This window comes from Nannobrachium achirus (assembly GCF_963921795.1).
Source record: "Nannobrachium achirus genome assembly, chromosome: 21".
Lineage (NCBI taxonomy): Eukaryota > Metazoa > Chordata > Actinopteri > Myctophiformes > Myctophidae > Nannobrachium > Nannobrachium achirus.
The window spans coordinates 21,606,138-21,664,984 of NC_137828.1; the positions used below are offsets into that span (position 1 = coordinate 21,606,138).

A 58,847-nucleotide genomic window follows, 5' to 3' on the forward strand; every position below is an offset into this window, starting at 1 on the left:
AAATCTGCTGGGAGGGTAACAACATACTTTTGCCAAAGTTGACGTTGAAACCCAAGGCCTTCAGGTGTGACAACACCAGATTGGTATGGCGCGCCGCTTCTGAGCAGGAGGCGGCGGAAATCATCCAATCGTCTATGTAGTTCGCCAGCCTGACTCCCTGATGCCTCAGTGGAGCAATGGCTGCCTCGGTCACTTTCACGAAAACCCGAGGGCTCAGAGAAAGACCGAAAGGGAGGACCGTGTACTCGTACAGGCGCCCCTCGAAGGCGAACCGCAGGAACTTCCTGTGTGGGGGATAAATGAGGATGTGCTGATAAGCGTCCTTCAGATCCACTGAACAGTGGAAATCCCCCTGTCTCACTGATTTCATCAGTGACTCTGACGTCAACATCCTGAATTTGAACTTTTTCAAGTGCTTGTTCAGAGCACGTAAGTCCATAATCGGACGCAGCCCCCCTCCTTTTTTCTGAACCAGAAAATAACGGCTCCAGAAGCCTAAACGGCTCTGGTCGCGTGATAACTCCACTATAGCGCCCTTGCGCAATAGTGAGCTTATCTCCTCCCTCAAGGCATCGGCCTTCAAGCCGCGGGCTCGAGTATAAATAACCTTGCTGGATAGGGAGGGTTTTTTCGCGAACTGTAGTCTGTAACCCCGCGTCACCGTCCGAAACACCCAGTGATTCGGATTGCAACGTTTCCATTGCTCTGCACACTGTGCTAACGTGTTGCTGAGCAACGGAGAAGCCTTGGGGTTGTACCGCCTGAGCGGAACTACTGGGCCGGGAGGGAAAGGTTCCATATCCGGGCACGTATCCGTATCCGCTAGACGCCGGGCCGGAAGGCGCGGAGTCACCGGCGGAAAGAGCGTTTCCGTTTCCGGTACGCTTATTTCCGTATCCGGTGGGGGATGAACACGTGACCTCCAAGAAGCCTCGCTTGTTAATAATACATGCGACACACAACGTGGAGCCCGGGGGACAGGGTTCATCGCATAAGTAACATAATCCCCGGCTCGGGGAATTGTATTTACGTTTATAACCTGTGCTAAGGCCTTTATATGCTTCCTTGCGGGAAGACGAGGCCGACCCTGGGTGATATGTGTTGGCTTCTTCCCTGACGCTAAGACCAAACTCCTGTCCTGAACTAGAGTCGGCATAACAGTGCCGCTCGGTGGAGACAGAGGGGTATTGCACACTAGAGAGACTATACCACTGTGAATAGGAATTAGCTTGTCTGGGAACATTTTGCAAAGAGAAATATTCTGCTTGTAACCTGTCTGCATGACTGGAGGAAGCGATATTTTCTGAGTGGAAAGAAATTCCAGCCTGGACTTCTCTACACTGGTTAAATTCATGCAAAATGGGGTCGTCTGTAGTAAAGCAGGTGGGTTTGAAATAAACAGGCATTGTTTCATCAACACACTTTTTATTACAGGCACTGGAGGAGAGCACAGAGGAGGAATAAACATTAATTTCTTGGCATGAGAAAAATTGTTTGTAATGTCCAAACGTCTGCGCTTGCAAGGGGGGGTCCCCTGAAATTTCAGGGGGACCCCGCCAGAGTCCAGTGTCACTTTCGCGGCGGCTTCCCACGGGCTTTGTGGGAGCTGGCCGGTATCCCGTGCCTGGGAGGGTGGCGGGATTGAGAGCGGGCCTGAGCCCCCGCTGCAGTGCGAGGGGGTCCCGCGGAGGAAGAAGAGGGGGTCCTAGGGGGATTGTTCTGTTTCCCCTGCTTGGAGGAAGAGCGCCCCCTGTCAGCCTGACCAGGGGCCTTGCTCCGTCCCTGTCTCTTTTCCTTTCTGGGTACCTGGGGGTCCGTCGTGGCTCCCAGGAGCTCCAGAGTGATCTTCTTATCCGCCACCTCCTGGCGGAGAAGCTCCAGTCCACCGCCCATGAGGGAGGTAGGGTGGCCGGGGAGGTCTTGCAGGACCTTCTCGGTCTCCTCTCCGGAACTGCCAGGACACTGTACCTTGTTTAGCCACCTGGCACGTTCCGCCTGGATGCAATAATCCATGCCATGTCCAAGCCACTCGATCGCGTGGACATTCAGGTCCATCAGCATGCGCAGCGACTTGTCCATTTCCTCCACCAACACGTCAGGCACCTCCCGCATCTCGCTGAGGAGGCGCCTGGTGGAGGAAAGCAGCAGCTGGGTGGCGTTCATCGTCCTGGCTGCCAGCGCGGACGATCTGTAAGAGTTCCTCACCCTTGAAGACTGCTTGTCATCAAAGGCTATGGCAAACCCAGGAGGCTTCTTACCCACGGCCAGATTGAGGGGAGGCCGGCCTCCAGGACCGGTCCGCTCATGGTTGGGCTTGAGGCTCCCTACCAGGGACTGGGCCATCAGCTTGTCCATGGGAGGGCACAAGGGGATTCCCGCCTTCTCTGAGTCGCGGTAATCGACCAGGAAGGGGAGCTTGGGGGGGTCCTTGTGTGTAGTCCAGGTTGAATGCAGGGCCTCTGCAAAGCCTGGGACTAGTGGTAGCTTGTCCATCCGACGCGGGGGAGAGGACTCCAAATCCTGGCCCAGGAGAGGAATCCTAGCCCGTGGTCCGAGTGGCGCATCTCCGAGTGGCAGCTCCAGACCACAACGGATGGTGGCGCGTTCCAGCACCGAGAGCTCGTCCATGGGGATGGAGTCTGGGTCTTGCGCCGCTGCCCCTCTCGCCCCAGCCGGCATGGAAGGGGGGAGAGAGGCAGAAGGGGCTTGGGAGGACGCGGCGGAGATGGAAGCCTCGGCATGAGGAACCACCCTGGCCGCGCCTCCGCCCTGTCCGGAGGGGAAAGAGGACTCGTCCTCCTCCGAGTACTCACCCTCCGTGTCCAACTCCTCCATGTCGTAGTCCTCTAGCTCCGGTTCGTCTCCGTCGCTAGCATGCCAGGAGACGGGGCTAGGTGGCCGCATAGCCCGTAGCTGGGGGACGGAGAAGGAGAGAGGAATGTCACCGACGACTAGAGGGTGGAATTCCTTGGGGGGGACGGTCCAAGTTGTAGCTGGCGGAGAAACAACGTGGGCGGTCTTGCATGTTCTCTTCTTGGGCACGGCACCAGTCGAGCCCGTCGGAGAAACAGCAGTGGAAACAGGGGCCGCAGACCCGCTAGCAACGGGGCTACCGAAGCTAGCAGAGGGCGAGGCCGCTGGAGGCCTAACCACGTGGCGAGAAGCAGCGCTGTGGCGTACAGCGCTGTCCGGCACACGAGGAGAGGTGTCTGGGAGGGTTCCGGCGGAGACCGTGGTGTGAAGGCCGTAGCCTGCGGCAGCGATCTCGCATCGTGCCTCGAGGGCTGGAACATCGTACTGGAGGCATTCAGCACAGTTCACCCCCGTGGCCGGGGCCGGAGGGGACAGAGAGGCCAAGGCGTGTCCTACCCCCATGCAGACAATGCAGAACGGATGTGTATCTTCATTGGCGATGAGGCCTTTGCAGCTGGGAAGGCCGCACTTCTTCGGTACCCTAGCTAGCAGGCTGCTAACTGTAGGTCGACGAGCTGCCATCGTGAGCTAACCGAAGCTAAGCGAAGCTAAGCTAAGGCAGGGAGACACGTGGCAGAACGTACAGAGAAGAAGTAAAGACTCAAAGCGAAAGTGAAGAAAAAGACCGAACTGTTAGGAAGAATAGAATTAGAAACGTACAGGAGAATAATCTCTAAAGGCCAGTGGCCGACTTTCCTAGTCAACGCTTAGGCTAAACTTTAAAGAAAATTATACTTATATGGCTGAGTTCGCGACACTAGTTGCAGGTAAGCAGAGGTGCGGAAGAGGAAGTTATGATAGCCCGCAGGGCTTTTATACACTCGGGGGCGGCGCCCTCGTTTGTGATTGACAGCCCTACCGACAAATGATATTTCTCGTACGGGAGCTTATGAGTTTTACTCTGTTGCAGCGCCAGATGGCGCTGGTTATCCCATAGGGGGACCTTGTCTGGAGGTATGACAATAAACCATAGTTTACCCAAAATACCCAGAAAAACAATGTTTTTCTGTGTATTTCCTCCTGTATAGAAAGTCGATGGGAGCCCAACTTGATTTGGCCGCTGTGGCGACCCCGAAGGTCGCCGACTCGGGCGCCCTAGCTAAATCATTAGAGCATGCCCTGGGCTACATCTGTGCAAAATGTGGCGCTTTTAGACTAATATACTGTAGCGCGAAATGGCCATGTTATCTCCCTAACGCCCCAGACTATTTTGGCTCCAGCACCTTAGTCTACTGGTGGATGAGAGGTGTTTTGTCATTTAGTTTTTCTCACATACCTCAACCTCAAATTTCAACTTTATGAACTGTGAAAAGCCTCGTAAACCAGACTCTTCCTGCCTTCATTCGAACAGAAGATGGGAGGAGTCAGTTTACTCAGTGGCGGCTCCAGGCAATGTTTAATGGGGGTGCTGGAAGGGAGCTTGGCTATTAATGGAGGTGCTAAGTAGGTTTTGATTATAGCCTACCGATTTATATACAGTATAAGAGCCTAGTACAAACAACACCATGCACATTATGTAGTTACCGGCGTAGATGGACCAACAACGGCATCTTTATTTAACACTTTATTTTATTTATCTTTATTTTTGCTGGGCTCCACTAGCCTATGTACAACCAAATATCTTGTGCTGCAGTGCAAAATCTGCTATTCTGCTAAACAACAAAAAAAGAAAAACAGCCTAGTGTACTATTATTGACAAAGTGAATCACTGTCCATTCAGTACCATTCAGGTATACATCACAAGTCTTAACACATATGGTGCCAACCCCGAGTTTCCCGAGTTTGTATTGGTACTAGTGCTGTGCCAACCCCGAGTTTCCCGAGTTTGGGCCGTTTTTTTTCAAAAAAAAAATTTCAAAAAATGTTTTTGGACCTCCAGAAATGTATTAGGCATGATCGCGATCGCGAAATTGCATGTTTAACCCCCATACCAACCCATTCTTTCAAACATGGCAGCCATGTTTGTTTACCTCTGTAGAAAACATAATGGCTGATAAATCATGAATGCCTGAACGGATTTCCAAGCGGATTTTTTTGTTTGAAAGCTGTGAACAGCATCTACACACGTGGTGCATCATCTAGGCATGGGCGTGCACTTTTTACACACTTGCACAATTACATGGAAGTCTATGGTAACCATGGCAACGCGAGACATTGAAGAGAAAAAATCATTGCAACATAAGTGTTAAAGTCACATTAAATAAATGGCAATACCATCAACAAAAGGAGTGATGTATAAGCTATAGGCTGCAAACAATGCAGATACTGACAATTTCTGGTACATTTTATTTTTCTCCTAACTTATCATGAAGGACTTCTAGTCTTTTCAGTGATGGGCAGGAACCTTATTTTCACCAATGTCATAGATTTGAACAAAGATAATTTTATTTGATGACAGTGGGAAAAAAAATGTTTTGGCTGACATTTCTTGGGGGTGCTACGGGGGTGCTATGGGCTTCTTTGGAGGTGCTAAAGCACCTGCAAGCACCCCCCTAGCGCCGCCTATGAGTTTACTATAGGCTACCGTGAAGTTACCTTTCTTTGTTTGTTTTTCTCAGCCATAATAGCCTCTGGCATATTACCTACAATTAATATGAACTTAGAAAAACTCCAACAATTAAGGCCCATTCCCACTGGGCCAGATAACAGATAGAAAAATCTCTTTCTCCAGATATTTTTCCATTCAAAGTGGATGGTAGAGACAGATAAAAAAAATATCTGCCACAGATATTTATTTTATCTGTGGCAGATATCTTTTGATATGTCTAACCATTTAGGAGACAAAATGAGAGTGGATCTACGTGGCTCATTCACGTGCACAATTCCACACTGATTTCTCTGAGATGCCATGATTTATGATGAAAAACACAGTGTATATGTTTTCAAGTCTGATTAAATACTTCCATAGACAGAAATGTCGAAAACATGATGAACGACATGAGGAAAAAGGCAGACTAATGAACCACATACCTGTACCTGTACCTGTACATACCTGTACCTGTATGTGGTTGAGTCTCACATACCTGGGGCCGTGTTCCTCCCTCCGCGTCACCAGCACCCACACCCTAGGTGGGGTTGGCGATAGGGCCCTTCTGTGTGGAGTTTGCATGTTCTCTCTGTATCTCCTAGGGTTGATACCCTCACAAAAACATGCAGTAATCCTGATCTCAATAATGCTGGTTGGAATAACGTGTTCCTTCCACGTGCTACGTCCAAACCAGGGAAATCCCCACTGTCAGGTGAAAAGAAGCAACTTGGACTCCTCATGCATAGAAGGAAGCATGAGGTTAGTCTGTTGTCTCCCCAGGCGCGGCAGAGGGAGCCCAGGATTGCAATTGGCACTGGGTGAAAATTTCTTAAGTCTGATTACATTTCTTAAGTCTGATTAAATACTTCCATAGACAGAAATGTAGAAAACAAGATGAATGACATGAGAAAAAGGCAGACTAATGAACCACATACCTATACCTGTACATACCTATACCTGTACGTGGTTGAGTCTCACATACCTGGGGGCGCAGTGGTTAGCGCTTCACCTCACAGCTATAGGTTGTGGGACTGGGACCTTCTTCTTTCGGATAATTCCCATCGGCTGCGCCACAGAGGATCATCCGTTTCCATCTGGATCTGTTTTCTGCGTACTACTCTGTGATTCCTGCTTCTATCTAGAGTAGACCATGAAATTATTATGGCACAAATGAAGTGCAAAATTATGGATAATGCGTTTCATTTTATAACACAAAACAGAAAAACATTCACATTTTGGTTGGAAATTGTATAATCTCATACATGAAAGATACATGGCTAAACTGATGGATTTGGATTTTTCCCAAATTGTGGGCCTATGAGACATTCAGTAGCCTAATGTAATTTAAAACGTTGGACGTCTACTCATCTGTTCCTGATCACTCTGATGGTAATTTAAACATGCTCACATTATAGCCTGAGGCACCGCATGTCATGCACTACTACTATTGATTACTGTCCTGGAGGTGCTGCTTAAACAGCTGCAGATGGAGGTCACACACTGACTGACATTGCTGAAGGGACATTCTATAGCAGGGGTCTTCAACGTTTTCAGGCCCTCCTAGGGGTCCCGGACCCCCTGTTGAAGACCCCTGTACTATAGCAGTAAAGGAGCTATAGTCAACTTTTTCTTGAAAAACAGACGCTAAAATAAAAATAATGTTTCGAAAAAAATAAGCTTCATATATGTTTCTATTCAAAAATGACCACAGAAAGTAATAATGATAATGATAAAATATTTATTTTGGCCATTGTCAGACCGACACTTTGTTTACATTCTAGTCTATAGACTAGGATGTAAACAAAGTGTCGGCCCTACAATGAAAAAGTTGACTATAGCTCCTTTAATTAATCCAATTCACTGGGGCTCTACTGGCACGAGAAAACATTATGGTTGTCTGCGCCAAAGCTATAGGATCTACACACAGCAGCCATACTGGAGAGAAGTTGGGTCTCTTCTCTCTTCCTTCAAAGGTGTTACCAATATGAAGGCTCTGTTCCATTTCATGTAGCACAGTGTAGCACCTTTTATTTCAAGCATAACTCTGAGTGAGTACAAATGGAACCAAATGGACCCGTACACACCTTTTAAGAGGTAATTTAGAACCCCCAAGGAACTATGAGGGTCCTTTGACCATACTTTGAGCAACCGGCTACACGAGTATGGATCTTTTCCTAAACGCACATATTCGTTTATCCGTATAGAAAAATCAAACCACGTTTGAAGTGAGCGGTGGTGCGTGTGTGCGTTTGTGTGTGTGGCCGTGTGTTTGTGTAGCAGTTAATTTCAGGGCGCGTGCGTGTGTGACTGGGCATAGCCGCAAATTGCAACACTAGATTTTTTATAATCGGATGAATCTAGGGTTGCAATACCTCCCATAGGCAGCCAATGCATCAAAACATTTTTTTGCTATCTGATTGTATTAAACGACGTCAAACTCACCAATATTGCGGCTCTATGGAAAGCTTGGAATTTACTCTTGCTATCTGCAAAGTGTTTGTTTCAGAAAAATCCACCGTAGACATGTTATGAACCAGTTTCTATCAAGAAAATTTGGTTCGGGTGATTATTTTTTCTAAGTCCTGGAGTTTGGAAGCGCTTGAGGAAAATCGCTCAACGGTCCTGTGACCACCTGGTTCTAAATGTCACAATAATGCAGGAGGCAGCGGGACGTTGCGTTAGAGAAGACGAGCGCTTCCGAAGTTCAACACTTAGAAAATAAACCATGTCTGCTCGGATTTCTTGACAGAAAATAAATCATAACAGGTTTATGCTGGATTTTTCTGAAACAAACACTTTGCAGATAGAAAGAGTAAATTCCAAGCTTTCCATAGAGCCGCAATATTGGTGAGTTTGACGTCGTTTAATACAATCAGATAGCAAAACATTTTTTTGATGCATTGGCTGCCTATGGGAGGTATTGCAGCCCTATTCATCCGATTATAAAAAAATCAAGTGTTGCAATTTGCGGCTAGACTGGGCATATGGTTGTGGATTCACTCATTTAATCGAATACGTTTGAAAATTGCTTTGGTTCACGCAAATATGCTAGATTCCTCCCAAGGCTTCACTAAACAGGTTCCAGGCATCAGCTAAGTAGGCTAATAAAACGATGGCCAAAATGCAAAACCTCTTATCTGCAAATGTCATGATTTTTGGATTTCACTTGAAATGAGGACAACAAGCTATGCTGCACATGGTCAGTCTGTCTGCAAGATCGTTCTGCCCCTCATTTTGTAAAACATTTCATGTGAATTCACCTGATTTTGTTCAGTTTCAGTAAGTGGCAAAATGTTGAAGCTAAAAACCTCCTATCTGCATTGCCTTGTTGATTGCTAATGATTGGTGTCAGGTGGTGAAACTTTTACCACACCAAGAGGGTGAGTTGATAAAAAATGTTAATGGTAATACTTAACAGACCTGTAGAGTGTCTTGATCTCAAAAGGGTCCGGCGTATAATTTGTTTTTCTCTTCAAAATAAAACTCGGAAAAGGCCAAATTCCCATGTTTTACTTTTAAACCTAAAATGAAAAACAGAAAACAGGACCATAGACCGTTTTTCTAAATGTCTGTAAACATTGGAAATCGGGTTGAACAAAGTTGAAAAACGCTCTGTTTTCCTTTAATGCCATTTGTGTTTTAGTCTACTTGCCAGCCCATAGAGCCCCATTGTGAACCCGGACATATTGAGTACAGTAAGGTTATATGTTAGAAATGTTGAGTATGGGTCCCCAGCATGTAGAAACTGCCGGATGCTAACTTGCATATGTTGAGCAATTTTCATAATTTGCATAATTCGATTTATTTAGCATAATCCCCCATAATAATGGATAATATGTCAAAAACTGATTGGCCGATTTGAACAATATTAGAGTGGTTTTGGGGGTTATTGGGGGTTATTAAAACAGAAAACAGAACACTGACCCCCGTGTTCCGTTGTTATATTATCCATCTGCACTCAAAGTCAAGTGCAACAGACAGCTTTTTCCATAGTTCGCTTTGATTCACCATCATTGTCAATGAAACCAACCAAAAGGACGTGGCGGAGGCCGGAGGACCTTCAAAATAAAAGTCACAGGGTGCCAGCTGAGCTACCAGTCCAAGCGCCAACGACCTTTGCTGCGTGTCTCTCCCCATTTTCTGTTTCTGTTGACCCATATTTGGCAATGCCCATATATGGCCAAGACAGAATTCATTTGCAAATGCCTCAATGTCTATAGCTGACCTGCCCATATATGGAGATCCCTGATATATGGAGTCTATGTCAGTCATATCCATATTTGGGAAAATATTTTGGCCACATTTTGTCCAACTTAAACAACCAACCGCAACTCGAATCACACTTGCAAATTAATACTGTCCTGTGCGACCTCACCCTTTAGGGTGTGTAATATATATAGTTTGTGTGATATATAGTGATATTATTTTCAAGAGACATATTAACTCTTTGAGTGCCAGCGCCCTCTAGGGGCCAAAGAATGCCAGCGCATCTCTCATAGGCGAGCGCTTTAGCTTCCAGGACTTCACCTTCCAGGACCTGACGTGCTCACGTTCATGCACGGCATGGAAATGTCCCGGATGAAGATGCTAACAGAATGGCTATTCCCATTTTGTCATCTAAAAGATCATTTTTGGGCGATTTCGCCGTAAATAAACCTCGCGCCGCTTCCCTAAAACACAAAAAAAGAGATATAAGCCTTTAAAGATGCGGTCTTTCATTGGATTAGGCGGAGATTGGCGATTGCGTTCGCAAATTACGGCCGGCCGGGAGGTTGCTAGCTTTCGGCTAGTAGCTAGAAAAATCAGGCCAGGCTTCAGAAGGCCTCTTATCATTTTATTCATTTAATTAAATAAAGCCGAACTACTTCGGGATCGGCACACTCGTGTACTCATCGGAAGCGGCGCCGAACATCGGGTGAACATTGGGGAGCTCAAAAATGTATTTTAAACCATTTTTAATGGAATATATCGTCGGACAGAGTAGAACGGCTAGCTGGCTAGCGGCTAGCGAGCCAGGACCACCCACGACTCTACAAGCAGCTCGGGGTAAGTGAATTAATAAAAAAAAGATTGTATTGGATTGAAATAAAGCCGAACTAGTTCGGGATCGGCACCAGATGAGTTAATTAATAATTAGGTCGGGAATGGTAGGCTTAACCTATATTGCATTATGCCAGTGGTTCTCAACCTGTGGGTCGGGACCCAGGGGGGTCCCCAAATTATTTTGGGGGGTCCCCAGATGATGTACAACATTGTTTTCTCTCTCAACAGTAAACAAACCAACATACATTTTAAGTGTAGAGGGTATCTAAAGTGACAATTTAAGGACCTTTTAATTAATACCTCTAAAATGACAAATGAAGCACTGGCCAAATTTGAAATTGTGAATATAGCCGAACTAGGTACATGCTCACTGAGCATTTAGATCTGATATTTTCACAATAGAACCGTGTTATACAAAATGTAATGCCTCAACTCTTAGTGCTTGTCAGGGTGGGGTTCCCCAGTTAAAATATGATTATTTTGGGGGTTGTGGCCTGAAAAAGTTGATATTGAAACATTCCTTGGGGTGAAGGCGGCTCCCACAAAACTGTGAAAAGTGATGACTCGTCACTAAACCATAGTGTTCTGAGGCCTTTTTTAGCCCAAGAAATGTTTTTTATGCAAAATAAATGCTTGCAATGGATTCAGAATGATGAAAAATCCCTGGTTTGACCCTTCAGATGCTACTTTAAGCATATTTATTTTGGTGTGTTTTATCCTGTATAGTTAAGTTAATGGGACCCCAACTTTCAGCAGCTGTCACAGATTCTCCTAGGGAAAATGAATTTCAGTCTTTGTGAGATGTGTTACTAGACACCTTTACAAACACATTGGTGAAGATTTCTTTTGGTAAGGAATTTATTCCAGGATATGACTCCATTTCTGAAGATGTCCCCCGACTAACAGGGAAGACATATATTATAACCACACCTGGGGGTCTATTAGAGTACATTTTTTTCTGGACTATAAGGCGCACCTGACTATAAGGCGCACTGTCAATGAATGAATGGTCTATTTTCAAACTGTTTTCATATACCAGTAAGACTCCCTAATCGGGAGATAAGCGACCGTTGGTCGCTGACGCTTATCTCCACAAATAGGCCAAAAGTTTGTTTTACCAATTATCAAGACATACGGGCAGTTGACAGTTTGCCATGGTTACTCATTGAAGTTGAATCTCCATATATGGAGATAACCTACGCATCACACTAAGTCTGACCTCACCAGCCCATATTTGGGCATGAGCAACTTATGTCTCCATATATGGAGATATGATGACATCACACAGTCCTCAGCCGATGATGTGGCGTGATGTCATACAATACACAAACGAGCCCTACAGTATAAAGGGGCAATTCTTGCCAGGAAAGAAGCATTTCTTCGACTCAGACCTTATCGCCAGGGTTGGCTTATAGCAGCTGTCGGTAGGACCATATATGGATTCTGTTAGTGTGGATCTCCTAACAGGGCATCATCTGGGATACAATCCCTTTTATGCCCATATATGGAGATCCCTAACAGAATCCTGTTCATGCCCATATATGGAGATCCCTAACAGAATCCCTTTTATGCCCATATATGGAGATCCCTAACAGCATCCCTTTTATGCCCATATATGGAGATCACTAACAGCTAACAGAATCCCTTTTATGCCCATATATGGAGATCCCTAACAGAATCCCTTTTATGCCCATATATGGAGATCCCTAACAGAATCCCTTTTATGCCCATATATGGAGATCCCTAACAGAATCCCTTTTATGCCCATATATGGAGATCCCTAACAGAATCCCTTTTATGCCCATATATGGAGATCCCTAACAGAATCCCTTTTATGCCCATATATGGAGATCCCTAACAGAATCCCTTGTATGCCCATATATGGAGATCCCTAACAGAATCCCTTTTATGCCCATATATGGAGATCCCTAACAGAATCCCTTTTATGCCCATATATTATGGAGAAATCCCTGCTCTGAGTATCTGACATCAGTGTGATGTCACCTGTTTATGCCCATATATGGAGATCCCTGCTCTGCGTATCTGGTTGCTATGGTAAACAGTTGGTTGCTAGGGTAAAAAAACATGGTTGCTATGGTAAACAGTTGGTTGCTAGGGTAAACAGTTGGTTGCTAGGGTAAAACCATGGTTGCTAAGGTGGTTGCTAACGTACACTAACAGACCAGCAACAACAGACTGTTGCCACAGCAACGTACACAAAGGTTTGTGTACACATGTGGTGTGATGTCATACTGATGCGGAGATATGAGCAGGGCAAAGGTGTGACGTGTGACGTGTGACGGACGGACGGCCGGTGGAGGTTTTCATAGTAAACTGCTCCCTGACGGTCGCAATAAGGCGCACCTGACTACCAGTAAGACTCCCTAATCGGGAGATAAGCGACCGTTGGTCGCTTATCTCCACAAATAGGCCAAAAGTTTGTTTTACCAATTATTACACTCTATGTGAACATTTACACCAGTAAGACTCCCTAATCGGGAGATAAGCGACCGTTGGTCGCTTATCTCCACAAATATCACAACCTCCACCTCTCACGTCATACGGGTAGCCATAGTTACACCTGGAATGTTGAATCTCCATATATGGAGATAACCTACGCATCACACAAAGTCTGACCTCACCAGCCCATACTTGGGCATGGACGACTTATATCTCCATATACGGAGATGGCCATATATGGAGATACGATGACATCACAGAGTCCACAGCTGCCGTGGCGTGATGTCATACAATACACAAACAAGCCCTATATAAAGGGGCAATTCTCACCAGGGAAGAGAGCATTGCCTGGAATGTTGAATCTCCATATATGGAGATAACCTACGCATCACACAAAGTCTGACCTCACCAGCCCATACTTGGGCATGGACGACTTATATCTCCATATACGGAGATGGCCATATATGGAGATACGATGACATCACAGAGTCCACAGCTGATGATGTGGCGTGATGTCATACAATAAACAAACAAGCCCTATATACTGATGCGATACGATGACATCACAGAGTCCACAGCTGATGATGTGGCGTGATGTCATACAATAAACAAACAAGCCCTATATACTGATGCGGAGATATGAGCAGGGCAAAGGTGTGACGTGTGACCGACCGACCGACCGACGGACGGACGGCCGGTGGAGGTTTTCATAGTAAACTGCTCCCTGACAGTCGCAATCAACAAATCCCAAGTACAGGGCATCATCTGGGATACAATCCCTTTTATGCCCATATATGGAGATCCCTAACATAATCCCTTTCATGCCCATATATGGAGATCCCTAACAGAATCCCTTTTATGCCCATATATGGAGATCCCTAACAGCATCCCTTTTATGCCCATATATGGAGATCACTAACAGCTAACAGAATCCCTTTTATGCCCATATATGGAGATCCCTAACAGAATCCCTTTTATGCCCATATATGGAGATCCCTAACAGAATCCCTTTTATGCCCATATATGGAGATCCCTAACAGAATCCCTTTTATGCCCAGTTGGTTGCTAGGGTAAAAAAACATGGTTGCTATGGTAAACAGTTGGTTGCTAGGGTAAACGGTTGGTTGCTAGGGTAAAACCATGGTTGCTAAGGTGGTTGCTAACGTACACTAACAGACCAGCAACAACAGACTGTTGCCACAGCAACGTACACAAAGGTTTGTGTACACATGTGGTGTGATGTCATACTGAAGATATATGACATCACACCGTACACAAACAAAGGTGTGACGTGTGACGTGTGACGGACGGACGGACGGACGGACGGCCGGTGGAGGTTTTCATAGTAAACTGCTCCCTGACGGTCGCAACCAGTAAGACTCCCTAATCGGGAGATAAGCGACCGTTGGTCGCTTATCTCCACAAATATCACAGCCTCCACCTCTCACGTCATACGGGCAGCCATAGTTACACCTGGAATGTTGAATCTCCATATATGGAGATAACCTACCCATCACACAAAGTCTGACCTCACCAGCCCATACCTGGGCATGGACGACTTATATCTCCATATACGGAGATGGCCATATATGGAGATACGATGACATCACAGAGTCCACAGCTGATGATGTGGCGTGATGTCATACAATACACAAACAAGCCCTATATAAAGGGGCAATTCTCACCAGGGAAGAGAGCATTCCCCACTAGCTGAGTATCTTAAGATGGTTGGATGTGATAAGCCACAAATAGGCCAAATGTTTGTTTTACCAATTATCAAGACATACGGGCAGTTGACAGTTTGCCATTGTTACTCATTGAAGTTGAATCTCCATCTGAATCCCTTTTATGCCCATATATGGAGATCCCTGCTCTGAGTATCTGACATCACTAATCCCTTTTATGCCCATATATGGAGATCCCTGCTCTGAGTATCTGACATCACTAATCCCTTTTATGCCCATATACAGTATGGAGATCCCTAACAGAATCCATTTTATGCCCATATATGGAGATACCTGCTCTGAGTATCTGACATCACTGTGATGTCACCTGTTTATGCCTAAATATGGAGATCCCTGCTCTGAGTATCTGACATCACTGCGATCTCACCTGTGATGTCACAGTGACACATCACCTCAGTATCTGTGATGTCACAGTGACACATCACCTCAGTATCAGGCGTTACACGTATACATTGAGCAGGGCAAAGGTGTGACGTGTGTGACGGACGGACGGACGTCCGGTGGAGGTTTTCATACTAAACTGCGACCTTACGGTCGCAATAAGGCGCACATAATAGACGCTACCGTTGCGTTATGCATCCAACAGATGGAGCTGTGCTAAAGGGAATGTCAATGTCAATGAATGATCCATATATAAGGCGCACTGGACTATAAGGCGCACTGTCGTTTTTTGAGAAAATTAAAGGCTTTTAAGTGCGCCTTATAGTCCGGAAAATACGGTAATGGTAACTCCATAGACACATACAAAACAGAAAAGTACAAAAGTATGGCACCCTATCTTTAAGTGGTATCCTTTTTTGTCAAGCCCTGGGGTTGAAAAAAAAATGCATGGAGCGCAATGTAAAGGATTTTTCATGTAAAAGATTTATTCACACCTGTAGTGACTGCATGACAATCCTGATAAATAACTCCACATTTAGACCCCATTGAGAAAATACTCATAGTTGATGTGGGAATATACTTTAAAGATAACCTAAGTGGCCAAATATACTGTATGTTAACATATATTTTAGGGTCCAAAATATATTTTCAGCAATTTACTTTAATATATATTTTGAAACATGTCATGTTGTCATGTATTTTAAGAAAACACCACTCAACCATTTCTCTAAAACAACAAGTGATATTCCATCAAATCAATATACCTTTAGCCATACATGATACATTTAATTTAGTTTTCGATAGTTCATTGTGATCTATATGGCATATCCACAGCGAGACTATGTCAGCTATCCCTTTTATACCCATAATAATAATAATGTCAATCACACATTAATAATGCTAATCATAAACGTTAAATAAGCTTCTGTAGTGCAACTGTAGATCTGACCATTTATACAACCTTATGTATGCTGCCAGGACAGTTCTCAACCTTTTCTGCTTCAAAATCTAGAAAATGCACGTGGGCAAGCCCACGCATCTGACCAGTCTGTTGAGTGGTTAGATGGGTGGGCCGTGTACATCAGAGCAGGTTTATTTTAATGATCAAACAATGTGTTTCCGGGCTTGGATCAATGGCCCTAAGTTCATATTCATCTCGATCACAAAGAAAACTAATTTTCTAGGTTTTAACGAAAAGGTACGCTAGGAATTTTGCCAATGATTTGTGGGGGCCCACATGCAATGCCCTCGCGGCCCACAGGTTGATAACAACTGCTCTAAGGAATTTAAATGCATTCACCTGGTGTCATGAGTTATAGAGCATCGCAGCGGAAGTGGATTCCTGGTGCCACTTAATATTCCCCATTCATTTTCGCCATAGACTTTTACAAAAATATTTATAACAATTATGTTAAGCCTCGAACCAAGCCATCCAGGATGGCAGTGAATCATGACCATACAACCTTTGTTTCCATGAAAAGAACATTTTGAAAATCGCTAAACAAAGGGTAGTTATTAAATGAAGTATATCAAATAATGTAATATTAAAACATGTTTTCACATAGGATCAAAGGTTGTATGTTCATTATTCACTGCCATCCTGGATGGCTTGGTTCGAGGCTTAACATAATTGTTATAAATATTTTTGTAAAAGTCTATGGCAGGGGTCTTCAACAGGGGGTCCGCGGAGGTACCGCAGTGGGTCCGCGAAATTATTGCTTAAAAAAAAAAAAGTTTTGTTTTTCACATTTGTTAAAAAAATAAATCATGATTCTATCCATTTTGAATAGCTTGAATACATGATTACTACAGATTGTTGATATTATTGACATTGGTTCTCAGTTAATAAGTAGTATGTTTAGAAATGGTAGTGGTACGGCCCACCCTGCTCGCTGTAACTTGTACATGTTTAAAATAAAAAATGTCGTAGCCCCGACCCCCCCACCCTACGAGGTGGTAGGGGGTCCCTGCTCCATCTCCCCATCAGTTTGGGGGTCCCCGGCCTGAAAACGTTGAAGACCCCTGGTCTATGGGGAAAATGAATGGGGAATATGAAGTGGCACAAGGAAACCACTTCCGCTGCGACGCTCTATACCCAGTGGTTTGGGATGCAACAAACCTGTGGCAATACGTTGCAGAGAGAAATGGGCAGCGTTGCAGGTTGCGCCATTTTGGGGATTCAGTTGCAAGTGATTGCAAGTTGGCAATTCATTGGTGTGGACTGGGCTATAGATCTGAAATCAAAGGATACAAAGTTGAGCCACACATTAGCTGTTGTTGCTCATTTCGTTTTTTACTCTTTGATTTCAGTTCACTTCAGTGCCAGCACCTGTCTTCAAGAGCTCGGATGTGGGCTACTACTCTTTCAACTTTAGATCTGCATCTGAAATACCAGATTAATTCAATTAAGTAGCTCAGATAGAAAATCAACAGTTCCACTAGTGCTGCCCTGAACCAGATGCTAAATAATCCAAACCCCTATTGCTGTTCCAGTGTTACCAGAGGGCCTGGAGTTGGGATACCACTGCTCCACAAAACCAGTGGGGTTTAAGTTCAGTGTGTATAGACAGTATTAGTGTGTGTGTGTGTGTGTGTGTGTGTGTGTGTGTGTGTGTGTGTGTGTACTTACAGTACATCCAGTGTCATTTAAAACATTCTCACCATCAGAGTAACAAAGTGACATTTTAAAATGTTGTATGCTAAATATGTAGATCTAACAGCAACAACGCAAAGAAACACACCAAAAGAAATGTAATGATCGAACAAAACAAATGCAAGGCACTTTATGCTTTGAGGAGGGTTGCAAGGTGAAGCAAAGAGTGGGGCATCCCGACATGAAAAGGAAGACCACTAAAATCTCGATGTCAGATAAAGGCACTCTGCTTCAAACGAGCAAAGCTGTAAAAGGCCAGGCAAACGTTACGCGTTTCCATTTGTCCGTAAAGTGCAACACATGGTCCTTAACGGACCAACTTTGAAACAGCTCGAAATTGTAACGTATAATTAAAGAGAGAAATACATCAGAACTAGAGCTCACCCTCACACAGTGTTTGTTGACATAGTATGTGAAAGTCAAACATCGTAAGGCATATTAGGGACCCAAGCTATGGCTTCTTTTTTGGCAATGCACATATAGACATGACAGCAGTATAGTTTCAATTACATTACTTATGTTCATGGTTGGGATCAAATCATCAAGGACGATGATACACGAAAGATCCTTTATGATCCTTTATCCTTTATAAATTACAGTTCCTTAACGATTGCCTCTTTACGGTTCCCTTTAACATTCCTATCTACATTGAGTATAATTTTGTATGAAGACAAATGTGATCATACAGTATTGCAAATATAAAATGATTGTAGTGTTTCTCAAAGTGAGGTTCAGGGACCTACTTATTACTTTAGGGGGTTCCATATAGACCCTTAAAAGTCTGTGACACAGAGTGTGTAATTGGAACCAAATGGAGTTGTGGTGGTCCTTAAAATGTAAAAGTTTGAAAACCATCGGTATTGTAATTCTATAGCAGACATGAAGTCCACATAACAGCTATGACAGCGCTATGTTAATCAGTGTACCCCAAGCAGAACCACAGAATCACTCATCCTCACGCTGTACGCCTCATTTTCAACCCACAATCATAGATCTCCACTTACCGATTATGTCTGTGGAAATCTAAATTCATGGAATGGGCTTTGACACCCGCACTGCGATATCATCCCACATCTTAATTAAAGTGTTTGGATTGGAGCATCTGTGGAGCTGTTATTTTCTTACATTTCCAAATCATTTTCAGACCGTTTTAAACTGCTTGTCAAGGCTACATGACACTACTCAGTTGGAAGATAGTTTGACATAACCGTTGCCACCCTGTGATGGACATGATGGCCAACTGATTAGTCTGGCAAAACCAGGACTTGTGTCTAGCATAACATTATGTTATGTTGTGTTCAAACATTTAACTGAAGTTAATTATTGATAAACTGGATGTCAAAGCAGAGCACAATCAGATTAAATTCACAATCAACAGTGCTTACGATTGCCTGAGCCATGATGATGTTGAGGATTTTTTTTTTTCCAGGAAATTAATTTGAATTGTCTTGTGAAGCCTTAGGAGGTGGGGTGTTGTCAATATGTATGCATTCTAATTGCACAAAAATCTATGCCAACATGTTGGAATGTGGGAGTGAAATGAAATGATTCATGTCATCACTGCTGTCTGTCAGAAACCTTGTATCTTCATTATCTCAACTTTTTGTGTTTTTTTTTTTTTTTTTTTTTATCATTTTCTGAAAAGTAACAGTTTTGGATATTCAAGGTTTTCACCCGACAGCAGCGATATTATCACGGCGCTGCTTCAAACAGCAACAGACAGTTTCTCTCATCACTGTCTATTATGCATTAGTGCGTTGTGTATTGATGAAACTACCTGGTTCAAAGCATGGAGATATGTTACAGTAGATTGAGGGTGGGTTAATCCATCATGTCAGAAACGATAGCCTCAGTGGTTCTTCTCAATGAGAATCACACACGGATCACTGGTGGCCAAACAATGGCCTCTGTTTTTCCCACTAGTCACGTTAGACGAAACGTGCCGCAGTATAGCGCAGGGGTTCCCAAACTTTTTTGTCTCAGGGCACCAAATACATTTTTTTTTTTATCCGAGGCACCCCTACATTATAATTTTCACTCCCAGCACCTTATATTTATAGCATATCGTCATTGTCGGGTGGAAACCTTTTATGTCCAAAACCGTTCGTTTTGTATTTATCATCTATAAAATGTACTAAACTAGTGAAAACAGCAGATCTACAAGAACACAACGCCTCGCATCACGAGGCGTTGTGTGCTTGTAGATCGGCTGTTTTCACTAGTTTTGTGCGACAGTCTTGTATGATGAAACAGGGCTTTGCTTTACCAAAAGACGTACACATTTGAAACTTGGAGATACAAGGTTTCTGCCCGACAGTGACGATATTTTAGTGATTATGTTGCGAGGAAAACATTGAGATAATAGCCATTTTGGTTCGAAATGACTGGAAATAACTTTGTACTTCAAGTTTAAAATGATACTGAATATTTTTTCAAGTGTCCAAATAAATTCCAAATATTATCAAATTATCTCACGGCACCCCAGGGTGCCCCGTCACCCACTTTGAAAACCCCTGGTATAGAGCATTAACTAATTCATCCACCAGGGGCATTGACAACTCATTCTTATGACTTCCTATCTAGCCAAGCTGTATAAACAAAAAATCATATAAGCGAATATTCGACTTCGATATTCGAATATTCTGTGAATGCCCTAGTGTACACATGGAACCAAATGGACAAATTAACACGGCTGGTTTTGCCGTATAGATTATGATGCCAGTCTCAGAGATAGAGGTTGTGTCAAATGGGGGTCAGTGGTCCAATTTAATACCAATACTGGGGGTCCTTGAAATGAAAAACGTTTGAGAAGCGCTGGTATAGCGATCCAGAGATGCATCGCTCTGCTCTTGGCCAGCATTTTACACTCCACCACTGTGGAGGCAGGCGTACACTTTACACACCCTGGCCTGTATGTACCATGTACAGCCACAAGGGGGCAGCTCTCAGAAGAAGATGTACATCACAGCCTCTTCCAAATGCATCACAAAATGGGTGAGACAAAAAACAAAAAAACAACCACTGCCGTTTTCTATCCCCATCCGTCATTTACAGTACACTTCCACCTCGGATAAGTACATTGTCGAGTGAGACAAAATAATAACAATCGTCGCCTAGGAAATGTGGAAGAACTCACTCTCACCAAACATGTAAATGGCGAGGTCTCTTGTCGCACATTAAATGTGTGACAGATAATGTGAGACAGCAGGCTCGACGTGGATTGTCACGCGAGTGTCACGAGAGCGTCATTTCGTCCAGTCTCTCCATTTCGCACAAAGTCTCCAAAATGAACTTCCTGGTGTTTTTGGTTTCGAGAAGGCTTTCTGGGATCAGGGCCCGCTTCTCGAGAATTCATGGCGACCACTCAACACGCCAGCCGTTCGGCTGCCATGTTAAAGTGGTCAGGTGAGGTGGGCATTTTGGTTGGATCGGTGTACAAACTGTACAAATGGAACCAACCTTTGGCTTATTTAGAGACTGCTGGATCCAGGGAGATATGCTCCTACAGTAGGCAGGTTCAGAACTGACCAGGAACTGAAAAGCCTCCCTGTCGTTTTGAGTTCCTTTTCTTCCCTCCTCCTCAATAACAGTCTTTACTGAGAGATGTAATCCTCACAACAAATACCACAACATGTTCCAAATTAAATCGGTAAATCAAAATGTCCGCTGACCGATGGAATCCTGTCAGAGGGAGATGAGTCCACCGTGAATTGGAAAGAGAAGGTGGGTGTGTGGCAGCATAAAGTGACGGCTTCAAATCCACAGGATTAAAAAGGCAGAGGAAAATCCAGAGAGGATGTTGTTCGGTAAACCGCTGCCCTCATCCACCCATGGCCTCTGCAGGGAATATGACCGAGTCAGGAGAGGAGAGGAGAGGAGAGGAGAGGTTGAAAGAAGTTAGATGAAATGTTAAAGGAAGTACAGATGCGCCATTTCAAAACTTCAGCTCTACTTTTCCTGCATTTGTTTCTGGAAATACTTGTTTTCCAAGGTTCTTTTCACTGTTTAGCCTTGCTCATTATTCTCTTTTCGACACTTCTTTGGAAATAAGAATCTGAACAGCATTTACACAGCAACACCTTTACAAATGCCCTCCTTTCTCACTGTCAATGTTCTGACGATTTACTGACAATCCACTGTCTTGCCGATGGCATGCCGTGTGATGTTCTCAAGTGGCACATCTGTATGAACATAAGAGGGGGTGTAAGACAGTTTGTGGTTGGAGGAGGAGGATAAGAGGGGGTGTAAGACAGTTTGTGGTTGGAGGAGGAGGATAAGAGGGGGTGTAAGACAGTTTGTGGTTGGAGGAGGAGGAGGTCAGTGTTGCTGGTAGAACTGGGTGACCCGGATGACCGGAGGAGAGCGACTGAGTGACGGTCCACACCAACATGCTGACGACCGCACCGGCTGGACCTCACATCTGCCCCTGGAGGGAGGGAGGGAGGGAGGGAGGGAGGGAGGGAGGGAGGGAGAGGAGGGGAGAGAGAGGACAACAGAAAGAGGAAGATTACATTTTTTATTACAGGATTCATTCATTTAAGACAGATCTCAATCAAAATTAGGTTTCACAGAGCAGGACGATGCAGAAAGAGGCTTCAGCTATCACAGCGCCACTGAACGAACACACACACGCACACGCACACACACACACACACACACACACACACACACACACCCAAGTCTTCCCTCCCATTCTCCACCGTCATCTCTCCATCTGCCTGCTGGATGAGGAAGTTCCACATTATGATGATAATGAAGTTATATTTGATTATTCCTTTTTTTTAAGATTCTTTGGGCTTTTATGCCTTTATTGATAGGACAATAGACTGAGAGGAAATGGGGGGAGAGATGGGGAGTGACACGCGGCAAAGGTCGCCCGGATCGGGAATCGAACCGGCGACGCGGCCAGGCATCCATGCCTATGTGGCGATGGCTAAGTGGTATGCGCCTGGACCAGTAGGCCAGCAGGCACCTCACATATGTTTTAATTGACACAGCAGCCCTGACCGGTCAGTCAGGAGAAAGTTCTAAGGTCTACATGTTATGTTGGAACTTGGCCATTTGCTTTCAGCCTCTTTACACAGGCATGTCCCTCCATTTCAGTACAACAAAGATAGAGAGACGGAGAGAGAGAAGGCTTGACCACGAGCCACACATAGCACCACCATGTCACAGTGGGTGCTTTTCGACCGATCAAGGACCGGTTCGGGTTCTTTCTCCCGCCTATATGGGATGAACCAGAGGTGAGCTTTTCCACCGAGAACCGAGCTGCTTCCGAACCGTAAAAGTTGGTTCGGAACGGGAACCACAAAATCCTTGGTTCCTCTGGTTCAATCTGGTTCAATCTGGTGGAAACGCAAGGCGGTTTGCGGCCGCTTCGCAAGAACGAACCAAGGTTCCAAGAAAGTTGAACGGCACTGGTTCTTGAACCAAGGTTCTTTTGGTGGAAAAGGCCCCAGTGAGTGCACTATGTAGTGAGGCAGAGAGTGAGTATGTTGATGTTAGTGAGACAGACAGACAGACAGACAGACAGACAGACAGACAGAGTGTCAGGCCGATGCAAGGCGATGCACAGCACACACTAACACACAGCAGGATGGGGCTCAGTTCACTGCCACTGCTTTAGACTATTCAAAAAGTCTCAATCATTGATATCAAACAGTTAATTAGTGCTAATTAGTCTAAAAGCGCCAAATTCTGCACAGATGTAACCCAGGGCATGCTCTAATGATTTAGCTAGGGCGCCCAAGTCGGCGACCTTCGGGATCGCCACAGCGGCCAAATCAAGTTGGGCTCCCATCGACTTTCTATACAGGAGGAAAATACCCAGACAAAAATCTGCTTTAAGTAGGATGTGAGGGGTCTGACTAGGGGTTTGTCATGATGCTGAATCCATTGCAAGCATTGTTTTTGCACAAAGAACATTCCTTGGGCTATAAATGGCCCCAGAAAACTATGGTTTAGTGATGAAAAGTGATGAGTCATCACTTTTCACAGTTTTGTGGGCGTTTTCTGGGGCCATATAGCCCAAGGAATGTTGTTTGTGCAAAACAAATGCTTGCAATGGATTCAGCATCGTGACAAACCCTAGTTAGTCCCCTCAGATCCTACTTAAAGCAGATTTTGTTCTGGGTATTTTCCTCCTGTATAGAAAGTCGATGGGAGCCCAACTTGATTTGGCCGCTGTGGCGACCCCGAAGGTTGCCGCCTCGGGCGCCCTAGCTAAATCATTAGAGCATGCTCTGTGCAAAATGTGGCGCTTTTAGACTGATTAGCACGAAATATCCCTAACGCCCCCGACTACCACATTTATATACATATCTGGCCGCGGACCACATTCCAAAAGATTTGGTGCCAGGGAGCCCCATAGCAGAAGACTTTGTCAACAATTCTGTCAATTCTGCCATTTTTAATGGCCAATCGACATGCTCAGAACGCATCACATAGCGATGCGTTGTGAGCTTGCAGATTGGCTATTAGTATTTCTGAATAGCCGAAAAATAAAATGGGGCTTAATTGTTCAAACTGTCCCTCATTTTGACGATGACTCCCGGAAACCCCGTCAAAAGGATTGAAAACAATAAATAAACCAACAATAACTCTTCCTGATTTGGATGAATGCCGTAGGTGAACTGAACCCATCCCTACCCTGATACATCACCATCACCATGTGTATAATGTATTCTACAGCCTTGCTGCTACAGTACCACCAGACACAGTCAGAAACAGTGGGGAAATACGAAGAGATGTGTACAAGTACACCAGAGGTTTAACCAGATGATGACGTGTAGTACCTCACTCATTAAAGGACTTCTAGTTCACATTGGGATAATGGTGCTGTGGAATATGAGGGGGAAAACAGGTCAACGGTTATGAAAATAAAAATAAACAAAAGGTCATCCAACGGACAGCAAAATAACGACAAACTGTCGCCGGCGGTTGAAAACGGTTACTTTTCAGGATAAAAATTCAAAAATAGCAGATCTTAAAGCTCAAAACATGTCACGTCGCAACGCATTTTGAGCTTGTAGAGCTTTTTGTATTAAGATGTTCCTACATCGTTCATTTACGGAAATACTTGAAAAGTTAAAGTATGGAGATGAAGAGGTTTCTGCCCGACATCAATGCATGGGTGCGACAAGAATATTGTTTATACCACGTTTACCAAAGTTATATTGCATTGTGCTATGGCTTGTGCTATCAACAAAACATCAGTCAATAAGAAGAATTATACCAGTGTCGGTTTGTCCATATTCACTTCATAACGTTGACTAGATAGCCATTAAATAACTTGACAAAAGTATAGGGGTGGGCGAAATGGAAACATCACAATTCTTTTTCAAGCTGTATCACGATACACAATCTTATCACGATTCTTTTCCATGTTGGTTTTTATGAGTAAGTAGATAATGTAGACCAAAAAGCAGGGTTTAATTAATTCTGCAATGAATCTCTGTATTAACAATTCAACAGGAATTTTGATATGGCTCGCCATGTAGTGTATACAAGTATCACCATATTGCCCACCCCTACAACAGTAACATCAGCTTATCATTCTCTTATCATTATTTTCATTCTCTTTGCTCTTTGCCTTTAGCACTCACTTTCTTTCCTACGTCATTATTACTTATTATTTTATCTTTAGGTGTGTTTTTTGTTGTTTTGCTGTTATTTTATAGATACCACTGCATTGTCCGAAGGATGCCAAACAAAAATAAGTTTTACTCTTATGTACCTGTGCAAAAGACGTAACAATAAAGTACAACCTTGAACCTTATCAGTGTGCGGGAGAGTCGACTACTAAATAATAAAGAAAACAGCATTGACCCAAGAATTGGGCCCTGAGGCACACCCCATGTAATCAATAAGAAGACAAATGGCTTGAAATATTCTATTTGTTACACAAGATTACAAAGCAGGTCTACAGTTACCTTTCCCTAGAAAGACAACAGACTCTTTGCTGGGGAAATACAGTAGTTATTATGTGCGTCAGACTAGCAATGAAATGCAGCACTCTCCTTATATGTGGTTTGGCCACAGTCCATGGAGCCATGCACCGCCGGCCATCAATAACCCCTCAAATGTGATTGGATTACTTGTAAGAGACTGGGGTTGAAAAAAGCATCCTCCCATGCACAGCACATACACGACAAGACTTCTATGAAAACAGAACTGCTGTATGAAATAAAATAAAGAAATCCCACCTACTGCTTATAAATTCCTAGATTAAAATGTTTTCATTTGCTTCGTTCTAATGTTTTATCGCGTTTACCGTGCTAAAATGTGGGGCATGCGTACGCATGGGGGCATGCGTACAAGTGGCTAAATATGTCTTTTTAGACACAATAAGCCAGCAGTTTCTTTATTGCTATTTACTGTAACACTTCTAGCCCCCATAAGTCACATCCAACCATGAAAGGTTTCTTTGTATCTTGGGAATGGGCTTATTCTGTGTAAAATGACATATTTAGCCACTTGTACGCATGCCCCCAACCACTGAAATAAGAATCTCTAAAACAATAGAAAGAAGAAAATGAAATAATTTTTATATTATTTAATTACAATCTAAAATATGAACCCTTGTTGTAAAAAACTAAAGTTGTCCTTTAATGGTAGTGAGAGAAGACAGGGTCCAGCTAGTGGGCTTCGTTTTTTTTCTGTTTTTTTTTTACAGGGGGCTTTTGACTTAACTCATTGAGTGCCAATCCCGAACTAGTTCGGCTTTATTATCGTATCGCAGAGTGCCGATCCCGAACAAGTTCGGCTTTAAAAAAAAAAAAACAATTTGAAAAACATTTTTTTGATTTTTTTTTTTTTTTTTTTTGACCCCATCAAATCTGGTGAACATGATTTCAATCGCGATTTTGCATGTTCCACCCCCATACAACCCCATCTAACATACAGGGCAGCCATGTTTGTTTACATAACATGTAAAACATAATGACGATTATCTCAAGAATGCCTGAACGGATTTCCAATCGGATTTTTTTGTTTGAAAGCTGTGAACAAACTGCACAAATCCACTCCAATGCAATCCAGGATTGCATTGGATTTTTTAGAGCTCATTCTTCTCTGTTTTTTTCCCATGCATGAGGTGTGCAAGGTTTAATCATGGCTAAGTTGACGAAAATAAGGCTTCTAAAATGCTTGGTAGCCAATAGCTAACTTCAAGCTAACTTCATCCTCTTCCTGTACATGCACAAAGGAAAGTGTTCAGGCAAGTCATGGCTGCAGGGCTTCTGCATATACCAGCATATCTCTATGGGATTTTCTATGGCCACTGGGCGCCCTCTAGTGGTGAAAGGGGTGGCACTAAATGAGTTAATAGGAGGAGTGGTGTGATTTACTTTGGGAAAGCACAGACATTCATCATTGAAAGTGGGTCAATGATGCATTATGTATGCAGTAGTCACACATGTGCTTCACTGTGTATTGTGTGAACGAATACTGGCTCCTCGCTATTGCTTTCTTCCACCGGGAAAGGCCCATGGCCACCTCATGGTCGATGCCGTGTGCTTTCAAATCAGCCAACACGGTGTCTTCCTACATGTAGGTCAGCCACCGAGTTAACCGACATTACTTTCTTCACCCAGTCGTTCTCTTTCTACTTGTCCGTACCATTGGTAGTCTGCCACATTCACTATGGCCTCCACTCTCTGTCTCAGCTCTTTCTCTCCCACAGTGACACACACCACACATCCATCTAATCGTGCCTCATTTGTCATCACGCTCCACCCTCAGGGCCTGTGTCTCACTTCCATACGGCATTCATCTTCAGGGATGTGGCCTTGGATGTTAAAAAAGACACAAGCCCCTGAACATCTTCCAACCACTTCGTGCCCTTGCAGTCACCGCTAGGTCCACCTCCTGCCCCCCCCCCCCCCCTCCATCAGCATGTCTCCAATTAGCAGAAACGGGTCCATCACCGCATACTGCACCTCTCCCCATCTACCACCAGCCTCTCTTGCTCGGCTGCATCTGCCTGTGGACCTGCTCCCCTGCACCACTGACAACTCGAATGTTTCACGTGCCGCCTGCAGGCTGCCTTTTACTCCGCTTCATCTCCAGTGGACCCATTTCTGACAGCCCTTGCAGTAGGGATGGAGCTCGTACATTTTTATTGATAATGAGCACCTTATCGATCCTGCTTATTGAGCAGGGCTTTTATCGAGCCCACTATTGAGCGTTTTCTAATATTTTGTGGAAAGATGTGAGATGACAGTTTGTGGCTGACCACCATCTAAAACTCAGCACAAAAAGAAAGGAAACTTGACTTCGGTCCATTATATCTCCCCTTTAATAATTCCAATTTGTATTGTTTTATATCATTTTTATTGTTGATTCGTCACCTTTACAATGAGGTACAGCTTGTAAGCATCAGGCATTCGAGGCATGAGCTACACAGCCAAACGTGTGGGTAGCGCCAACCAAAGTTTTGCCAAAATAGCCTGCAATATACTGTTCTGCTGGCATTTACTCTCGTTTTGGGCTTCCCTGACACTGAGCTTAAAATTAACGAAGTGTAAAAATGGCCAATATGTGTTGTTTTTTCTTTTCCTTATTACTGTGGGAGAGTGCAATCGTTCAATGAACCAAGCAACAAAGGTGAACACCAAAAGAACAGTATTGCAGGCCTGCCAGGCCATTTTGTGCATGGGTTTTTTGATTTTTGGAGGGGCGCTACCCACACGTTTGGCTGTGTTGCTAATTCCACGAATACCAGAGCCTTACGAACTGTACCTTGTTGTAAAGGTGACAAATCAACGATAACAATGATATCAAACACAATACCATTTAACATAATTAAAGGGGAGATATAATGGACCGAATGTTGGCAAATTTTGGGGTCAGCGCTACCCACACGTTTGGCTGTGTAGCTCATGCCTCGAATGCCTGATGCTTACAAGCTGTACCTCATTGTAAAGGTGACGAATCAACAATGAAAAAGATATAAAACACAATACAAATTGGTATTATTAAAGGGGAGATATAATGGACCAAAGTCAAGTTTCCTTTCTTTTTGTGCTGAGTTTATGAAGATGACAATTGACAAAAGTAACAAATATTATTGTTAAAACAATCATTCATTAGTGTGCAATAAGTGTTAAATGGCTTTATATTAAGAATAGTACTGTAATAATCTCTTGATCGCCTCTTGTCTGGATTGTTTAAATATGACATCATGGGCCGCTATGCTCGATAAGCTTATTGATACTGGGTACTCTAAATCTGTTATCTGGTTATCAAGCTACCCTTGTTTAGGGCTCCATCCCTACCTTGCACTGGAGAGAATTAACTTGTACTCCCTTTCCACAGACTCCACATGGCCACATTTATTGACGTGTGTGTGTGTGTGTGTGTGTGTGTGTGTGTGTGTGTGTGTGTGTGTGTGTGTGTTATGAGTTACCCGTCCTCTGCAGCCATGTCCTGGTCAGCCTCTGCAGTGGACGACTCTGCATCGATGTCTGCACTGCTCTCACTGCCCTGAGCCGACAGCACACATGGAGACAACGGACTCACACACTCTCCACTGACACACACACACACACACACACACACACACACACACACACACACACACACACACACACACACACACACACACACACACACACACACACACACACACACACACACACACACACACACACACACACACACACACACACACACACACACACAGAAAGATAAGTGGCTGGTAACACACATCAGCACTGCATTGCATGCGTGAGTGTGTGTGTATAAAAGCACTGTGTGAGCTTGTAGATCGGATAATTTGGTGTAGAGAGGGGAAAAGAATAGATCAAGTACAGAGCAGGTTAGAGTTAGGTTTAGTCGGGTGAAGTATTGGTTTATTAGTATATCGTCACTGTCGGGCAGAAACCTCCCATCTCCAAGTTTCAAATGTGTACGTTTTTTCACGAAGTAAAGCCCTGCTTCATCAGACAAGGCCGTCGCACAAAAGTAGTGAAAACAGCAGATCTACAAGCACACAACGCCTCGCACTTGGCTGTTTTCACTAGTTTAGTTCATTTTTTTTAAATGATAAAAATTAACGGTTTTGGACATACAAGGTTTCCACCCGACAACGATGATATGCTACTTTTTCTATTAAAAAAAATATAAAAGGGTCCAGTTCAGCTAGATTTTTGGGATCTGTGAAAACTTCTATTGTACAGTAGGTGTGTGTGTGTGCGTGCGTGCGTGCGTGCGTGCGTGCGTGCGTGTCTCCTGACTTGAAGTGTCTCTCCAGTGCGTGCGTGCGTGCGTGCGTGTGCGTCTCCTGACTTGAAGTGTCTCTCCAGTGCGTGCGTGCGTGCGTGCGTGCGTGTGCGTCTCCTGACTTGAAGTGTCTCTCCAGCAGCAGTATGGCGTGTTCCCGCTCCTCCAGCCTCTTCCTGAGAGACACAATCTCCTTCTGCTTCTCCAACAGCTCCTTCTGGAGACGATAGTTGCTCTCCTCCAGAGTCTCACAGAAGGCCTGGGGAGAGAGGAGAGGGTCAGAGTGGGATGGGGCGGTGGAACAGGAGGAGAAAGACACAGGGTAACCGAGCAGTGGTGTAAAGCAGTGTTTCTCAAACGTTCACATGTCAAGGTCTCCCCTTAACTCTGACAGTGTACAAATGGAACCAAGTCAGGGTCCATTTGGTTTAGGGGTGTTAACAATTAATCTAAAGTCGATTAATCGATCGTTAAGGAATTAATCGATTCAAACAAATGAATCACAATTAATCTTTTTTTTGGGATTTTTTTTTTTTTTAGTTTTTACCTTTTTTTTATTTGCCTAGTCAAAGTTACAGGTATGGTGTATGTGTGTGATATCAAAAAAAGTGATCTTAAAAAAAAGGGGAGGTGTGTCCAGTTGAAGCTTGTTGACACTTAATGTTATATATGTTACAGTTAGATCGTGGTAAGAGCACTCGTTTTGTCGTTCACCACACACCCCTACCACCACCTGGATCAATTCACTTTGATAGTCTCTTATCAGCACACCTGTGTAATTCTGCGTATTCACCATGAGATGGCGACAACAGCCATTCACTTGTGTAGTCGCTGACGTCACTCGTTTGCGACCCCTCTTTCTTTGTTTATCTACTAGCCTAGCTCAGCTGTGTTTAGCCATTAGCTTACTATGCCTAACTCTAACCCTAACCTTAACCTCAGTAAAACTATGCCTAACCCTAACCCTAACCTCTGTGGGGTGAGGCGCTATCATTCCTGCAGACGCTACGTTGTTGTTGTCATTGTTGTGGATCAAAGCGACCGCTTGTTCCGCCCCGCGCCGCACGACGAGCGCTCCGGTTCTCGATCTAACTGATTCTCGATCTAGCGGTGACATATACATCAAGGCAATTATGTGTCTGCACTAGCCTGATTTCAGACTCAGCTGAAGCTTGAGTCTGACATTGTGCCCTGTTTGAGCAATTTCTGGAGGGGAGGGACTTTGACGGCACGGATTGGTTATTTGTTAAACCCACCCCCTGCGCTAATTGGAGGAGCCGTCATTTCGGCTCCAGAAATCACTTATTATGAACACAATTCCAGACCAGAGAAACTGTCCACTCTGAGAGTGGGTGGGTATATGGGCTGGAACCAGGCTATGTCTGCACTCATTTTCGGTTTTGGATAAAAATGTTCCATTTGGTCAACAAAAAAAAAAAAACGCTTATCAATTAATTGTTAATCGATCGATAAGGTTATCAACTATCAATTAATGAATTAATCGATAATTTGCATCCCTAATTTGGTTCCATTTGAAAACATGACCAGTGATAAAAAACTCCCATACCTGCTGGGTGAGGTAAAACAATGTGCAAACACAGCAGCAAGATTTGTGAGCTGCTGTGATAGGAGAAGGATATCAAATGGAACACAACCACCTTAAAGACTACCGATCATGGTGTATATGTCACAGTCTTTTTGAGTTTCAGTGAAATTGGGAACAGGAGCGCTCGTTGTGCGGCGCAGGGCGGAACAAGCGGTCGCTTTGATCCACAACAAGGACAACGACAATGTAGCGTCGGCAGGAATGATAGCGCCTCACCCCACGGAGGTTAGGGTTAGGGTTAGGCATAGTTTTACAGAGGTTTAGGTTAGGGTTAGAGTTAGGCATAGTAAGCTAATGGCTAAACACAGCTCAGCTAGGCTAGTAGATAAACAACGAAAGAGGTGTGGCAAATGAGTGACATCAGCGACTACACAAGTGAATGACTGTTGTCACCATCTCATGGTGAATACACAGAATTACACAGGTACACTGATAAGAGACTATCAAGGTGAATTGATCCAGGTGGTGTTAGGTGCACGACAAAACAAGCGCTCTTACCCCAATCTCACTTAGTTACCCAAACTGACTGTAACATATCTACTATTACATTTTTCTTAGAGCCGCATCCCACTTCCAAGCCCATTCACGCCCCCTTTACATCGACTTCAACTCATAGCTAGCTCAGATGTTGGTAGAATGCACGGCACAGCCGTCCGCTGATTCGCCCCCCGTCGCCATGGTGACCGCCCTCCATTGGCTCATTCCCAGCTATGGGACCGGCGGATCCTATTTCAACCGAGGGGGCCGTAGCGCCACACACACACACACACACACACACACAGCCCCTAGAGAGCGCAGCCCCTCCAAGAGACTATCAGTGCAGAAGCGCGTGGAGAGAGAGAGAGAGAGAGAGAGAGAGAGAGAGAGAGAGAGAGAGAGAGAGAGAGAGAGAGAGAGAGAGAGAGAGAGAGAGAGAGAGAGAGAGAGAGAGGCACGTGCCCCTCACAGGCACAGTCAGTGCAGAAGCGCGCACACAGAGAGAGAAGCATTACTGTGCTTTTTGTGGGCAACATGGCTTGGAGCAGCTGTGCGTGTGTGCATGTGAGCACTAGGATGAGCCCGCCGAAGGCGGGCGAAATTCTAGTACTGTACATCCCTGAACTGTCTGCATAGAGTATTCTCCATACATGACAACTGTTCCACCCCTTCAAATATTGTCATGTTTTATTTTGATTGTATCACATTGATTGATTGTATTGTGCCGTGTACACTTCTGCTTTGGCAATGTAAACGTATGTTTTCTCATGCCAATAAAGTCCATTGAATTGAATTGAATTGAATTGAATTGAGTAAGTGTGAGTGTGAGAGAGAGAGAGAGAGAGAGAGAGGCGAGAGGGCCAGGGGAGGGAACAGAGGACAACCCAGCCAATGTGCTAGCGTTGGTAGGTACTACAAAACCCTTGAGTGTTCGTTCAACTCTGAATAGGGCTGGGTGATATTTACTAAATCCTTCACACGCACGCACACACACTTACCCGGCTCTCCTCGAGACTGTCAAAAGGACCAGGTGGATCATCCAGACAGAGGAACTCTCTCACTGCCAGGCTGTCGAGGGGAATAGAACACGCAAGCAAAAAGGAAGAATACTAAAGATGGGATGTATGGCTCTTTGAAGTGAGTCGGATCTCTGGGATCCGTTCCTTTCAAAGAGCCGTTCAAAAAGACTCATTTTTGTTACTTGTCACTTTGTAGATTTTGATTATAATTACAAATCAATTCAACCCTATATACATTTCGGCCATTTGAAAATAGCCGATCTACAAGCTCACAATGCGTTGCGTTGCGAAGCATTGTGAGCTTGTAGATCTGCCATTTTTAACAACAACAAAAATTCCAACATTTTATTCATTGGAAAACTTGTGAAATGGGACAGTTTGCGTAATGAGTACTTTCTACTATTGGTACTTTAAGTACATGTCGATACCAATACTTTCATACTTTTACTCAAGTACATTTTAATTTCAAACTTCTACATTTCTACATTGCAGTATTGATACTTTTACATAAGTAAAGAATGTTTCTACATGGTTTTCCCACCACTGTTCATTTAAAAAGGGACGGCTCCCTACAGCAAACCGGATCCCATCGTTCATTTCAACGGGCCGTTCAAAAGACTTGATTCGTTCGCGAACGTCCCACCTCTGAAGAATACAGACTTTCGGTGGGGTTGGCGATAGGGCCTTTCTGTGTGGAGTTTGCATGTTCTCCCCGTGTCTCCTAGGGTAGATACCCTCACAAAAACATGCAGTAATCCTGGTCTCAATAATGCCTCCCCCTGGCCAGCCGGGGCGCCTGATGGAAGGGAAAGGAACTGGTTGGAATAACGTGTTCCTTCCACGCACTACGTCCAAACCAGGGAAATCTCCACTGTCAGGTGAAAAGAAGCAACTTGGACTCCTCATGCATAGAAGGAAGCATGAGGTCAGTCCGTTGTCTCCCCAGGCGCGGCAGAGGGAGAGCAGAGCCCAGGATTACATATCATAGGCAATTGGCACAGGGTGAAAAATGGGTTACAAAATCGTGGGATAAAAATTAAAAGAATACAGACTTTTAAAGAGCAGTCGAAAAATCTGGGAATTGTTAGCGCGCAGCCTGATAATGCGAATGTGTTGGAGCCGGTTCCTGTTCCCAAACCTAATTGTAAATGTTTGAGTGCGTGCAAACATGCCTGCAGGCACAAGGCAAAGGTAATGAAAGATAACTGGAATCAGGCCTGAAATTCCACTCAGGACTTCAAAGTATTACTATTTGTGAGGGCACGCACACACACACACACACACACACACACACACACACACACACACACACACACACACACACACACACACACACACACACACACACACACACACACACACACACACACACACACACACACACACACACACACACACACACACACACACACACACACACACACACACACACACACACACACACACACACACACACACACACACCTCTTGAATGAAACGGATATTTCCAGAAGTAGTGAACATAGCAGATCTACAAGCTCACAATGAATGCGTGGCGATGCATATTGTGAGCTTGCAGATGGGCTATTTTCACTACTTTTGCTTATCACTCTTGTATGACGAAATAGGGAATGAATTACGAAAAGGACAGTTTCTTCCTGACAGCGTCAATATAATGTGCACCAGGGCCTAAAGCATGGGTCTTCAACAGGGGGTCTGGGACCCCTAAGGGGTCCTCAGAGTTAATACAGGGGGTCCTCCAAATCTTTGAGTGATAGAACGTTTTCTCGTTTTTTGTATTAACCACTTGAACCCTAGTGTCCATATTCTGAGAACCTTAGCCAAAAATAGCTGATCTACAAGCTCACGACACCTCTATTTTCAGCAAAGAGCTTTGGTATAGAGGGGAAAAAGAGCAGACTAAGTACAGAGTGAAAGGTCAACTTTATAAAGTATTGACGGTTCCAGTGGTTAAATATCTGAAAACACAAATTGACATGAATCCAAAATACACTGATGATCGAGCTGTCAAACGATGAAACTATATGGAATCTATGAAAAGGTTGTGGGGGTCCCTGCTTCATCTCTCTCAGTCTCAACAAAGGGGTCCTTGGCCTGAACATGTTGAAGATGGCTGGCCTACAGCATGTACCAGTTTGCGATGTCCTTGTGTGCGACCAGGTTCTGGAGGAAGGCCTGCAGACCCAGCTGTCTCTCCTCCAGGAAGTCCAGCTCATAGTTGTCTTTGAACCAGCGCTTAGGAGGCAGCGCCAGACGGAAGCCTGGGAACATCTCCTTCAGCTGGGACCGCGTGCACACACACACACACACACACACACACACACACACACACACACACACACACACACACACACACACACACACACACACACACACACACACACACACACACACACACACACACACACACACACACACACACACACACACACACACACACACACACACACACACACACACACACACACACACACAGAGAGAGAGAGAGAGACAACGGACATAATGTAGAGCAGGGGTTTTCAAAGTGGGTGACGGGGCACCCTGGGGTGCCGCGACGGCAGTCAAGGGGTGTCGCGAGATCATTTGATAATATTTGGAATTTATTTGGACACTCATTTTAAACGTATTTTCAGTCAGTTCTAACCAAAAGGGCTATTATCTCAACGTTTTCCTTGCAACATAATCACTAAAATATCGTAACTGTCAGGCAGAAACCTGTCGCAGAAAACTAGTGCCGATCTGCAAGCACACAAGCACACAACGATCTGCAAGCACACAACGATCTGCAAGCACACAACGATCTGCAAGCACACAACGATCTGCAAGCACACAACGCCTCGCGATGCGAGGCGTTGTGAGCTTGTAGATCTGCTGTTTTCACTAGTTTAGTAAATGTTATGGATGATAAATACAAAACGAACGGTTTTGGACATACACTGTTTCCCCCCGACAACGACGATATGCTATAAATATAAGGTGCTGGGAGTGAAAATTATAATGTAGGGGTGCCTCGGATGAAAATAATATTTATAGGGGTGCCCCGAGACAAAAAAGTTTGAAAACCCCTGATGTAGAGGCTGCCTTGCCTGCCCTGCACACAGCTTACAGCTGACGTGGAAGCGGACCAAGTGCATGTAATATAAATATACATGCAGTTCAGACCTAACTCTATGTTTCTGCGCAATTGACAGACAGTTTATGTTTGTTTTGTAATGTTAAATTCAATTGTAAAAAAAATAAACTTTTACTCTCTGACAATTAAGATCGTCAGGGCCTTGAGATCATCCAGAGGTGGTTGAAACATGAAAAAGACAGTTTTCAATATAGTTTGATATACAGTAACCAATATATACAGGTACAGTATATATCAATATAATATTTGACTTTGACTTTTGACCCAGATTTACTAAAGTCAAAACCCTTCAGCAGTATAATCACACCAAGTCCTTAAAAACCTCTTTGTCACGCACTTGTCATAAACTTCATGAGATTTGGCCACAGCAATTTATGGGTAGTTTTTCACAGTTTCACATCGTGGCGAGTGGCAATGAACAAGTCATATGCTCAGCAGGAGCAGGAGGTTGTGATTAAAGTGTTGAAATGTTCTCATACTTAGTAGTGCATGAATTAACAGTGGTCAAGACTGCAGAGAGAGCTGTCTCACCAACTCTTAACACCTACTTAACGGTTTAGCACACATATGTCAAACTCAAGGCCCAGGGGCCAAATCAGGCCCGTGATTGAATTATCTTCGGCCCGCGGGATGATATTTAATTACTATTAGAACTGGCCCACTGGCCACTGGTATATTGCACATGCAATGCCTGGGATTCGAACCAAGGTCTCCTGCATGAAATTTCAACATCTTACCCATTAGACTAAAGAGATATCCCTATGGACAGGGGGAGATATTAGACTTTTGATGCCATCAGACTGAGGCAATGAGTCACTCTGTTACACACGCACCACCATACAAGTCCCACAATGCACTGCTAGTGCATTGGCGCGTATCGAGAGCCTGTGACTGCAAATCCGCGTTTAATAAACATTGAACCAGTCCGGCCCTCAACTTGTACCATTTTTTAAATCTTGGCCCCCTGTGCATTTGAGTTTGACATCCCTGGTTTAGCACAAGCCATTACTAGGGCTGTCACGATCATGAAATGTTACGTGACGATATTGTCATACAAATAATTGTGACTTAACTATTTAATTGTGTTTTGGACATTGCACATTGGGCATTGAACTTCGGTGGATTACATTTCTGTTTGTCTTTTAGGCTTTTTAAACAAAACTTGTGCAGGGCAGATCTGAAAAATAACTTAAATAAATGAATGACATATTTAATCATTTCACACTTTCAAAATATTTGTGAGAATAGAGGAAATAGTAGAACATTTCCAACATGGAAACGATTATGATGATTAAGCAGAATAATTTAGATTGTCTCAAATAATTGCGATTAAGCGATTATGTAATGCTTGTGACCGACTTAGCCATTACTGGCAGCCCCACAGTACTGGGAACCCATCTCCCAGGGGCCTAGCACATTGAAACGGGTAGACTTCTGCGTTCTCGGCTGACAAGCCCCTCCAACCTACTTACCTACTATGTCTGTTGTGCTAGGGGTTTAGAGCAAAATCTATAGTTCACATACTAATAATCTGTATAGTCTCTCCAAAACAGTCGGAGGTGTTACCGACAAGGTCTCGAGTTACATGTAATTTGGCGTAGACCTGATCGGTTTCCTTTCAGCCATGGAAAAGCCAAAGGAATGGAGGAACAGGACGTCCACACCCTGCGTCTCCAGACCAATGCTTTAACACTGGGAGTTAAACCCCTGTTAAACACTTGCATACTGTTAGCCTGGAGCTACCGTGTGTTTAGACTCGTTCCACCGGTTCCTCCGCTGCTGTGTTTCGAGTTAATGACATTCCCTAATAACTTTTATTTGCCATATACAATGCCGTTTCTGAAGGAGTTTTTTCGCAAACCCATGGCTCTGTGTTACGTTAAGTTACGCCCCAGGCTAGGGGTCCCTAGGTGTAACATAATAAAATGGACTCCCTCCTTCCCAGTCCCCAAACAGCCAGGCCACACAGGTTTGAAATCCCCGAACTTAAGGATTTATTTTAGATAAAAGTCATGATTTAGTTACAAGTTACCTCAGGGAGGGATCATAAAATCCTCGGTACAAAAACCTCTTCTTAATCTAATAACAAGGGTGTCACCCACCCCTACACAGAGAACCCTAACAAAACGCAATGCTAAACTCATAACAACAGGCTGGTGTTTGGTGGCTGGTGAGGAGAAAGACATCAGACTCTGCAATGCCAAAATGTTGCCCCGGCCCAGGGTAGATTTCGAAATCCGGTTGCCCGACATTGATTATCCCAGTGCGTCATAAACAATCATCATCATCAAACCATCATGTGCCGTTAATGGCAGCGTGTCCGTTTCAAATGCATTCCCGACCGGTAGGCTATGACAGGGTGGTTCCAGTCCCCAGTCATGTCCTTGCGTACACAGCCCGGAGCTAACTGTGCATGTTTGGACTCGTGCCACCTGTTCCTGCTTGTGCTTGGTGATAATGAGATTCCCTAATGTTTAGTTTTCCCGTAAAACAATACTTTAACTGCGAGCGCATGTCAGCAGGCCCACGAAATGGCTTTGTCGTCGTCTTGTTTTGCATGTGCTCAGGGGGAGTTCCTCGAAAAATCCAGTTGCCTTGTCACGATTTTCGCAGTGCATCGTAAATACTCGTAATCATCCTCATACCGTCACGCGCTGTTGATCGTAGCGCGTCTGCTTCACATCGTTGTTGCTGTTGGGCAGAAACCTCTTATCTCCATCATGTTTAGGTTAGGTCTTTCCATAAATTCGTGCCCTACTGTACTTCGTCGTACGACAAGAGTAGCTAAAATAGACGATTTACAAGCTCAAAACGCGCCGCATGCTGCTATGTTTTCATCTGAATCCTGAAAAGTGATTTGTAATGTGAGGTTTCCACCCTACAGCAACAGCATGCATTCTGAAGTGCCAAATGTAGCCCTCCTCTATCATCAGAGACCCATTCCCAGGGGCGTCACAAGGGGGGGGGGGGCAAGTTATTATTAGGGCACAAGGTGGAGGGACCTTAATTATTTTATACTTTAGCTTTTGAAAAATAGCAGATATACAAGCTCACAGCGCGGCACCGAGTGCCGCGCTGCGAGCTTGTAGATCTGCTATTTTTGAAAAGTCGTGAAAATGTGTGCAAATCTTTGAATATATGTATGTTTTAAGCGGACATGGGGGTCCGTGGCCAAATACATATAATTTTGGGGGTCGTTCACATGAAAAGGTTTGAGCACCTCTGACATAGAAACAAAACATTAGAAGGATTTTTGAAATATTCAAAGACTTGCACAAATTTTCACGATTTTTCAAAAATAGCAGATCTACAAGCTCTCTGTGAGCTTGTATATGCACCCAGGGCCCAGAATTTGGTGCGACACCCCTGCCCATTCCCATTCCTCCAGCTGGCTCGGAACCGTGGGCTGTTTTGTGAGAAAACAGTGTCTCTTTGTGCAGCTCTAATGGCTTCCACAATGCAACAAAACCAATGGGAAAAAATGCAGATAAAAGGGTAAAAAAGCGTGTACAGTTATAAACGCAGTGCCGCGGCGCCCACACCAGCGAGGTGTGACAACTAAATACACTTTCAAACATATTCCCAAAATAGCGGAAAGAAGCAGATCTACAACTTATTTCTGTTATTTCTTGAATTTCAGTGTAAAAGACAGTGTAAGATTAATACATATTTGAGTTATTTTTTCCAAGTCTGCCTGTGCATTTGTAGTTTACAAACCTAAAATGAAAAAAACTGAAATCAAATTTTCATTCATAATGTTCAATGCCCAAACAATTGTTAATAAGAATTATTTGTGGGAACATTTTTCAGCTGGCCTTTATGTGCACGGTTATCAGGGTTCTCCATAGATGAAGGACAGGGGATCCAAGTCAATGCATAAACACAAACTGTAGAGACTATCACTACTATATACTGTATATGCGTACGCATGCACACTATCTATCACACACCTTGTCGTTGAGTCTGGAGAAGTCTGCGTATCTTCTGAACACAACCCAGCTCTCGTCCTGCGTCTTTCTGACCAGGACTTTGTATACCTACAGCAGACACACACACACACACACACACACACACACACACACACACACACACACACACACACACACACACACACACACACACACACACACACACACACACACACACACACACACACACACACACACACACACACACACACACACACACACACACACACACACACACACACGGCATATAAGGAAACAAATATTTATAGGTCCAGTAAGATTACGTTCACAAAACCATGGGATATGTCTTCACGATAGAATAAGCATGTCACTCACACTCTATGGGTATAAGTAGTAGCGTCTCGCCATATATAGTAGCGCCATATTTGGGCTGACCCCAAAAAATTGAATATTCGAAGCTTCGTTCGAAGGCAAGGTATTCGATTTTGAAAAAGATATTCGAATAATCGGCCGCGACTGTTTTGTCCTTTGGGGGGCCCGCGTGCCTTAGCTTGCGCCTCGCTCCACTTCAGCGTGATAGCGTCACCTCCTTCTCGCACGTGTGTTAACATTAATAAGAAGCCGACAACAACAACAAAAGCAAGCATGAAGCCATCAGAATGGTCGCTGATGAAAATAAAATAAAATAAAAGACAGCACGCTGTCACAGGTAAAGCCCCAGACACCAATGTCTGAGTAACATCACCCAATGCAACTATTGTGATGCAGTCACACATTTCTGGGTCAAACCAATATCAGTGTAACATCCATGCACACGCTGACGGAGACACAAGCGTGTTCTTCATCAGGAAACAAACAGCGAAAATTTGATTTTACAAACCGGACCTCTTCACCCATCGACCCCGTTTTAAAGAGGAAAGAAGAGCTTAAAACCAACTTGCTAGGGTTACGTTGTGGCGTTGATGATGACAGGTTTATATCGGATCTGCAAGCTCAAAACTAGTCGCGCCCCGGCGGCCGGCGCCCGCATAGTTGTCTGAGCCTGACTTTAGGTTGATGAGTGGAACGTTAAATCAGGCACACTGCAGTGCAATTATTTACTATAAAATCTACTATTACATTTGCGTGTACATACAGTACACATTGGGACTTGGGAGTTAATCTGTTATATAGTGAGTCGCGCTGCTGCTGTTGCAGCCTCGATGTGTTACATTACAGACATGATGTGATTATGTCAATCCTACTGTACTGCAAAAAAACACTTTCTTTAACACATCGGGTGCCCCTGGATTGAGCCCCATTTATCCCCTCTCGCTGCCCAGGCCCACCACCATTGTATTGAATCCGGCCCTGCTGCGTCAATGCATGCATCATGACGTCACTTGGTCACTTGAGCGCAGACAGGATGTTGTTGTGTAACTTTCTGTATGGACCAGTGTTGATCATAACTGTTCATTGCCGATCAAAATGTGGACATTTTGCCGCACCCCACCACAGTTTTAGCCATAAAACAAACATCAGAGATAAAGGGCGTTAAAGATGGGGAAATGCATTGGAGTATATGGAGAAAAACGGCCGCGCGATGCTCTCAGCGTCAACTCGAAGCGACTAGCGGCTAATGGGCTACATCCATGCGTAGCCCCAACCTAACGGTGAGATTTAAAGTTAATACTTTAAATATAGTAAACACGTCAAAACGTCGTGGGCCTCCAGCGACATCAAAGAGATTGGCGTGTAGACACCTCGTGGGCATCCCATGAGTTAATATAGAAAACATTTGTATCATAGCCTATTCTTCTTCCTCGCTGTATTGTTGTTTTTAATGTAACGAAACAAAATAAGGAGCTTTATTATGAGGAAAAACAGGTGGGGTTTCCATTTTAAAATAGGGTAAAATCGTGCATTTTTAAACAGATTACCTTAAAGCTATACTGTGTAAGTTGCTAAACTAGTGGTCAGTAGCGGTATTGCTTTTTTCGGCCGTTTTTCGCCAGGAGTCGTCGCGGACCACCACCGTGGACCACCGGAGCGGCGCCGCAAACTACCGCGACCGATACGAATCCGTGGAGGGGTAGAACGCATGGTAGAACGTAATTTTCTGGCCAGGATTTGGGGATTAAGAGGTTAAGAATCCTTCACCATCGTAAACACTAGCTGAGGGAGGCTACTTCCTGAAGAGACGGCAGATACGCTGTGATTGGGCGGTAGTGTATCATGTGTGTATGATCCGCGATGTGATTGGCCAACGTATGTATGCAGATGACATAATTCTCCCCCCCTCACGGCTCATAGAAAACATATAAAGAGAAGGCTTTAGAAGCTGAAAATAACGGAGTGGGTGTTCTAAAACTTTAGCGATTTAACAGTTAGGACAATTTTAAGATTTGTTTTATAAAAAATGTTACATGGTATAACGGTTATCGCTTATGTAGCCGATAAACTTTTGCTCCCAACATACACCCCCCCCCCCCCCCGTCACCGAAGCTTCGAAGTTCGCTGGATTTTGGCGAACAAGCTTCGATTTTGATAATTGCAATCGAAGGTCAGCCCTACGCCATATATGGTGGCTGCTAATTATGGAAGAGACAGCACAATACTTAGCTAGAATTCTTTTGGAGATTACAAGAAGTTGAAACCCTCTAACAACCTAGCTCTGAGATGGTATGTAGGAGTGGTTGGTATTTAATGACATATCCACCTGTTTCCGCGAGAATTTACAGTAGCATTATCTGTGGGACACTTCCGGAAAACAGCAGACATACAAGCTCACGTCGCGTCGCAGATGCAACCGTTGTGAGCTTGTAGATCACACTCGGCTGCGGCGCCGGAAGCTGCTGCACAACTTCTGCGCAATGCAGGATGGGGCGTTGGAAAGTTGTGGATACAGTATTATGTTCTGGCTTGGATCGATGTAATTAGGTAATATAATTTAAGTTTAACTGACTATTTATCAGTATCACAATATAAACTTTTATATAAACTTTATTACAGGCTCAGGGCCCACAGGGTAGAGACAACACATTACAAAGATAATAAAATAAAAAAAAAAGAGTACATTCACCAAGCCCACACCGGAGCTACAAGAGGCACTCATATTGTCAATGTTCACCAAGCCCCACTGGGGCTAAAGAGGCACTCATGCCAGTGTCCTCTAATGGAAGACGTGTACCTGACTGAGCTACGTCCAGGGTCTGTCATCTGTCCAATTAATCCATTCAAGGAGCGATCCAGTCTGCAAGTGAACTTGTAAGTCAGGTTCCTCAACAGAGCCATGAAGGTGGTGAGACCCAATGAAACAAAGAGCTCACTGGCTCTTGTGCTCCTAGGTTTCTTCAACAGTATACGAAGGCAGTCATTGTAGGCTACTTGCAGCTTCCTTAAGCTTTCTCTCTTATACTTCACCCACAGAGGGGCTGTATATAGAGGGGTGCAGTACGCTCTAAACAGGTTTACTTTAACCTCTGTAGTACAATGGTGAAATTTACGAACCAACATGTTTGCTTGTACATAAAGCATTCTCCTCTGTCTTGACATATCCTCATCATCCTCTAGGGTGTCTGAAATAATATGCCCAAGATATTTTGTACTTTTTGACACACACATTGTTTGGCCAGACAGGTAAAAGGCAGGAAACTTGATTTCTAAGTCATCCTTAGTTCTACAGATCAGGACCATGCTCTTCTTAGCATTATACTTAATATCAAAGTCAATCCCATAATTAGTACAGATATTGAGCAGCTGTTGGAACCCACTGCTACTCGGGGAAAGTATAGTTAGGTCGTCAGCATACATAAAATGATTTATAAGGGTTTCACCGATCAAACAACCTGTACTGCACCCTCTCAGCTGTTTAGACAGGTCGTCCATATACAAGTTAAAAAGGGCGGGGCTTAAAATCCCCCCCTGACGGACTCCATTACCCACCTGAAAGGGGGTGGATAAGGTGCTTCCCCATTTGACTTAGATTTTCTGGTGAGAATACCAATACACTAGAATACGTATTAAGCAGCTAGGCACACCCCTAAGCTTGAGCTTATTAAAAAGCTTATAGTGATGGATACAATCAAAAGCTCTGGATGCATCAATAAACCCAACAAGCATTGTAGAGCCCTGCCTTCTATAGGTCTCCACTGCTTCTTTCAGTGCATAATGCATAAGTCTGTACTATGCTTAGGCTTAAAGCCAAACTGATTGTCAGTCGTAGTTATGTAAACACTTAATCTGTCCAGGAGTAGTTTTTCCAAAACTTTGGACAGTATACTAGCTAAAGCTATGGGTCTGTAGTTGTACAATCAAAGAAACATTATATTAATGTTATTATCTTTATAATCTTAGTGTTTGCCATTTGGGAGTCTACTTGCAAAACCCTGGCCCAGAGGTTGAGAATCGCTGGGCTAAATGATGCTGATGGGGAACAACACAGATTAACAAGCCTAAAAGAATGACTCTTGTTAGCAACTATTGTTTTTGCCATAATACATGTTTATATGCAAAACCAAAACAACAAAAACAAGAAAGTACTGTTTACGAGAGCAATTAAAAGGTGTTTTGGAAAACAAAACATAAACCATTGGGACCCTAATGAGTTCAAGCCAGTCAACAATGTCTATTTAGTTGTTGTTAATGAACAGCAGGCATTTGGTGGTGAATACTAAATATCCCTTTATTATTTGTTTCCTACATTACATTGCGAGGCGGTGTGAGTATGTAGATCGGCTATTTTCACAACAGAACCGTGTTATACAAAATGTAATGCCTCAACTCTTAGGGCTTGTCAGGGTGGGGGGTCCCCAGTTCAAATATGATTATTTTGGGGGTCGCAGCCTGAAAAGGTTGGGAACCACTGCTGTAAGAGAGGAAGTACAAGGGGTAGCGGCCTCGATCCTGTTTAATCACCAGTCTTGTCTACATAACCCAGCCCAGTGTAGTACCACATCTTCTTAGAGTAGCACATCATCTTATGGAAGTCAAAAGCAAGCAGGCTGTATAAATAATTCAGTTTTGCACAATTATTTCGGATCATTTTCTGCTCTGGCATCCCCCGGTTCCAATTAAGTAATTCTCTATGGAGAATAACATTGAGTCATCTTAAAATCGTCTCATATAAGCATTGCGGTCCAAAAATAAACAAACAGTCTTTGCGATATTGTCAGCGAGGTGGCTCTGTGTGGTTTATGATAGTCAGTCACTCATATTTGATAAGGCCTGTTTCTAACGAAAATGTAACTAATTCGGCGACTGGAACATTAACGTTTTCTCACCATCAGTTGATTCTTCATATCCATATGAGTCAAACAGCTGAGATAATTTGTTTATAATTGGAACCAGTGGTGAAAGTGGTTTGAAATTCTTGCCGGAACTGTCATAAATTGGCCGCGCGGCGAAGCTGCGCGGCCGAAAAGATTTTGGGAGGCTCTAATCCCCCAAAACCCCTGAAATGCATAGAAATCTTTATTTTGGGAGGCCCACCTGCTGCCCCTCTATAATAAGCCTCTTCATATTGTTCATGTTCCATACAGAAGGCTAAGCATATATATTATTATTATATTTATTATATTATTATATATATTATTATTACACATTATTATAACCAGTTATCTAAAGTAACTAAGTACATTTACTAAAGTACTGTATTTAAGTACAGGTTTTAAGTATAGCCTAGCCTATTTTACTGGAGTATTTCCAATACTTTTAATTCTACTCCACTACATCTCCCATTCCCAGATGCAGAATTGAATCATTTTGGTCTATTCTGCATTTATGGCCACATGCAGGCACAGACACGAGTCCTCCTAGAGATGGGATTTATGGCTCTTTGAAGTGAGCCGGATCTCTGGGATCCGTTCCTTTCAAAGAGCTGTTCAAAAGACGTAGGCCTACATTTTGATACTTCTACTCAAGTACATTAACATTCCAAACTTCTACTTGATTGCAGTATTGATATTTCTACTTAAGTAAAGAAATTGAGTATTTTTCCCACCACTGTTCATTAGAAAGGAACGGCTCCCTACTGTGAACCGAATCCTATCGTTCATTTCAAAGAGCCGTTCAAAAGACTCGATTCGTTCGCGAACGTCTCACCTCTACCCGCTCCGTGTCAAACAAACACTGAAACGCAAACGGACTGACTGGATCACACTGACCTACACAAACCCACGGGAATAATTTAGAAGCACTTTATCAGAAAATATAACTAGTAGTAACACTTGTGTAGCCTACTGTATGTTAATCTGACTTTAGTATAGGCTATTGTTTTCTTCCTGGACGTGCGTTTGTGGCTGGTTATTTAACATGGGATTTTGACAGCTGGCTTCTCCTCTTCTTAACAGAACTCCGTTCCGTCCCCAAATGTTTTAACGGAACGGGGGTTCCGGCCGTTCCGGCTCACTTTCACTACTGATTGGAACACAGTTCTTATATGACGTGATATGAAAAAGGTCTATGGGAATTCAGAATGGGGGGAAGAAAACCGCGAACCAGGTAGGATGTGTAAACGTCACACTTCACTACTCTATAGCTGGCACTAAACTGTTCATGTCCTTGACCCAACAGCGGCAACTGAACGCTGGCTATCCAGAAGTGCCCGTGGTCACTGCTAAAGTGAAATCATAGTGTGTATTATGTGTGTGTGTATTGTACAGTATGTGGCACATAATAGAGGGGGCAAACAAAGAGCCTTGACAGTACACAGAGCTCCAAATCCTGTCTCGTGACCCACTTGCTCAAATAAATCCTCCCACATATGAGCATTCATCTCCTACACTGGTTGGCGAACCAAACCAAACCATCCTGTTGCTCTTAGGGCTGTCACAATTATTACATAATCGTCTAATAGTGATTATTTGACATTATCGCAATTATTTTGTCATAATCGTCATAATCGTGAATGTTGAAAAATGTCCGAAATAGTGGAAATAGCAGATCTACAAGCTCACAACGCGTCGCATCGCGACGTGTTGTGAGCTTGTAGATCGGCTATTTCCACTATCAAAGTTATTTTTTAAGTAGTAAGTTGTCAAATATGTCAGTAATTTCTTTGTATATTTAGGTTATGTGTCAAATCTACCATGTACAACTTCAAAGCCTAAAAGCCAAACAGAAATGTAATTATCAACGACAAAAACACAATTAAATCGTTAATCGCCAATTATTTCAGTGACAATTAATCGTCATGTAAAATGTCATATCGTGACAGCCCTAGTTGCTCTACTTATAATAATATTATTCATGTATCTTTTTTGTTAAGGACAAATCTCTACAGTGCTACAGGATTTAAAAACATTGTCATAAAACAGCAATGGCGTAAAAGAAAAGCACAATTCATAACCAATAGTAAACACTCACAAACTGCCAGGCATGGATGTCATTGTAATTTTAGCAATTTAGCATATCGTTTTCAATAACATGCTGAATCGCTAAACAATGGCTTTGTTGTTAAACAGTAAATGTGTGATCCTTCCAATGTTGGCAGCCTCACAGAGGACATTTTGTGAGATTAGATTGTTGATTTAGCCTGTACAAGATATAGTGTTGTACAACTTCACCACGGAGCTGCCCTGCAGAAAGGAGAAATATGTTAATCAGACATCATGATGCCTGATGATCATCTGCGACCGAAACATGTGAATAAGCTAATTCAATATGTTGAGCTTATTTACCAATGTGGATATTTCTCTCAACTTGACCTGGTATGCTCTTTTATCCCCTCGACAACAAATCTCTCTGCCAAAAATCTACAAGCTCATGTGAGCGTGTGGATTGTTAAGCTGGTACTTTATAGCGCACTATAAAATACCCGAAATGAAAGCATTCTTTTTACACCCGTGTCTCTTACCGTGAACTTGGCCCTCTCCTCCATGACCTCATAGCCCAACAAGGTGGGCGTGATGGGCCTCTCCTCATCCTGCTGGCCCTCCAGAGGGCCCGGCGTGGCGCGGGGGCAACTGGAATACTCCACCGAGGCCACCAGAGCCCCGTTCACCCTGGCCCTGGTCACAGGACTCTGGAGAGGGGACGGGGTCCGGCTCCTGGCCCCTCTCTCCAGGCACCGCGACTGGTGCTGGCGGGACCTCTCGCCCCGGCCAGCCCTCCCCCGGCCCTCCCTGGATGGAGACAGAGGGGCTGTCACGGTCACGGCATTTTACTAGACGATTAATTGTCATACAAATAATTATTCTTAGTGTGGTTGCGCCTACTATAGTACTTACTTGTCCAACTTTATTCCATCTTCTCACGACTCACGAGAAGATGGAATAACGTTTTTTTTATGCGTTATTCCTCCCACAGTTTTGGTGGCACGCACTTGGGCCATATGTCAAATCGACCGGCTTCATCAGTACACGCATGCAATTTTGCTAAGAGATACGTTATCTATATACTAATTTTGCGGGTCAGTCAGTAGGTCAGTCAGTCAGTCAGTCAGTCAGTCAGTCAGTAAATGCTTTTCCACTACAAACCACCCACCAACAGGGGGTGGTGACGTGCGGACTGAAGTTGCAGTGTCTCTCTCTCTCTCTCTCTCTCTCTCTCTCTCTCTCTCTCTCTCTCTCTCTCTCTCTCTCTCTCTCTCATATATGTGGTTTGCCTGCATGCACGGGTCACTAATGCACCGGGTGCATTTGATGTGTCTTATCTTCCGACGGGTATGGCAAGCGCATACATCCCCATATTCTATTCACCTAATTTAGCTGTTAAATTATTTGTATCCATCAAAAAATATACACTCCTCCATGGGTTGCTCCTTACATTATGATGCTCCCACATATTCTCACACACGCACCAGTTACAGTTAATTTCTCCATAACCCACACTCTGCACATATATTGGAGCACATATCTTCAAACGGGTAAGGTCTAGTATAATTTAATTTATATAAATGTATTTTTTTAATAGATTTTCTCCTATGACTTTAATTAAAAATGTAACTTTTCCCAAATATGGAGATGACTTAGGGCACGTTCTCACCCAAAGTCCGTTTAAAAGGTCCGGATCAGGGACCAAATGTTTACATTGTTGCATTTTGAATTTGGTCCGGGTAGCGTTCACACGGGACTTTTGTTAAAAGAACCAAATATGTAAACAAAATGACACGTGGACATGGTCATACAGGCTGCTGTTGATCTATTGACAGAATAGGCTATTCCTATGGAAAATTACTTCACTGCCTATTCTAATTCATTTTGTGTTATTAATCACAGCCGCTTCCTATATCTTTTTTTTAAAGAAGCGAAACTCACACATTTCAGGCAGTAATTAGCGATGGATGGAGGAATCTCTCTCTTTCTCTCTCTCTCAAAAAAATATAGCCTAATATAAAGCCTTCTTCTTGATTCATTTAACAATAAATAGCGCAAGAACGCGTGGCCAAATAAAAACATAATAAGCGTCACTGTTTCCACATCAAATAATCTCTCTCTGTCTCTTTCTTTCTTTACAAGCAACGGGTCCATAAAGATATTTCCTATCCTTATCATGTTGGAAATGTGAAGCTACATGAATAAATAACCTAAATAAATACAATAAAATAATAGCAAATCCCTATTGTCCCAAATGTTGAATCTAGCATATGCGTGTGAGCCATAACTTTATATGCGGTGGCGCATGCTTAAAAATAACATATCTAACAGGTTGCTAGCTTGCAGATCTGTTCTTTAGACCACAGGATTCATTTAGCTCTGAAACAGCCGTGTAAGCTTGCAAATCAGTTATTTTTACGCACAGCACACGATGACTGGAGTAGGCTATGGACATCTTACTGCCGTCCCAACAACAATGTGAAAAGTTTGACTCGTGAACGCCTGTCCTCAGGGGAACAGTGAGAGAGCGAAAAGAGAGCGAAATCCTAATAATGCCTTGAAAAAAAAGCCAAGTTTGACATTTCCTTGTTGGATGGAAGTTATGTGCGCATCGAGGCTGTCTCCGTCTACTCCCGTGTTACACACAAGATGGTGACCTTACTTTTATTTGTGACAGTATTTGAGTCAAAACAAACAATGATCACCGTGTTCGGAGAGCGACCCCTGGAGTCACCGCACACGATGGGTCACCAGTTTCCATGTAGGCTGTAGCTTAAAAGACACCGCACCGGAGCAACGGCTCACAGGGAGACGAGATGATACAATTATTAACGTGTAGCCTACTGCATCTAATGAAGAAATATCAGCGGTCGGGTCATATCAATAGTGATTCCCGTAAGAAATTCATGCTTTTAGAACTAATTATTAATCCAGCTTCACAACTGCAAAACATAAAGATTGATGAGTGTAGGCTAAGCTGTAGGTAGCTGAAGTTAGAATTGATTCACGAGTTGTCGTTTATTCTTTTTTTCCATAGCCTATTGTTTTTCAATGAACAACACACAGTGCAGAATGTACTGTAGGCTGATCAGACCTACGTTTGGTCCTCTATAAAGTCCGGCTCCGTTCACACCAGCAGAGGACCGGACCATGGTCCTTTTGGAAGAGGACCGAGTCCTGCCTTTTCAAGAGGACCATGGTCCGGACCAAACAAAGGGACCATGGTCCCTTTGCACGTTCACACCAGCGGACCAAAGGAGAAAGAGGACCATGGTCCCTTTTAAGCGGACCAAATAACCCTGGTGTGAACGCGCCCTTAGGGGGCGTTCACACCAGGGTTATTTGGTCCGCTTAAAAGGGACCATGGTCCTCTTTCTCCTTTGGTCCGCTGGTGTGAACGTGCATGCGGACCATGGTCAGGACCAAACAAAGGGACCATGGTCCTCTTGAAAAGGCAGGACTCGGTCCCCTTCCAAACGGACCATGGTCCGGTCCTCTGCTGGTGTGAACGGAGCCGGACTTTACAGAGGACCAAACGTAGGTCTGATCAGCCTACTGTACATTCTGCACTGTGTGTTTTTCATTGAAGAAGAATATGGAAAAGAGAATAAACGACTACTCGTGAAGCAATTGTAACTTCGGCTACAAGAGACTAGGCTACACTCATCAATCTTTGTTTTGCAGTTGTGAAGCTGTATTAATAATTAGTTCTAAAAGCATGACTTTCTTACGGGAATCACTATTGGTATGACCCGACCGCTGATATTTCTTCATGAGTTGCAGTAGGCTACAAGTAAAATTTTGTATCATCTCATCTCCCTGCGAGTCGGCGCTGCGGTGTCTTGTTAGCTACATGGAAACTGGTGACCCATCGTGTGCGGTGACTCCAGGGGTCGCTCTCCGAACACGGTGATCATTGTTTGTTTTGACACAAATCTCTCTAGGTCGTCCTCAGACGAGCCCTCCATCGTTGTTTCCAGTCATCTCGGTTCTCCATACATCTGGCCAGCTCATTGGTGTTCTGTGTCCCTACGTCTTCCTTGAGTACGTCCACGTATGTTTTTGTGGGACGTCCTCGCGACCGGTGCCCATGTGTTGGCTCCCACAGCGCGCACAACTTCCAAATACTGTCACAAATAAAAGTAAGGTCACCATCTTCTGTATAACACGGGAGGAGGAGGAGGCGCGCTGCGCGCACAACTTCCATCGACACTAGGTCCACAACAACACAGAAAGTCAAACTTGGCTTTTCTTCCGAGGCATTATGATTTTCTCTTTCTTCGCTCTCTTGCTGTTCCCCTGAGGAGTGAGGACAGGCGTGCACGAGTCAAACTCTTCACGTTGTTGTTGGGACGGCAGTATGTCCATGTCATCTGGTGCGGTGCGCAAAAATAACGGATTTAAAAGCTGACAACACTGTCCGATGCACGGCTGTTATGTTTCAGGGCTAAATGAATCCTGTGGCTAAAAAGAACAGATCTGCAATCTAGCATCTTGTTACATTATGTCATTTTTAAGCATGCGCCACCGCATATAAAGTTATGGCTCACATATGGCTTACATTATTCTATTGTTTTTATTTAGGTTATTTATTAATATAGCTTCACATTTCCAACCTGATAAGGATAGGAAATATCATATGGACCCGCTTCTCTGCTTGTAAAGAAAGAAAGAGACAGAGAGTGATTATATTTGATGTGGAAACGGTGACGCTTATGTTTTTATTTGGCCACGCGTTCTTGCGCTATTTATTATTAAATGAATCAAGAAGAAGGCTTTACGCTTTAGGCTATAAGCTATATTTTTTGAGAGAAAGAAAGAGAGAGATTCCTCCGTCCATCCATCGCTAATCACTGCCTGAAATGCATGAGTTTCGCTTCTTTAAAAAAAGATATATAGGAAGCTATAGCGGCTGTGATTAATAACACAACATTAATTGGAATAGGCAGTGAAGTAATTTTCCATAGGAATAGCCTATTCTGTCAATAGATCAACAGCTGCCTGTATGACCACCTGTCATTTGTTTACATATTTGGTTCTTTTAACAAAAGTCCCATGTGAACGCTACCCGGACCAAATCAAAATGCAACAATGTAAACATTTGGTCCCTGATCCGGACCTTCTAAGCAGACTTTGGGTGAGAACGTGCCCTTAGACTGCCATCATAGATGTCTGACATCATAGACCACACGAGACTGACACAGCATGTCCATATATGGGCTTTCCAAGATATGGGCTTAACATTGATGACAGATCAGGGATCTCCATATATGGGCATAATAGGGACAAGGACTGACACAGAGATCTCCATATATGGCCATTAATTTATTAGTGAATTCATTTTCCCCACTGACTTGAATGGGGAAATTTCAAATGGTAAGATGAAATTCATTTGCGAAATTCGCGTCATGGCAACCACACTTGCCATTTCCGATTGCATCTTTCTGTTATTGGTATTGAACATTGGAACATAAATGGAAATACATTTTCTGTTTAGATTTTGAAAACAAAAACTGTACAGAGCAGATATGGCAATTCACTTCAATATACAAAGACATGGCATTATGTTGCTCTATATGTCTATTGTTTTGTTGATGCTGTCGTTTGTTATGTGCATGCACTAAACGTCATTTCGTTGTATGTTTCATACAGTGACAAATAAACATCTTATCTAAGACATGACTGACAATGCGGGATACCAATCAGGCGATTACGTAATAATTGTGACAGGCTTACCTGGATGGAGAAAGAGAATCGGAGCTCCTGGACACGCTGCCTAGTGACGAAGCTCGCTGTGCCCGCCGTAGCTTGTTGCTGCCTCCGGGCAAGGTCCTGTCCAACGGCATGGGGACAGGCACGAAGGGTGATGCCATCCTCCTGAGTTGAGCACTGGAAAAGACACTCAGTCAGGCCCTGGAATATTTAATTTACCTGCTCCAACGTCCTCATGTGCCCAGTAGGACAGGGGTCTTCAACGTTTTCAGGCCAAGGACCCCTTAGTTGAGAGAGAGATGAAGCAGGGACCCCCACAACCTTCTCATGGATTCTATATACTGTAGTATCATTGAAACAAGGTGGGCCGAGTGCTTCAGAGTTTAGCATGTGTGGTATCTCCAGTCTTGTCGTGTTTGAGGTGCTAGAAGTTAATATAGAATCAAATCAGCAAGGGGTCCCATCGGGACATATTAAAACAATAAAAAGCCAATAAAGCCTAAGGTCAATAAAGCCTAAGGCTTTATTGGCTTTTTATTGTTTTAATATGTAATAGCCCTAGTTGTCCAATAAAGGCTTTTTAACTGCGTTCCTTGGCTCTGAGGGAACTTCCCGATGGGACCCCTTGCTGACTGTAGTATCATTGTTTGACAGCACAATCATCAGTGTATTTTGGGTCCATGTCAATTAGTGTTTTTCGGATATTTAACCACTTGAACCGTCAATACTTTGACCTTTCACTCTGTACTTAGTCTGCTCTCTTCACCAAACCTCTTTGCAGAAAATAGCCGATCTACAACTGCAAAGCGTTGTGAGCTTGTAGATCTGCTATTTCTGGCTAAAGTTCTCAGAATATGGACTCTAGGGTTCAAGTGGTTAATATAAAAAAGGAGAAAGATTTGGAGGACCCCTTGTAGTAACTCTGAGGATCCCCTAGGGGTCCCGGACGCCCTGTTGAAGACCCTTGCAGTAGGACATAAAAAGGGCTGCTGAGCAGGGTTCTGCTTGACAGTTCCCCATACCAAATTAAAACAAATGAGGGTGACAGTCTTTCAAGGCTGTAGCTCCCAAACCTTGGAATGCCCTTCCAAAGGTCCTGAGAACTACAGCCTCGGACTGCGGATACTCTATGTTTAAGAAAAACCTGACAACGCTACTGTTTAAAGAAGCATTTGCAGATGGTAATTGATTTTATTCTCCATGTATGTATTTTGTCAGCAGTCGCTTTTAGGTGAATTGTACAATATATGTTTCTGTTGTTTATAATTGTTTTAATTCCTAATGTTTTGTTTTTAATCTGACTGTATGTGAAATACTCTCTGTGAGAAGTGCTACTGTATATAAATAACATTAACTTTACTTACCCTCGGTGCAGTTGTCACCAATGTCCTTTGTAGTGACACAGAACAGCCCGTTCTCCTTCAGTTGCTGCTGCAAGATAGAGGGGCCTGGCTGTTATGTTCAGCATAGGGTGATCATGATGATGATGATGAGGGCCACAGGGAAGCACCCTGGCAAAATAAAAGACAATGGTCAACTCAAAAAATCTTGTATGTCCAAAACCGTTCTTTTTACATTTATCATTTTAAAAACGATTTAAACTAGTGAAAACAGCAGATCTACAAGCACACAGTGCTTGTAGATCGGCTGTTTTCACTACTTTTGTGCGACGGCCTTGCATGATGAAGCAGGGCTTTACTTACACGTACACATTTGGAGATACGAGGTGTCCACCCGACAACGACGATATACTAGTGTTGTTGCTGCTCTTATTACTGGGGTTGGTGGGGGCCTGACAGTAGCCCCCCGCGGGCCGCAAATGGCCCGCGGGCCACCTATTGGGGAACCCTGACTTAGACCATATGGAAACAGACTGAGTGAATACTGCCCTGAAATAAGGTCAACACGCTGCGAGGTCAAATTAATTATTGACACCATAGGGATGGTGTCATTCATAATTCATATATTTTTTGCATTTATGAGTAAAATCCATCAAGGATATAGCAAACAGTTTATGGATTTGTAGCTCAAAAGAAAGTCTACTACTACTGCCGAGTGAAGGTACAAGACATGTCTGATGAATTCATTGCTTTTTTAACTTGTGTTGGCCTGATATTTATGTTTAGAGCAGGGGTCTTCAACGTTTTCATTCCATATAGTTTCATTGTTTGACAGCACAATCATCAGTGTATTTTGGATTCATGTCAATTTGTGTTTTCAGATATTTAACCACTTGAACCGTCAATACTTAATAAACTTGACCTTTCACTCTGTACTTAGTCAGCTCTTTTTCCCCTCTATACCAAAGCTCTCTGCCGAATATAGCTGATCTACATGCTCACAACGCCTCACGCTGTGAGGCTAAAGTTCTCAGAATATAGACACTAGGGTTCAAGTTGTTAATATAAAAAGGATTGGAAGATTTGGAGGACCCCCTCTAGTAACTCCGAGGACCCCCTGTTGAAGACTCCTGGTTTAGATTTAGGTAGCCAGTCAGCTAACTGACAATTGTGCAGATATTAGTGTGAGGTGTAGCCGAGTGTAGTTAATGGTATAAATATTGCTGCAACTACAAACAATGTGCTGCAGTAGGACTGTCACAATTATTACATAATCGTCTAATCGCAATTATTTTACATAATCGCGATTATTTTTCATAATCGTCATAATCGTGAATGTTGAAAATGTTTCATATATATATTTTTTTAAGTAAAAAATAGTGGAAATAGCAGATCTACAAGCTTGAGCTTGTAGATCGGCTATTTCCACTATCAATGTTATTTTTTAAGTAGAACGTTGTCAAATATGTCCATTATTTCTTTGTATATTTAGGTCATGTGTCTTAATTATCTGCCACATGCAACTTCAAAGCCTAAAAGCCAAACAGACATGTAATTATCAACGACAAAACACAATTAAATCTAGGGTTACCAACCGTCCCGTAAAATACGGGATCGTCCCTTTTTTGGAAACTAAAAGACGTGTCCCGTAGTGAACTGAAACGGGACGCTCTTTGTCCCGTATTTTAAGGTTGGGGGATAAATATGAATGACGGGATGATTTAATTGAGAAATGACAGCGATTCTGCCTGTCAGAGAGCTTCCACTTCCACTCTGCTCTCCTCTGAGACAATAAGTGCTGCATCCCATTGCTGTGAGAGGCGCTGCGCTGTTTGTAAGCAGCTGATTGGCTTATTAACATACGGCTCTGAGTGTTGCTAAGACACAGTCTCCGCCCCCTACACACTCCCTTCCCAAGCATGGGCTGTAGGTTCACTCCACAAGTTGTCTGCGAGAGACGAAACGAGTGCGTGCGAGCGACCATACGACAGTGCTCGGCTCAGAACATTGTTTAATGTCTTAAAAAAACGTGTGACAGAAGATTGTGTACAAACATATTAGACATGAATCCATGATAGGTGATAGGCTAAACAAAAAGGTGAAAAAGCAGGCAAGCAACAGAAAATAAGCCATGGATATTGGTATTCCTGGGAGCACTACAGTAATCTTGTCTGCCAACTAAAGCGACCCCAGACAGGCTGGTATGTGAAATAACATAAGCATGCGTTGATTTTGTTTTTAAAACCTAATGGTTATTGCTGTATGCCAATATGATTAAACTAGTGTTGGGTACCAGAGAGTGGGCACATAAGGACCAGGTAGACCTAGGCGATATGTTTTGGAAAATTGAGAGACACCCGAATTAATATTGTGAAAGGAAACATATGATTTAATATAGGAAAATGCCCGTTTTAGCCAACTTTATAACCGAAAATATGCGATTTTTCGGCCCAAAGACACCCGAATTAATATTGTGAAAGGAAAAATATGATTTAATATAGGAAAATGCCCGTTTTAGCCAACTTTATAAACGAAAATATGCGATTTTTCGGCGCCGCCTACGGCGGCGCATGTTTCCCTATAAAGTGTCCCGTATTTGAAACTCTGGGAGTTGGCAACCCTAATTAAATCGTTAATCGCAATTATTTGAGTGACAATTAATCATCATGTAAAATGTCATATCGTGACAGCCCTATGCTGCAGCGTATGACATCAGCAGGTCAAGTTCTGGTAAATAGCATGACTGTACCAATGGTGTAAACTTTACTTTACTAAGTACATTTACTTAATTACTGTACTTAAGTACAATTTTTGAGGGGCAGATTACACTGTGACATGAGCTTCAGACCGTTTTCAGAGAAGCTCATGTCACAGTGTAATCTGCCCCTCAACCCCTTTAGGTGACAGTACCACTTTAAGTAAAACATTTGGGTACTTTTTCCACCACTGCTCAATGTTATAAATGTTGCTGCAACTACAAACAAAGCTTCCCAATGCTGCAGAATATGACATCAGCAGGTCAGATCCTGACTACTCTCTCACTACTACTACAACACTTTCTGGCTTGCAATCCACACACACACACACACACACACACACACACACACACACACACACACACACACACACACGTATGTCATAATACAGTATAGGTAGATCAAAACCTCCGAGAGGAAGTGTGCCTGTATCTGGCGAGCTATAAGCACATCGATGATCTGTGATCAGGTCAGGTGTCATGTATTTGTCTAAATAAAGCCAAGCAAGAGAGCAGACAGCATGGACACAATGACACGTAATAAACTGCTATAGATTCCTCAATAATCATCCCAACTTATACACTTAGCTTTATAGTGGCTAACAACGAAGCTAGCTATATAAGTTAGCCAGCCTAGCTGGCAGCACAGACATCAGCCATATGGACTGACAGGCGATCAGACAGTGAAGCTAAGTGAACCTCATGAGAACAACGCACAACATGGCTTATATTATAGAATACTTACTGTACAACAACACTCACTCTTTAATTAGAAGTCCCACTGATTATATGCACACGTGTAGAGCAATCTGTGATGCTCTCTCTCTCTCTCTCTCCTCGCTCTGTTCATGAACATTCCTCCTCCACACACACACACACACACACACACACACACACACACACACACACACACCACAATAATAAATATGCCAAACACCCACAAGAGGGCGCACTTAGCGGCTATATGGACCTCAAAGCTTAATTACTCCATAGTAATTAAATATTAAACTTAATTAACGGAATGATTATTGAGCGCCATCATGTATCTGTAAATGCATGCCTTATATGCCTCTCACAGCATCTAATCAATCAATATCTACTAATAGTGTGAGTGTAGCCACTATAGCCACTCACTCATTGATATCTTTAATGGTGCCGTTTTGTTTGTTTAATTGATTGATTGATTGATTGATTGATGGATTGATTGATTGAATGAATGAATACTTAATTAACAAGGTTGTTAACAGTACAGGTGGTATAGTCACCGTAAAACAATGATTATGCTGAAAGCATAACCCATTGTGGTTCATTGTCCTCAATTCATTAATAATGCACAATATACAAAACAATACAAATACAACACAAACAATTGGAATAAAACTCCAAAAGGAGGGGTGGGGCCGGGGGCAGAGGATAGTACTACTACTACTACCAAGGTGTTCAAGGAGTTAAACTATGCTCAATTGCATTTTAAGGTCAGCCATTCTTTTACATTAGTTTAGGTGAGTTTAGGTAGTTGAGAACCTTAATTGGTTGATCATTCCACAGTTTGGTGGCTGCATATTAGTATGCAATGC

General features: G+C 43.5%; 1 protein-coding gene across 3 annotated transcripts; it reads right to left on the minus strand.

Annotated features, from left to right (window-relative positions):
- Window positions 1-20,045: 20,045 nt before the first annotated feature.
- LOC308306498 (sorting nexin-16-like) lies at window positions 20,046-58,129 on the minus strand. 3 transcript variants are annotated; one of them, XM_080751518.1, is made up of 11 exons: window positions 58,033-58,129; window positions 54,540-54,686; window positions 53,200-53,352; window positions 48,003-48,270; window positions 40,190-40,276; window positions 35,238-35,386; window positions 33,086-33,155; window positions 30,127-30,263; window positions 29,190-29,312; window positions 24,577-24,619; window positions 22,096-22,208 (listed from the first exon to the last, which is right to left on the minus strand). In XM_080751518.1, the coding sequence occupies exons 3-10, from the start codon at window positions 53,334-53,336 to the stop codon at window positions 24,601-24,603; spliced, it is 990 nt and encodes a 329-aa protein (XP_080607644.1). In that variant the 5' UTR covers window positions 53,337-53,352; window positions 54,540-54,686; window positions 58,033-58,129; the 3' UTR covers window positions 22,096-22,208; window positions 24,577-24,600. The 3 variants fall into 3 exon arrangements, with proteins under 3 accessions (XP_080607642.1, XP_080607643.1, XP_080607644.1); XM_080751516.1 differs by lacking the exon at window positions 24,577-24,619 and having other exon boundaries at window positions 20,046-22,208; XM_080751517.1 differs by lacking the exon at window positions 24,577-24,619 and having other exon boundaries at window positions 20,046-22,208; window positions 58,016-58,105.
- Window positions 58,130-58,847: the final 718 nt, after the last annotated feature.

What these genes read in the sequence shown, in the direction of transcription:
- LOC308306498 (XM_080751516.1), bottom strand. Translation starts at nt 53,336, where the DNA reads ATGGCATCACCCTTCGTGCCTGTCCCCATGCCGTTGGACAGGACCTTG. An exon ending in ACAGTCTCGAGGAGAGCCGG is followed by an intron (nt 30,264 to 33,085) that starts GTAAGTGTGTGT and finishes CTCTCTCCCCAG; the next exon opens with GCCTTCTGTGAGACTCTGGA. An exon ending in GACATGGCTGCAGAGGACGG is followed by an intron (nt 22,209 to 29,189) that starts GTAACTCATAAC and finishes CCCTCCCTCCAG; the next exon opens with GGGCAGATGTGAGGTCCAGC.